This window comes from Zeus faber, assembly GCF_960531495.2.
Source record: "Zeus faber genome assembly, chromosome: 3".
NCBI classification, from domain to species: domain Eukaryota; kingdom Metazoa; phylum Chordata; class Actinopteri; order Zeiformes; family Zeidae; genus Zeus; species Zeus faber.
The window spans coordinates 34,612,816-34,684,904 of NC_137190.1; the positions used below are offsets into that span (position 1 = coordinate 34,612,816).

Below are 72,089 nucleotides of genomic sequence, written 5' to 3' on the forward strand. Positions count from 1 at the left end.
AATTACTAACCTGACATTTAAACAGCAGCGGCCATATTTCACTCCCGCCCGCAGCCGAACCAGAGCGGCCTGCGGACGGAGTAAAAAGTTTTTCCAAGGCAGAAAAAAAAAAAAAAAAAAAGTCTGAAGCTGGAGAGTATATCGATAAAAGGTAAAATGCATTCTAATGCCTTGTTAATGGACCCACATATTAATTATTCAACGGTGGCCATTTTATCTACTCATTAAAATGATGGCGGAGGGGAGAGGGCTTGTTCTGCAGTGGACGGATTATTACTCATGTCTCCACTCCTGTCTTGCGCAAGACAAACACCAGTGGAAACAATATACTGTACATGTGTGTAGCTTGTCCCTATTGTCAAACTGCTCTGGATCTGGGGTTGTCAATTATTATATCGTTATTAAATGGACACTGATCCATGTCTGTTTCTTGCTACCTCTTTCTCCACCCCAAGGAAGGATAAAGTCATTATTTTACAATCTTTCTCTCTTTTGAATTTGTTTCTTGGAACTTCAGTGGTATCTTCAAATCATGTGCCTTTTCCAAAAACCTTAGAAACTTAGATCTTCTTAAAAATGCAGCTTTTTCCTTGCTTGATCAATTTTATTCATGACCTTGAAGCTCACACACAGGTTTAATTCATAAAAAAGGTTGTTACTCCAAACGAATAATCAACTGATCATTTTATCATCATATGCAGTAATGGTGGTACAGTAATGGTAATTGATACTGCTATGACCTTTCGATGCTTCTCAGGTGCCGTTGTTATGAGTGTTGACGGATAGAGAACATTAACATGTTGTATAGGCATGTTATATGACTTTCATCATACATCTGTCAATGGCAGGGGAACTGACTGTACATCGCAGTCACCGTCCTTACTTCATCCAAGACTAAAGAGCTCTATTAAGGACTAGTTGACATTATGGGCTTTTCCAATACAGGAGCCGTTTCGGGAACCAGGAACTTATTTCCCATTATTAAACACCTTTATGCATTTTTTCCACAGGTATGTTCCACTTGGGTTGTTCCTGGTCTGCGAGCGAGGTGATACTTTTCGTGGGGAAATGGAACCATTGGGGCAGAGTTTGCAAAACACTGATTGGTCAAACGCAAGCTAAGGGAGAATCGTCAAGTACACCAATGCAGGAATGCAGCCAATAAGTTCCTGTAGGACTGTAATTTAGTTCCTGTAGGGCTACCTTGGTGAGGTCGAGCTGAAGGCTGAAGAAATGCTCTTTGCTCTTCACCGTCCTTGATGGAGCTTGCCTTTCTATGCACTCTCAGCTCTAGATGCGTCTCAGAACGTGTTATCCACTTTCACATAGCGAAACCTGAAGAAAACAGTTGGGATTGGGGCTAGGGGTGAAAAGATTCCCATATAGGGATCAGATAGGGACAGATCGGATAGATCAGTGTAAAGTATTAATATTAAGAAGAAAAAAACAAATGCCAACAGCTATGTGACGTATGTATGTTACGTTTTTTTCTCTCTGGTGGAAAAAAAAAAGGAAGAAATTAAAGCAATGAGGTCCAAACTCTCTATGATACTGGTCTGTCGGCGTCAGATGGTTCACGTCTGCACTCGGTATGGACAGTGAAAAGCAACAGGTTTTGGTGCATCCCTCCTCAACCAGGACCAGAGGCGGCCATTTGTAATGGCGAGGCCAGAGGTTCTAGCTGGTGGGGGTGGGAGGTGAGAGCCTGGTTATGGGGAGAAAATTTTAATTCTCCTTTGGCCGTGGCCGGATGTCAAGATGCACTGAACACTCAGAAGGCTGTCGTGACAGGACTCCCAGCTGCGGCACCCCTCCATTCAACTGTTCATTTGACTCCGATCGCCATGACAACATGGCTCCACCTCTTTCACTCACACACACACACACACACACACACACACACACACACACACACACACACACACACACACACACACGTACAGATACATGCAGTTGTCTGTGGTAGCGTCATGCCAGTGGCAGGGAACATGTGCCAGTGTTTGCCCTGCCACGCAGCATTAGTCAGGATGGCTGCTTTGTCCCGCTGGCCAGTGTGGAACCAGCTCCTGGGCTGAATGGAGGCCAGAGCCATCCTGGGTTAGGGGGGTCGGTGGGCTCGCGGGGCTTGGGCGGACATCCAAGGAAACTCAACCCCGGGATCATCCTGCCCTCCCTAATGCACTGTGTGGTGTGTGTGTGTGTGTGTGTGTGTGTGTGTGTGTGTGTGTGTGTGTGTGTGTGTGGCTGCGTGAATTTTGAGTGTAAATAAGTACATGAGGCAGTGTGTGTGTGTTGGCTTATAATGAGATGATTAGACTGTATAACTCCACCATTTAAAAATATATATTACAATAATAATTATAAAACATTAAATATAAAAGATCAGATAAACTTGTACAACAACCAGAAGTGTGTATTTCTTAACACACAGGTTAGGGTTCGGCTTTTCCTCTTTGTACTGTTTGTATTTTTTAATTTTTTTTAATTTTAGGTTAGGCCAGTCCCCACACTGAGGGGAGAACACAGTGGATCACCGTTACAGCAGCGTACGGACCCCATACCACAGTCTGGATAACTGACGCGGAGACTCATATATCAGCCTCTGAGAGTACAGTTGTATTAACAGCACAAATTCTGAAATTTGTAATTGGTGTCGACACAAAATGATGGTGTGTTATACATACCTAACACGACTAAACTGGACCCTGTGTATTGCTGCCTGCAGCTATATTTATTATTATTATTCTCCTTGGCATTTGACAGGCTAAAAGTGTCTTAAACATGACAACCACTGAACCCATGGAAATGGTAAAGGTCTTGTTAGAACCGGGACGTCTCAGACATCTCGGGTTTAAGTTTGATCCATATCAATCTACATTTGGAGCAGGAATTAGTTAGTCTACAATCTATCCGTTCATTTTCAATTTCTAAGGGGCGTTACCAACTGCCGCAGACCAAAATGTCTCTGGACGCAAATGGATAGACCTACACCCAATCAGAGCAGTGTGACGTAGCACTAAGCGAGTGAGATGGTAAATTCAACTTTTACCAAATCCTGTTGAAGTAAGGCAAATGCATCTTTCTTATCAACAAAAGCTTTTCAGAGAAAATATACCGTCCAAGGTATAAGAGTAAGAGTGATAAGGCGAAAGTGTCCCTATTACTCACGGTTCTTGTTTCGCTACATAGGGAAATGGAGTACAAGAAAATAACCTTAATCTAAAATAAAAACACACTGTTGTGCTGCGCTGATCACGGGCACCCCATTGCTGCCGCGCACCCCATCGCTGCCACGCACATCATCGGTGCTGTCCGAGCGCCCCTGATGCGCAAGCATAGTTGTATATTATTATTGGGGGGGGACAATGCTCTGTTTTTCCCAGGAAGTGGGGGTCCAGACCCCCCTGTCCCCCCTGTGATTTTTGCCCCTGACCGTGAGGCAGGACACTGTGGTCTACAGGTAGTAGACAGCCACGTTCTAACTTTTAGGTTAAAGAAATAACACGCAACAAGTGTATCGGCTTATAGTAGTAATTCTGCGTGTCACTAGGACCTGGAAAACAATTAGTCACAGATGCTATGTTCCATGGGAACTAGAAAATTTGTAACTGGTGTCGATACGAAGTGATGGTGTGTTTTACGGGGAACTTGGACTGTAATTTGTATCTAACACGACTAACCTGGACACCGTGTATTTCTGCCTGCAGCTATATTTCTTCTTCTTTTTACTGTTTAAATATGTCAGGTTTATACTGCTTCAATTTATCAGGTGTATTTTTCCGCTATCCTGCAATATATATACACATTTTAAATTGTTTTTATTGTTATTTTTTATTTTAGTTGTGTGCAGTTAACTGAATTTTGTTGTATATTTCACTTTTTCACATATATTCAGTGTTTTTAGCCACTGGCAGTCAGGATTTCACAAATTCCATTTAAAATAATAAAAGAATGGAAATTAGCTTCTGCACAGTATCTTTCTATCTTTCTCTCTCTGTCTCTCCACGATAAAAACATTTTCGTTTTGGTCATGAGTTTTAAGTCTTCTAATGTATCTGTAAATTCACAATTCCCGTTGTGTGTGTCCCTTACTATGCCATGACTGCACAAGCGCCACGGGGACATCAAATAAAGTGCAATTTGATCGTCAAACTCTCCTGCGTTCACATGGCACGGGGATCACATTTGATGGGAGGAAATAAATAAATTGATTTAAATAACAATGATGCCACCTCAACACACACAATCCACCTGCCTCCCACCACCTCTGTTTTTAATCTCCTCACATTTAAACTGTTGAAATAGTCTCAGCTCGGTTAAGTTCAAATTGACCCAAACTAAGCTATCAGCGGAGGCCTGACAGATAGCTTGCTCGACGGCAGCAGACAAGGGAGGTGGTGCAAAAAATACTGTTTAATCAAACAGAGCAGGGAGGTGGTCTTCTTAGAGGACATCTTGTTTCCTTTGTCTCTCTCTCTCTTGGCCTGTGTGTCTGTCTCTCTCTCTCTTTCTCTCTCTCTGTCATAATTCAGTATAATTCAGTTCCAAAAGGGGAAGCATAACCTTTACATAGCCAAGGCAAATGGAAAACAAAAGAAGAAACAGTATGATGACAATGCAGTCAAGAAATATATATGCAAATTAGCAAAGCTTACCTAAAAGAAAAATATAACATTTTAATCATTGCTGTTAAAGAATATACAGATAAGTATAGATAACCTCAAATTAAAGCAGATTAGTGTAAGCATTGCTGTTAAGAATAGATAAATAGATAGATAGATAGATAGATAGATAGATAGATAGATAGATAGATAGATAGATAGATAGATAGATAGATAGATAGATAGATAGATAGATAGATAGATAGATAGATAGATAGAAAACTGTGTAGAAAACCTAAACTTTAAGTAGGAAAAAAATCTATACAGATTAGTATGAGCATCTCTCTCGTCTCTCACCTTAAATATCTTCATTTTCTATCACATTTCTTTATCTCAAGGTTTTCAATCACAGTGCCACTACAATGTTTTCTTCTACTTAGTGTTTATTTTGACCTGGTCTTTTGTATTTTTTCGGCAGACAACGTTTTTTTTAAATGGCTAAAAGATAACGATAAACAAATGACACGGTGAACACCCTCCACCACCCTCCACCCTTCAGTACCTTGTGTGGGGAGCCTCTCGCAGCCACCTTGGTCACCGGTGTCAATGGACCCGATGTTCAAGTTCAAGTTTCAAATCTGTAGCCTCCGGAGGGGATATATTTTTTTTAGGTCCCAAAAATCTTGTGAGAGCATTAGTGTCGCACATTTGTCTTTCTTCTTTTCCTCAGCACCACTCATTTTACGTGATACAATTCACATTTAGGTCTTTAAGCAACAGGAATAAGTTACAAGAATACATTACCTTAACTCACCATTAGATCATTTTGCAGATGCTTTTGTCCAAAGTGACTCACAAAAGTGCATTTTGTTACAACATCAAACCAACTCTATGTCACAGTGACAGCCACCTGAAGAAAAAGATGAGATCTTCCTTTTCTCAAGTCAAGTCAAGTTTATTTATAAATAAACAAGGGTCTCAAGGTGCTTTACAAACCCACATTTCAAAAAGAAATCAGCGTCCCCTAGTCTGAACCTTCATTTGGGCAAGGAAAAACTCCAAGAAAACCCTTTGGAGAAAAAGGAAGAAACCATGAGAAGCGACCGCAGGAGGCAGAATCTCCCTTTCAGGATCACCAGGCTGCAATGGTGCAGCCTGGTGATCCTGGTGAGCCTGGTATTATTGTCGCCCGAGTGGGCGACAATAATAATATGACAAATCTTAGGATGTTTTACTCTCCTACTGTCTTTTCAAAATTGACATTACTGGTCAAAGTGTGGATATTCCATGTTCCATTCACACATTTGTGTGAACTGACATTTACATTTACTCACTGATCAGATGCTTTTGTCCGAAGTGACTTACATGAGAGGCTAGAAACGTACAAAGCATACATCGACCATTGGAGCCTCGAATTTAAGTGCATGATCACCTGTTTCTAAATTCAACCATTCAACTTGGTTGTTAGTGAAATATGTCAATCGAACAATTTACAACTAATTCAGTCAACAATAACTGAAGTCCACAATAATTTAATTCAAGAACCTCATACACTACTTGTATTTTATCACATAGCATGGAGGGAGCGCCAAATGGCTGAGAGTATATATACTGCTAATTTGCAATCAGCCTAATATAACTCACCATTGCAGCTGCATTCGTAACGGTGATTCCACTCTTTCAACTCTCCCTTTATGTACCCTCCTCAGTGGGAAAAAGAGGTATTTATCATCTTCGTACCTTGAGGTTTGAGGGCCGGCAGTTGCCTTGATAGATGAGCCAGCCACTGATGGGCAACCACCTCAGGAGACACCAAGCAGACAGCTATTTAGTGGCTGAACAAGACGCATGGCTTCCCTCGTATTGTTTTTAAGCTGTTAGAATGTGTGCGCGGGGCTGGGAGAGGACGAGGCAAGGCAAGGAAAGAAATAAAGACAACAGATGTGCCCTCCTTGTCCAACAAATCACAAGGAGCAGGGGCAGGAAGGGCCATCCCACTACAGTGTCAGGGCCTGGGGGAGGACTGTGTTGTTGACAAATCTCTGCCTCTTTGACAATGATGAGTCTGTGGTACAGTGAGCATAAAGCATCCCGACAGCTTTGCTCTGCAATGGAGACCACAGCATGGGAGCACTCCAGGCAAGGGCGTCCATAGCCAGGAGCTGTGTGTGCATGTGTGTGTGAGTGTGTATCTGTGTGTGTGTATGTGTGTGTGTGTGTGTGTGTGTGTGTGTGTGTGTGTGTGTGTGCATGCGTGCTTGCGTGCGTGCGTGCATACTTGTGTGTGTGTGTCTGTGTGTGTGTGTGTGTGTGTGTGTGTGTGTGTGTGTGTGTGTGTGTGTGTGTGTGTGTGTGTGTGTGTGTGTGTGTGTGTGTGTGTGTGCATCAAAAATAGTTTGTTTGTTAGTCTGCATTTATACATGCGTGTGTGTGTTTTTGTGCATATCCTTGCAAACGTTCTGTTGGATGTGCATGTTTTTGCAAATGTTCCATATTCATGTGCAGGAGTTGCTCGCTAAAAGCTGCATGCCATTGATTACTGCGTCCTGAATCATGGATATAATAGCTATAAACAACATTGTGAAAAATAAAAAGATTCATGTCCCTGACCCTAAATCTATATCCAGCACATGAGTGACTTGACAGATTGGATGTTTACATCAGTAAACTTGCAATGTGTGAAGTCTTTGGTGTGCGTCGCCTGGGCCGTTCCTGGTTAAAGGTGCTCTTATAAGCTGACTTAAAACCGCAGGGTTGTTACCCGGCTGATTAGAGGAGCACGCTTGGAGCTGAGCCGTGTGACTGCTACGGTCTTCTCAGGCATTTAGAAAGCAAAATCCAATTTATTCACCGAGCATATTTGCTTTGCGTACAAATTACTTGGCTTCACATAAAAGATTGAAAAAAAGTGACGTCTTCAACTACGCCTTCAACACACCTTTGTAGGGATGGGGGGCTGTTGGGGGTGTCATCCTGGACACTGGGGCGGGAATTATTTTGAACATGCTACATGGGTTCTCAGTGGAAAAGGCTGTACGCTCTATTGGACACATATAGAGATGTCATCTGCATTGTCTGTGTTTGAATATATAGAGATGGGACTGTAGAGTGGTGTGTGTGTGTGTGTGTGCGTGTGTGTGTGTGTGTGTCTGGTGTGTGTTTGTGTGTGTGTGTGTGTCTGTGTGTTTGTATGTGTGTGTGTGTGTGTGTGTGTGTGTGTTTGTGTGTGCGTGTGCGTGTGTGCGTGTGTTGCATTGACCATTGGGGAGCATTGGGGCTTGGTGTGACCATTATTTAATAAAGTGGGTGGGGTTGTGTGCTCTGCTAGATTGACAGTGTGTGATGCCCGCACACCAAACCCCTCCCAGCTGAATAGCTGCCAGGGGCAGGTCACTGGGGCAAGAGCAGTGTTAACAGGCAGACAGGGCAAACACAAGCCTGCTGTCATTCGACACAAAGAGCTGTTTTGCTAATGGAGGTTCTCACTGGCGTATCACTGACTGGCGAGAGTTGTGCCCCATGAATTGTTAGGCCAGTGTTTCCCCTGCGTAAAAACAACCCCCCTTCAGCAGCAGTGTCACCACGGCAACAACACCATCACCATGCAACCACAACATCTACTTCCGACATTATGGAAACCAACATAAAAGCAGGAAACGCAAGGTCAGTAGTCATGGCCTGGAAAACACCACGGCCTCCACGGCGCTCGAAGAGGAACCGCTGTGAGGCTGCAGTAGAAGGATGGAGAAAGATGGAGAGAGTAAGAGATGATGGTGGTGGGGGGGTGCCGTTAAAAGAGGACAGCGTCAGCCGCACATGCGAACCACGAAGAGACAAGTGTTGGCGGCGACGGGAAAAAGACGGAGGCTGCCCGTGTCCCCCTGCCCCCTCCACCCCACAGCCACCGAGACCCCCCACCGCCGCAGCAGACAAGCATATGTGGGCTGACAACATGACATTGCCAGTGGAGTGAGAAAGAGAGAGAGAGGGAGAGAGAAAGAGGCAGGGAAGGGAAGGGGAGCTTCTTGACATCCCCGACTCTTGACAACGGATGGGAGGAGATTATACTCACGAATTCTGGCAACTGTCACCCCCCCACCCCCCACCCCATGCCCCGAGACACACACACACACACACACACACACACACCACACACACTTACGACCACCATCCCCCGCCTCTCCATCGCCCTCCTCTTCCCTACAGACCTCCTCTTTCTGCCCCAAAGCCACGAGGAGACAGACAGGAGGGACACCACACCACCCTGCTGACTACATGAGCACACACATGCGCACACACACGCACACACACACACACCCACCCAGGCCAAACACTACACACGCAAACTCAATTACACGTACGACACATACATACACAAACACACAAGCTTGCATACAAACACACAAATAAACATATTCACAACATAACATATGGAGGCACAGGTATGCATACAAACAACTGCAAACACACACGCACGCACACACACACAAACACACACACACACACACACACACTAGCACACAAGCAGACACACACACACGCACACACACACACACACACACAAAAACACACACACACACACACACACACACACACACCACTCTACAGTCTCATCTCTATGTATTCAAACAAAACACAAATGCAAGTACAAGCACACATTTATCCACACACAAAGAGGCACAGTCAAAAACACATTGTTGCTCACAGTTACACACACACACACACACACACACACAAACACACACACACAGGTATAGGTGTTTTCTAGAGTCATCTAGAAAAACCTTTAAAAACAACATTGTTTGGGATTATTTAGAGATAAAACAACACCCCCCCCAAAATAAATTGGAATTGTGAGACAATATAGAAATAGATTCAAATGACTTATAAATGCTTTAATTTAAACACTGCACAAATCAACATTTTTATATTATGAGGACACTTAAAGTGTCGCAACAGTCCAAATGTTCTTTTAACGCCATTCAGAGCTTCGGCTTCATTATTAACACACATGTACAGTATAATAAGGTATGAACTTACAATCGTGTAACATACGCACAACTTTGCAGATTTAATTCCGGCGGTCTCGGTCGCTCATTTGAAAGAAAGACAGAAAAAAAAAACAAAGAGCAAATAAAGGAGCTGGGCTTGTCGTTGTGTATTTGTCTTTTTGGGGTACAAAAATCGCAAAGATGACATTTTACTCGCTGAAAGATGGAGGGAGCAATCCGGTTTGTGTCTGTGGGTGGTAGTGTGTGTGTGTGCGTGCATGCGTGCGTGCACCGAAGCACACATCCACCCTGGGACAGTGTGTCATCGATCGAGCAGCAGAAAGAGCCCTATTATCTCCAGCCACGGTTCAAGCAGGGGAGTCAAGTGTGTCATATGTGCTCACCTCTAATTGGCAACCCACCCACCCACCCATTCCTGGTGGAGCCAAAATGGAGGTCGGGGTGGAGCTCCAGTCGCCGCACCGCCAACCCCTTCCCCCACCCCACCCCACCCCAAACACCCTTCCCCACACCCACACACCAGCGCCACCATCTCCCCCTCACCCTCACTTGCCACGTTTCTGCAAATGTTATGGTTGACGTATCCTTTGTTTCCTGGGCGTTTTTGGGCTTTTGTTGCCTCGCTCGTGGTACTGCGGGGCGATGAAGATAAGATGTTGGTGATATACATAAATGGAAAGAATCTGATAACCAAATATGACAGGTCCAAAAAAGGAAGAAGAAGCGGATATTCATTATCAGAATCAAAATCTGAATCTGTTTATTCCGCCAAGCACATTTACATATACAAGGAATTTGTCGTGGTGAGGATTGGTGCATTGCTGCACAGGCAATTAGCATAAAATGGCTTAAGGCTTGAAAAAAAAATCGAAATATGCAGAAATAGCCAAAAATAAAGAACAGAAATAGCCAAATATATAAAATATATATAATACACAAAGTATGATTCTGTGCACAGGAGGAATAATAGGTATAGGTATATGAATTATGAAATATTTCTATGTAATTAATTATTACACATGTCTACAATGCTATTACAGTGTGATAATGTGATATAAATAGATATTGTGTGAAATTCCCCATGATTATGGTGACCACAATCAGCCAGTACTGTTTTCAGCTAAAGATATGGATATATTATAAATATATTTATAGTTGTCTGTGCTGAAACATGGCCAACATGACGCCCATAGCTGCTGCATCATGCTTTTCATCATTTCCAGCGACGGAGTGAGTCTGTATTAGTTTGCAGGGGAGGTTGTTTTGTTGCTCTATTACTAGCTCAGCAGTCTGTCTGTCTGTCTACCTGTCTCTCCACCTGCCTGTCTGTCTGCCTCCCTGTCTAGTGGTCTGTCTGCCTGCCTGTCTGCATGCCTGCATGTCTGCCTGTCTCCCTGCCTGCATTTCTGTCTGTTTACCGGTAGCTGCCTATCTGCCTGTCTTCCTGCCTGCCTGCCTTTCTGTTATGTGCAGAGGTACTGTCTGCTCTTTTCTTCTCCTCCGTACTTTTGACTTCCCTCCTCAGGCTTATTGTTTGTTCCTTTCACCGTCATATTAGACAACCCTTCCAGCCTCTCTCTCTAACCCCCCAACACACAACTCTTCCCTGCTTTCTTCTCCTCCCTCCTCTCCTCCATCCCGTCTCTTTCCCCTCCTCCCTCCTCTCCTCCATCCCGTCTCTTTCGCCTCCTCCCTCCTCTCCTCCATCCCGTCTCTTTCCCCTCCTCCCTCCTCTCCTCCATCCCGTCTCTTTCGCCTCCTCCCTCCTCTCCTCCATCCCGTCTCTTTCCGCTCCTCCCTCCTCTCCTCCATCCCGTCTCTTTCCCCTCCTCCCTCCTCTCCTCCATCCCTTCTCTTTCGCCTCCTCCCTCCTCTCCTCCATCCCGTCTCTTTCCGCTCCTCCCTCCTCTCCTCCATCCCGTCTCTTTCCCCTCCTCCCTCCTCTCCTCCATCCCGTCTCTTTCGCCTCCTCCCTCCTCTCCTCCATCCCGTCTCTTTCCGCTCCTCCCTCCTCTCCTCCATCCCGTCTCTTTCCCCTCCTCCCTCCTCTCCTCCATCCCTTCTCTTTCGCCTCCTCCCTCCTCTCCTCCATCCCGTCTCTTTCCGCTCCTCCCTCCTCTCCTCCATCCCGTCTCTTTCCCCTCCTCCCTCCTCTCCTCCATCCCGTCTCTTTCCCCTCCTCCCTCCTCTCCTCCATCCTGTCTCTTTCCCCTCCTCCCTCCTCTCCTCCATCCCGTCTCTTTCCCCTCCTCCCTCCTCTCCTCCATCCCGTCTCTTTCCCCTCCTCCCTCCTCTCCTCCATCCCGTCTCTTTCCCCTCCTCCCTCCTCTCCTCCATCCCGTCTCTTTCCCCTCCTCCCTCCTCTCCTCCATCCCGTCTCTTTCCCCTCCTCCCTCCTCTCCTCCATCCCGTCTCTTTCCCCTCCTTCCTCCTCTCCTCCATCCCGTCTCTTTCCCCTCCTCCCTCCTCTCCTCCATCCCGTCTCTTTCGCCTCCTCCCTCCTCTCCTCCATCCCGTCTCTTTCCCCTCCTCCCTCCTCTCCTCCATCCCATCTCTCTCCTGTCTACACTCCTCCCGCTCATCTGCCGCCCGTGCTCGTTGGATGGTCTTAAACTGCCCTCCGCAGGAAGATCAAATTATAGCACTAAGTTAAGTACAAATGCATTTATAAAATTATAAAAGAAGCATTAGTACAGCAAAAAATTGATATGGTTCAACGTAGAATGAATTTAACATTCAAAGGAGTCTTTATTTGTGACATGCGCAATTATACGTACAAGACAATTTTCTGTCAAATGCTGGCTACAGAGCAAACTGTGCAGAATGTAGGGAAATGTATAAAAAGAAAAAATACGTTTAAATAAGGATTTTTATCCCAAATTTATTTAAGCAGTACTTTATAACAAACAGCCATTCAATGTATTTTCGTTACATAATGTGCTCCTTTTTGTTGGTGGCGAGGTCCGCCTTTCCTCATCAGGCCTGTGCAAGTTAGAAAGTTTGAAAAAATGTCGAATTTGATAAACCAGCGTAGCTAGTTGAGGACGAGGACAAGCGTAATCCGGGATGTGTAAATGAAAGAGTTCCAGTTTTTAATGGAATTTAAGTGTAAGTGTAATCCACCTGACACGGACATTTGTTTAGATTTAGAACCACTTTAAGTATGTGGTTGGATCAGTTGTGTAGTTTCATGGGGCCACCCCCTGGGGGAGCCACTGCAGCTGAAGCAAAAACATGGAGGGACTTTCTGTTCTGTCTGACTTTTCTCTTTTTTTCTCTCTTTGAATTTCTGAAACTCAAGTTCTTTTCCTTCATTCAATACTAGTCGTTAATATCGATTTTGGGTGAAAGACACCAGATATAACTTTACAAAGCATAATTACCAAACAGAATACCAACTCACACAAATTAAAACGATTCAAACCGCACTGCTTATTCGAAAGAAAACTGCCAGTACTTTAATATTTAAAACATTTTAGTTGTTTATATATAAGTAAAATAAAAGGAAAAATATTTGCATTATAGTGTGAATATTTGTGTGTGAAGATTAAAAAAATAATTTCCCTTCATTCCCTTTATTCAACACCAATGAGTAATTGGTCGTTTCCAGGGAATTGTAATAGGTTAGACTGGCAGTTATAGCAGCAGAGCTTTCAATTCCCTGAACAACGCCTTCCATGGATAAAAGTAGGTTTTTCAATATTTAACAACTTTTGAGATTGACTACCACCTCGGGACCCGAGCGTACTTAAAATGTGAAATTGCGTAATTAACCCTACATATATGTACAATATATCAGTGAGTCAAATGGATGTTTGCAGGTCGGTGGGAGAGGCTGTCCATAACAGTTTGGTATGAGAGGCTGTTGTGAGGCGTTAGGAGAAGGGGGTTTGTGGCAGCCAAAGGGAGGAGTGAAACATCGGCTCGGCTCTCGGCAGCTGCCAGTGCCTGACGAGACAGGGACAGGTGCTGTGGGCCAAGCTCAACCTTCAATACAAGAGAGCTCTCTTTCACTGCATCAAATTGCTCTCTCCATTTTAAATCACTACCTACTTCCGGGCATGCAAGGCCTAGATATAGTCCGTCTCTGCCCGTGACCGCCACACAATAACTCCAACCCCAACCGCTGCCTTTCCGATAGGGGTTGTGTCCGTGGTTTCGGTCTTAAAATGTAGGGGACTGGCCTTTGCTGTGGAAGGAGCTCTACCTAAGTGTAAAATGTCTCCCAAAGACACACTTGATGGGTGTACACCATGCCTGACCACTGCCTGTTTGGTCATTTTATCATGTAATTAGGGTAGTAACTATTCAACTTCAAACAGCACTTTTGTTGTCTTGGTGGATAGAACTTTTAAATGGTTCTGCTGAAATACACACACAGACCGTCTCCAGTTATGCGAACATTACTGCACTACTTCTAATATAAGCTCATTTACAGTAGCACTGCCCTTCTCCAACTACATCTATATTCTAACCCTCTCTGGTGCAGCCGAAACCTTTAATGTCAGCCTCACTGGCACTGGGGCATAGCCACTCAACTGTCACGTTAGTTGGCCTGAGAAAACAAAGAGAAAAATGTGGCTCTGGGGGAAGAGAGGACCACATGCGCAGAGGATGTTTACCTTCCAAAGATCTGTATCGGCCTTTGACCTCAGGGAGGATTTGCTGAGAGGGTGGTGAGGACTGTTGAGGTTAGCATCAAGGCTCGTGAGCAGGGGCTCCCAGCGCGCACCTTTAGTCCTGCAACACATGGCCCCCCTATGTGCGCCACAACCACCATCCTGGCTTTTTACACACCCACCCTTCTTTCCTCCTCACGTCTTCTCAGGGAGCCTAGAACTCCAGTATCTGCATATAACTGCAGGCCATGACACTTTCTTTAAAACAATTACTCCTATGTTGGGTTCTGCCATGTTGCTAGCGCCTTGAATGGATAATGAACATAAACTTTGAAGTCCAGTGTGACACCACTCACAACAAGGCTCTTGTAATGTGAAAGATACTAAATCAAATAGCTGAACACTCTTTTGAAGAAAACTGCATTTGGCTAGCATGAAACTTCAATTCGTCCGTGTACCCCTGTCCTAGATGGGGCATCTGAAACCAATGACTAGAGAGTCTGAGACCTTAGTTGGCTTCACCTTTCAATCCCCCTCTTACCCACTTGGAGCAGAGGCGATTCGCCGTAGGAGTCTCGGAGCCGATGGAATCCCTGTTCCTTGACATCACACGCACCGGGCCCCATAGATCTTCTTCTGATGTTTTGACGGGCCATTTTAAAATAGCTCAGAATCAGAGATGGCTCATGGGCTATGAGTGTGTATCTCTGAGGCTGTGACACACACAAGCTCAGAGAGGGGTTCACCTGGGAAAACCACTTGGTGTCTCATAGGATGAAAAACACCAACAGGTAGCTTCATGTTTTGTAATGGAAAGCTGGACAATTCCGGTGTCTGGCGAAGACTCTGGAGAATTTGTACTTTCTTTATCTGGAATGTTCATCTCTGTGTAGCAATGTTCAACTCAACAAACATATTGATGCATAAGTGTCTCAAAGCTCAATTTTGTGTCTGGCCAACACAATCTCTTCCAACTAAGCTACAGTAACTAAGGGAGGAACCATTTAGGCACAGAACCTTCTGAGACAGGAACCTTAACCGTCCCCAAAAGAGCTCTTAGTCGAGAGCAACAGCGAAAACTACAACGATAACAAAATAGAGAACAGGGAGTTGAAGTCACTATGGTGTTGATCTTTTTCTATACTTTGGTGTAATTAGGGTATTTGAATCGTTATTGGAAAAGAGACACTGACATCAGCTGTTTGCCGGTGTTTAGAAATGGTAGTTTGCATACTTGACAATTCTTGCGTGTTGTGTTCTTCGGGAAATACATACTTTACACCAATGCTTCTCATTCCTCGAGAAAAGTATCACCTTGCTTGCAGGGACTTTTTGTGGGCCGGAAACAATCCAAGTGGAACCAATTTTGGAACTAAGTTCCTCCTGTGGAAAAAGGCCCAAGTTCCTAAGAACCGGATACTAAGTTCATCATCCTGGATGGTTCCAGTGGTGGAAAAGTCCCTTTAGTGGTGGTCACACAAGTAGACTTTAGGAAGTCCATTTTAGGAAGAAGTGGACTTGAGGAAGAGCCTAAAGTCTCCTTCCTCCCCTTGGCATTCTGACAACTCAGTGATGGCTGGGGAGGCCTTCAAAATCCTGGGGAACCACAATCTCCCAGGACCTGAATTGGGAATCCAACAGAGACTACAAAAAACCCTGTAGAGGATGTACTTCCTGCACCAGCTGAGGACATTGTCTCTGCCGCAGGAACTGTTGGTTCAGTTCTACACAGCCACCATTGAGTCCGTCTTCACCGCCTCCATCACAATCTGGGGTGGGCCACCAAGCATGACCTAAACAGACTAGAACGCACCATCAGGACTGCAGAAAAGATCATAGGAGTCAACCTGCACCCCCCATATCCTCGCGGGCTGGGAAGATCATCGCCGGCCCCTCGCATTCTGGCCTTCACATGTTCCAACTGACAATCGCTTCCGACAGTCACTTTGGAGCAGTTAGGAAAAAAAAATAAACAGACACCGGAATAGTTTCCCCCACATGCCATCTCACTTATGAACATCTATCTGATGACGTGTAAATGCCTCCATTCACCCACCATAAATATTCAACATCACAACATTTATTTATTCGTTGTTACCATTGCATACTCTAATGTATTGTTTGCCCATTGCAAAACATTTGGAAGACTGGGTAGTACTGTTTATTACAGATCCTACTGAGTCACAGCATACAAATCTATATAATATAAAGTTTTTGAAGATTTTGTTACTGGACTCAGTGTTTATTACTGTTAACATTAATATGAAATTTAACATGTAATTCTCTCTCTCACTGTCTCTCTGTCTCTCTCTCTCACTCTCTCTCTCTCTTTCTCTCTCTCTTTCTCCTCTGCCTCTCATTGGACTGTGACTGACAGCACATGTGCTGGGACACTTGGGAGGGCTGGGACTGAAATTCTAACCCCACCATCCCGAGTCTCTGAGACATAACCTGGCTAACGGATTGGGAGAGGCTGTGGGAGACCCACACAGGGTGTGAGAGAGAGAGAGAGAGAGAGAGAGAGAGAGAGAGAGAGAGAGAGAGAAGAGTGCACAGGGTTGGAGAATTTCGGACTCTGTTGTCCGATAGTGCTACTGAGGAGGCCGTAGAGTTTTGGAGCGGCAGGATTTGGAGATTTGCGAGGGTGTGGAACGTCTGCTCTTGGAGGTCTAGAGGACGTCGAGTTGCAGGTTGTGAGTGAAGGAGGGGGAAAAAGGAGAAAGATGGCATCCTGGAAGTTGGCGGCTTTATGGCTGTTTGGTACCATGTTTTGCGAGGTAAGAAAAGCCTTCGCCGTCCCTGTTGTAGCGATTGCTGACCGGCCGGTTGATTAATTAATTGAGTAATGGGTCGAGTGATGTTCAAGTCGTTCATTACATGGTTGTGTATGGCGTTAGCTTCTTCCATACAGAACGAGGTGTCTCTTATGCTGTAGCACTTCTCTAGCATTACGACCAGGTCCACCAGGTTGAACACATTACAAGAAAAGGCTCAAACCCCGGGGTTGGTTTCCTGTCTGTTCAGAGAACCATCTTAGTGGAGCGATGACCTCAAGACCTCTACACCTGAGTGTTCTGTAAAGCCGAACAGCAACGGACTGTCATCAATACTGTCCCCCAAACCAGGGTGGATCTTTATATAAACATCATGGTTTGAGAGAATTGGACAAAGAGAGTTAGGGCAGGTCCCCTGGACCATGAAATCAGGGACAAATCGCGGGGTCTGTGCGGTCTATCAGAAAGGAATTTTTAACTTTTTTTTTTTTCCTAGGACATATTGTGTGCTATCACCGGGTGCGTTGCATTACATTTCACTGCATATATGTATGAAAGTATGTATATGTATGTGACAAATAAAAAATCTTGAATGTTGAATCTATAAAGAGTGCAAGATGTGACTCGGCAGATGTGTTTAAAAATTGGGGCCTGGGGCATCGTTAGCGGCCCCTCGTCATCATCATGACACCATTACGAGATCGGGGGAAGGGAACAAGATGTAAACAGCTGGATGACCAAATAACCCTTCAAAACAACATTCATCTTCCTATCATTGTTTAGGATTGGCTCTGGCTAGGTTTCGAGTGCGGAGGGGTGAGAGAAGTCGCCTCTGCAAAGGTCTCTTCTGTAATTGATGGTAAACAGTGTTCTCCAAAACCCGTCAAGCTGTTTTTTTGAGTCGGCTGTTTTATTTTCCACGGCAAATTGATGGCGGGCGCGTGTTGCCTCTTCGAACGGAACGATAGATCATTGAAACAGCCATGGAGGACGGCAGGTTTGTCACGGTTGAGGCCAAAGCCATGTTTCGGTCTAAGAGGGGGAAGCATGCACTTAAGCATAACTTACCGCTGGCTAACGTAACATTAAACCTTATATCACATTGCAGAAACTTGTCAGTTATACATTAATATAAAATATATAATTCTATATATTAATGTATAACCGACAAGTTTCTGCAATGTGATATAAGGTTTAATGTTACATTAGCCAGTGGTAAGTTATTGCATGCTTCCCCCTCTTAGACCGAAACATGGCTTTGGCACCAACCGTGACAAACCTGCCGTCCTCCATGACTGTTTCAATGATCTATCGTGATTTGATCACTCCCCTCTCATATTGCACCGAGAGATGAAATCCCGTTCAAGGGTTGGCTTGTTTGAAACAACAGCATCAGGGTAATAAATGAAGATCGAAGATAAAGATCGATCAAACGACGAATGGTTCAGCATCCAGTCATGGCAGAAAAGTTATTTGCTATCACGCTTTGAAAAATCTATTGAAATGGTCATCAAATCTAAAAAATGTTGATAAAAATTTGGCATTGGAGAGTGAGTCGGTAATGTTTCAAACTGGCCTGCTGCTGTGCGTGGGTTGCGGTAAGGAGTGGGCGGCAGCGACAGCTGTTCCCAGATGCATATGTGATGACATTTGTTCTGCTTTGTACCCCCCCCCCCCCCCCCCAGCGGAAAGAGGGGTTGGGCAGTCCCCTGGACCATGAAATCAGGGACAAATCGCGGGGTCTGTGCGGGCAGGCAGGGCCAGCTGTTGTTAAGGCCTCACTCATCGGAAACAATCAGTCAGTACCTTTGGAGCGTGTCCACTTCATCCAAGTGTCGAGGCAGACTAGCTGTCCAGTGAGTGGGAGAATTTAAGGAGGATGTAGATTAGCTGCTCTCCCACTACACAGCAAAGTCACTCTATGTATTCCGCTGTTATTTTACCAACTAAGATTCTAATGCAATGTAATCTCAACAAGCCTCTTCTTTTTGATTAGTCTCATTCACCCAAGCACATCTGTTGTGTGTCCATATGTAATGTCAACTGTGGTTTGTTGATCCCAAATCCCACAATATCGAGGGATTGCAAAGCTTTTGCCGAAGGTTTTGTCTGATGTTAAAATTCATTTTTCATATAATTTTTCTTATAGATGTGTCTTTTCACGGAGATGATAAAACTTTGTTTGATCACACCACAACTTAATCAGACTTTTATCTACTGGGACAGAAGGAGATCTAAAAGCATAAAAGCACCAGTTTGACCCATTCCCTATCTTGTGAATTTTGTTTTGGCTGAATCCAACATTCATAGCAACATTCCAACATTCAATCTGTGAGAAATAGAAATTATTACATTGGAAATTATTTTTATTTTATGTATATTCATTTTGTATTTAACTCATCATAAGTTTTGCAAGGGTTTGCAAGTTTTTGACCAAAACCACCTTTTTACGCCATAAAATGAACTAACCTAACCTAAATACGACCATAGTAAGTTCCTATTGAATTGAATTGCTATTGAATTCCTATTGAGGTATAAAAATGTTGAAACCGATTGATCCTTGACTATTTTTGGTATTAGGAGTAGGTATTCAGGGTCAACTATCCATTTGAGGTGGTCTTTTCCCCTCTTTGACTCCTAATTTACTTTTGTCAAACTATAAAAACCCCGCTCAGCATTCTTATAAAGACTCGGACATCTGCTCCTGGGTGGAAGCACACCCTTGGGTCTGGACACCCCCAAAAATAGGGTGTCCGGACCAGGTAGTCGTCGCTTGGCATGGCTGTGGGACCAACACTTCAAGCAAGACCTGTGACGAGGGGGTTGACCGGAGGAAACATGAGTGAGGGACACTTGTGTGACCCCCCAACCTCCCCAGTCCTGTGGCTCAAGACATTTCTTGGCATGCCTCCCCCCTTGCTGTGAAGGCCTTGACCATCTGACCTCTTACAGCACAGGTGGACAGTCCCCAACAGACGTACATTCCTCTGGCCTGCCACTACGGACAGCCTAGACTGTTGGTTTTTTGGCTCCTAGTGTGTAATCAATTTTTCTCAATTTGATATCTTACATAGTGATATATATTATATCAGTATGTATTCACTACCTCATAAGATACTACATTTTACACTTTCTTACCAATAGAAATGATCAGTCAACATCAAGTTAAGCCTCACTTTTTTTGCTTATAGCTTTTGACAATATAAATATTTTTGTTGAAATTTTTGCTCCCTATACATATCATATAGAATAGTATTTATTTATTTATTTATTTATTTATTTATTTTACATTATACAGTGGTACCTCGACTCACGACTGTAATTGGTTCTATAAGAATGGTCGTATGTTAAAACAGTCGTATGTCGAAGCAATTTTTCCCATATACACCACGCTCATATTTTTCTATGATTTCCTTCTTAGTTTCATTTGGAATCATTGCCTTTTTCTTTTTCCCATCATCCTTCTTCTTAGGGCTCAACATGAAGGGTGAAAATAAACAAAATACACAGCACAAACACAGTAAATATGAAAAAAATATCGATAAGTCACGAACTACGTGCACACACGATGTAGGTCGCCCACTGACTGACTGCTGACTGACTGCTGACTGACTGACTGCTGACTGACTGCTGACTGACTGCTGACTGACTGCTGACTGACTGACTGCTGACTGACTGCTGACTGACTGCTGACTGACTGACTGCTGACTGACTGCTGACTGACTGACTGCTGACTGACTGCTGACTGACTGCTGACTGACTGACTGCTGACTGACTGAATGCTGAATGGCCGCCGACGCGCTAACTGCAAATTTCCACGGCCGTATCTCTAGTCGATCGCAAGTCGATACAAATTTTTGCGACTATTGCTACTCGTATCTTGGATTAGTCGTAAGTAAATGTAGTCGTAAGTCGAGGTACCACTGTATTATATTATATTATATTATATTATATTTCAAATTTTTTGTTTGTTTCTTCATTTCCTCCTACTTGTGCCCTTAATAATTTCTCTGCACTGTGCTGTGCTTATCTGTATGTGACCATTAAAAAGTCTGAATCTTCAAATATACCTTGCGATGATTACGTGAAAAAGTTGTAGTGTAAAAATATTGTTTTTCCTTGACATGTGGTGAGAAATATTACACAGAACAAATGCTTCAAGATTAACTTCACAATCGATATTGGTCCAATGCAGGCTTTCTCACCTCAACACTTGCCCACGCCTAAATATTACCTTCCAGCTCTGTTCAATGTGTTTAGACATCGCTGAAATGTCATGAAGATGGCATGCTCTGGAAACTCCCCAAAGCCATGTAGGTATGTCGAATTGCAGTTGCAAATGCACGTCCAGAAATCGGACCTGGGCAGTTTCAAAGATTTCACGGTGAGATTATAATCCAACTAATCGCTGGGCAGAGCACGGAAAGTGATTTTTGATTTTCAACCGACCTAAATGATTCATGATATGATGGTGGTTGTGTTTACAGTATGCGTGTGGCCATGAATGTGTATGCATTTGAACGGGTGGCGTTCCAGGACCTCGACATGCGAGCTCCAAATAGCGGGGTGGCTCTTGACTAAAATAGTAATCATTTTGGTTATCAGTTTGGGTTGTCACAATAAATGGTTGAAACTCAATGGAGATAACAATGGAGGTATTTTTGTGAAGTTAATACAATTTGATGAATATTGATGATACACTGGAAAACCTTCTAGCAATGTTGTTAAGTGCATTACTGAGAACAGGGTTTCATTCAAAGCCCAAAAAGACTGTCCCAATAGAAAGTCGTCCATTGGTCAACTCTCAAATTGCCTGAAATGTTTTATTGTCTACCATCAGGCTATGAAAGGGTAGGCTTGGCGGTGTGGAGGTGGACAGGTTCAACGGTCTGTGTTTATGTCTGGGTAGGAGCCTCATCACGGTGGCACCATTATCGCTCCTAAATGTAGCTCTCCATAAACAGCCATGGTGGAAACTCAGCTTTCTCTCCAAATTGCAGCCTACAAAGTCCTGGCTGACTTTAAAATAAGATGAAGCCCTAAATAAATGATCATGTTAAGAAAAGGTGTCTCATCGTAATGAGTTTAAAGAATAGCTTTGGTATTTTTCAACCCAGGCTTTATTGAAATGTTGGCTCTCATAATTTATAACATAGCACATTTATAACATTGTTCATAGCACAACCTTGCTGAATATTAAGAAACTTACCACAAATACTTAAGACTTAAAAAAAAGATTAAATCACTCATTTGAAAAAGGGAAATTTACATTTTACTGTAGTAAATTTTCACATTTCTTAGTGTGATTTTGGACATGTTTTGAATAATAGAAACATCAGATTTTATTTTAAGCTTATTTTTGCAACTGCCACAGAACATCCAAAGCGTCACATTGCCTACAGTTGTTTTTGCAGTAGGAAGTGGCAGAACTCTCTGTTTCTAGTTTCTTACATTATCATGGATGTAGCCAACAAAGAGCCCATTTGCTGAAGGGCAAAAGAGCCAATATACCCCTGAGTTAATTCCTGGGTGGAAAAGTTGCAAAAACGTCTTTAAGCCATTTCAGTTGCAATGTCTTATAGTTCCCCAAATCATTGTCCAACTGACAAATGCATGGGTTCATTTGGGGGGGGGGGGGTCATATGTGAATCTTATGAATCACTTTGTAACATATCCCCATTCAAATTGAGGCAGTAACACACCCTCCCCTTAAGTGACAGACTCTAAGTGGCCGTGTCTTGCCGATCACTACATGGTGCCCAAATAAGTCATCCATGTTACTGCAAGGGCAAAAGGGTGAAAGGCCAGGCTGTAAAAGTATCTGGGAAAAGTCTTCAAAACAGTTCAACTGTGTGTGGTGTCATCACCCTGCCCTTTAGGGGGTGGTGGGGGGGCAGAGGGCATATACAGGTCCTGCTGAAGACATTAGAATGGTGGCTGGGCGTACCACTTACTAGACACAAAGAGGGTCAAATAGAACTGTGTGTAAATTAAAACAGCGTTCGTTATAAGCTTGTTGTAAGCTTGTTGTTGTATATACAGTTTATGATACATGGCATAGTCACAACACCGTTCACTTTTCCACTAATCATATATTTGTATTTGTTTCTAATGTATATCAATATGGCATGTTTTTGTATTTTCTTAGAATAATCTATTTCTATTTCATATTCAATTTCAATGCTGGTCCTTTACTAGCCCTTGGTTGATCCTTTGCTTTTAATTGATTTGATAAAATAAAGAGAAAACAAAAAAATATGGCTGTTTTATTTTCTTTACAAAATCTTAGAGTACTTCATACAATCGTCTGTGGATAAGAAATCCAAAAACGATTGTTTCAGGCATCTGTAACATAACTGCTATTCAAAGTGTTTTTCAACATCCTATTGGTTTTGAAAACACAGAAAGCCTCAAATGTAGACAGTTCCGACAATGGGAAGTCATAGAAGGAAAACCAACATCGGGTATCAAGAGTACACACTTTCCGGGTGACACCTATTCTGGGAATGCGAGCGTAAACATCCCTGCGAGCGCGCAGATGATGTTGACGGACGACGGTACCAGAGATGGGACAGTTTGAGGATGGAGTATATGGGCCAGTCCAATATTAGCCTGCTCTCCCCCTCTGCCCTAAACACGCCAGTCGTGGTTGGCAGCCCCCCCCCCCCCCACCCCCCTGTTACCGTCTCACGCCGAGGGAGGCATGCCGAGGGATCGGTTTCAAACCCTCCACCCCGCCCACGAGACAGGGGTAGGGCTGCCGGGTTGCCATTCAGGAAGCAAGGGTGCAATCCACTCATCAGTCATATTGATTCATGGCTCAGTTTATTGTAACATGCAGGATATTTATAATGTTCTTAGGGGGCGATTTACTTTCACTGGTCTGGTGGAAGGCCTCAGTGGCTCTCTGGGTGTCACAATTTTTCCTTTTCTCACACCAATTCAATTGAACATTTAGTCAATTGAACAAATATTACATGAAAATGGATTACAAGTAGTTTATCTGGTTTACACTACTAATGGCAGATAATCAGTAGATTGCTGCTTCTTTAGGTTTCATCCATTTCCCTCAGTGTTTTTGTCTTTCCTTGGATATCAATCGGTTTAAGGCCACTGGGTTCCCTTAAATTCCGTAGAACTTTGAGGATTGTCTAGGATTATTCGAAACTCGCCTTATTAGGTTGCCTTTCCGACCCGGCCATGATTTTGGAGTTGCTGTGGCGGTTTGTGAAGAGCTGCTGAATCTGCAGCATTCCAATGCGAAGAGGGCTCACAGCATCCTACTGGCATGTGTTCATGGGCGTTTATCATGTTTGTGTGTGTGTGTGTGTGTGTATGTGTGCGTGCGTGCGTGCGTGCGTGTGTGTGTGTGAGATAGAGACTGTGTATAGGAGTCTGACACCCAGCCTGACGATCCCACCCCCACCCATCCAGCCCCTAGTGAGTCAGGTGCCGAGCTGTGTGAGTGGGCATATGGGTGAGAAAGCACAGGAACCAGATCTATACTCAACAGCTGTCATGCGAGCTTGGGTGTGTATGTCTGTGTGAGTGCCTGCAAAACACTGTCCCGAAAACCTATAACCCTGTCGTGTGCTGCACACTCGCATGTGTGTGGCTATGTAGGAAAGTTAGAGTGTTTACGTTCCCTCGTCTTCAAATGATTTTGCACCCGGATCAAAGGGGGTCGACAAAGAGCTTTATTAGTCAGTGTAACCCGAATCCACCGTCCCTGAAAAAATCTGCCGCCACCACACCACCCCCCATCACCACCACAGATCCCATGGATTCCACATTAGAGACAGAGGCTTAGGGGCCAAGCGCTGCGATAGAGCCGTTCCTTCAGAGGGGAGATGTCGACGTGGCTTTTTTTTTTTTTCAACAGGTGCGATGCTCAGAGCGCCATTTGTCTCTGCTGCAGAGAGGTCCTCATTAAGATGTAACAGTGTGAATATTCTGGATATTCCAGAATATTCTGGAAGGAGGAGGGTATTCCCCGCAGTAGTGCTGTTGATGAAAATCAAAAATCTACCAATATTTACCCCATGGGGATTAATGAAGTGTTATCTTATCTTATCCTGAACTGAAAATCAAAATTTGTGCATTTCCTTTCCCGTCATTTAGGGGTGGAGCGCAGCGGAGAACCATGAACTCCAACCCGACGCCCTGCATCCGTGGAGACGACAATGGAGTGTGGGATTGGTCAGGGTGAGGAGGGACTGGATCATCCCTCCAATCAGAGTGCTGGAGAACAGCAAGCACGTTCCAGAAGATCTGGTCCAGGTAAAACGGTGCCATAGTTCCCGCCACCCTTTTGATACATTCAAAACTGAAACTGATATATCAGCCAATCAGAAGTTGCGGTGTCAAATTGGGCATAAGTTGTAGTGTGTTTTAAATACAGTGCAGAGATGGTTTGGGGGGCAAAGGGAAGTAGAACTGCAAGATAGTTATATATTACACACACATCATGTCAGATAACTCAACGGCGCCACACACTTCCACTCCCTTATGGGCCGGTTTTGCTGCCTGCTTCCTTGTTATGTTTCCCCCACCTCCCCTGCATCCACCTGTTGGGCTCTACTCTTCTATCCAATAGGGGGATTCAAGCCCATCACTCCTATATTTCTAGCTCACTAGGTAAGGCTATGTTTGCTGTACACCTCACCGGGAGTGATGAGCAGTAGAGTCCAGACTTATAAATAAATAAAGATAATTTTAAAGTGAATCAGTATATGTATATGTATATGTATGAAACATTTACTTCGGAGATCCACAAATTGAGGACTTTTTGAGAATGATTATGGGATTGGAAGGCTCCTCACGGTAGGTGGCAGAAGAAGAGTTATCAGGCAAGAGTGTTCATGAAGACTTACATAAATCTTGCCCTAAAAAGGAAAACTATTGGTTTTAATACGATTTTTCTTTTTTTCTGATGATAAACTCAGAATTCTTACTTTTTTCCCTTATAATTGTGAAAAAAAAGTCAGAATTAAATTCCATTATATATCAAAACTCTTTTTTTTTTTTCCACATGGCAATAGGTATTTTCAGCAGGTCCTCGGACTCTTCCCTAATTATGTGGGGGACCCGTATTAAGCATTTAAAATAGAATATTACTCTGTAACAATATAATGTCATTGTCCTTTTCTCTCCAAATCCTGAATTCTCATCCCATTGGCGTTGTTAGTGATTAATGATACAGCTGTAATATGTAATTCTCGATTCATTTTCTAAAAAACACAAGACATTTAGCCCAAAAAAAAAAAAAAGAAAAAAGACAGTTGAATTAAATGAGACAAAAATAGCCAGATATACAGAAATAGCCCAAAAAATACAGAAAATAAATAGTCAAATATATATATAAAAAAAACAAAACTGAATATACAAAATGTTGTAACCTATTTCAGGGGATTCCTTCAAATATAACAATATATCGGTTATAATCATGTTCAGTGTTACTCTCACCCCTGGAGGTTTCAGACCAACAACGCTGCCTCTTCTTTGACTCTATCCAGATCAAATCAGACAAAATCTTCACCAGCCAGGTCATCTACAAGTTGGAGGGACCGGGGGTAGACCAGGAGCCCAAGAACCTGTTTGAAATTGATGATAAAACGGGAGTCATCAGGAGCAAGCACCCGTTGGACAGGGAAAAACACCGCAGTTTCACGGTAAGAGAAGAGAGCGTCGAGAGAGTGTGAGTAACGTTCTGGATTGGTTTAAATCAGTGTTTCTCAACATGTCTTCTGCCATGGCACGCTTTTTACAATGAAACAATCCCAATGCACATCACTATCCTGTTAACAACTAAAAACATCACAAAAAGGTATAATTATTATTATAGCCTTATATTTAGTGATGCAAAATTTAGTTCGGAGCAGAACTTGTTGAAATGACTCAGTGCTCAGTGACTCACTCCGGTGACAAAGTGGTCGATATATATGGTATATATATATATATATATATATATATATATATACACACACACACACACACACATATACAGTATACACACGTGTGTCTAGTTGAATAACTGACTGTTCACTTGCTGCCTAATATATCCCAACCCTTGACAGGTGCCATATGTATATATACTGCATATAAAAACTCATATTCTTTGTGTGTGTGTGTGTAGTTGAAGGCCTTTGCGCTGTCTCCCAGTGGGGAGAGGCTGGAGAACCCCTCCACCATAGAGATCATGGTGCTGGACCAGAATGACAACAGGCCGGTCTTCACTCGTAACCAGTTCACTGGCACCGTGTCAGAGTTCTCTGTTCCAGGTACAGCCGCAACAACACACACACACACACACACACACACACACACACACACACACACACACACACACACACACACACACACACACACACACACACACACACACACACACACACACACACACACACACACACACCCCTTCGGAGGCTTCATTGCTTCATTCATGAGAATGGCGGTTCTAATGGGGTCCCTGCGTTTTGGGCCAGTGTTTTATTATGCCTCTTAATTTGTTTTTCATACTCTTTCAATATTTTGGTTGAGCCTCACAACAACTACAATAAATATATGAATTGCTATTATTCTACAAGTTCAAGGTCATTGGTAAATAATTTTTGGACTTATACTCCAATGTTCTTTTTGATGGGCTTCTCAGAATACTCCACCGTATGTAATCATGGGAAAAATAAATGAAAATGCATGCCAATAGGTAGGGACAAAAGGTTGGAAATCCAGAGACGACCTAATTTAGCTTGGTTAGATGGAGAAAGGAATACAAATGAACAGTCAATATTTCAAAACTTGACAGCCATTGTTATTATCCCGCTATCAGTCTCCAAGCACAGTCGCTTCTATTCATGTCTATTTTGTGGCATTCATTAAGGCCTACTTTGTATAACAATGAGATGCCGCTCATAAATGTAATCAGGGTTTTCAAATAAACTCGGGGACTATAGGGTCATAATGCCCTGTAATAATTGCTCATAATTGCTCATGGTCTGTTCCATCAAACATTGTTAAAGCAGTTGAGGATGTTTAATTTATACGGTATATATATATATATATATATATATATATATATATATATATATATATATATACACACATACATACATACATACATACATACATACATACATATACACACACACACACACACACACACACACACACACACACACACACACACACACAATATTCTGAATGTCTGTATCAAACAATGTTTGAGACTGATATGCAATACCACTCGGTCGGGAACTTATGCTCACCGAGATCTGCATTCGATCGTTCTTTTCCGACAGGGACATCAGTGATGTCAGTGTCAGCCACCGATGCCGACGACCCAATGACAGACAACGCTATTCTCAGCTACTCCATCGTTGGCCAGGAGAGTGTGCCCGCCAATGCTGTGACCAAAGTCATGTTCGGTATCAACAACCAGACAGGAACCATTTACACAAGGGACGTCGGCTTAGACCGCGAGGTAATGAACGCTTAGGACCCAAGACCATGACTCTCAACAATCTATGTTTAATACATTTTCCAGAATGGGGATCATTTCAGAATAATGACCTCAATTTTTTTTCCCCAGGTGGTGAAAAGCTTCAAACTCAAATTGCAGGTGGCCGACATGTCAGGCATGGGATTGACGAGTGAGGGTGTGGCCATCATACAGGTGTCTGATATCAACAACCACGCTCCTCAATTCAAGCCCAATACGGTGAGTTTATCGGAACTGGATTCTTTGACAAATTAAACTTTTAGTGGAAATGTAACTTTTACTATGGTGGTCTTTTATTTAAAGATTCCCTTTTGATGGAGTGGTAAACATGCATGATGTCATTATTCATCAAAGGGATGTCATAATATTTTTGTCTTTTTACGTAATTCCGTTTTAAAGCGGTAATCCGTAAACTCATCTGTTTGGCGGATTACACGGAAAGTCCCAGAATTAATTTGAAAACTTTTTTTTCAGGTTTCAAGTGACTTTCTTTTACCAAAAGTATGTCTTCTTCTGATCAACTGAATTGCTGTTTTTTTTTGATCACTTGAGTGGTATGGATATATTTTAGTTTTGTTCTTTTCTGTGAATTTTCATTCATATCAACAGTTTACCGACCACAACTAGTTACGCTGCGGGGTCCAGGAGGTCCATGCGGACAACGCGACCAACAATAGGAACAGCATATAAAGGAGCACATGCATAACGCGAATACATTGAATGGCTTTTTCTAAAAAGTTCAAGCTAAAACAATAACACTTTTTTTTTTAACAAAAGACTCTGAAAGATACAATTTTTTTTTGTATTGTTGAATGTAGTATAGCATGTCTGCAGTGGAGAACAGGAAGGACTACGAGATTGGCAGGGTCAACGTAACCGACAGAGATGATCGCGGCACGGGAAACTGGGAGGCCAAGTATACCATCGCCCAGGGTGACCCCGCCGGCCACTTCGCTGTCAACACGGACTCTGTCACCAACCAGGGTGTTCTGAGGGTGGTGAAGGTACAGTAATCCAGACTTGGTGAGCGGAAGAGTGCCCGGACGGGGGGGGAGAAGATTGCTGGGAATGCCGTTCATATTCTGCCTGAACGTTAGAATGACAACAATGACATTCATTTCATCCCATTACAAATTGGGTGTGGAATCAAATACTTGGACGCACGCCAACTCCCCAGCCCTTCCACAAGGCTATATTTACGAAGGGAATGTAAAAGACGCAGGCAATTACGTGGGATCACAGTAGTTTACTTTTTCTTTCTTTTTTCAAACTTCCAATTACATTATTTTTACTTATTTTGAGTCAAGCACAGAACCTATAGGCTCAGTTAAAAAAAATAAAAGATTTTTGAGATATTAAGCCTCAAGTTACAGGCGGTTGACAAAATAACAAAAACATTTTACTTTGAAGTAACTAAATACAAATAACAAATGCAGCTGCACTAAATGAATCATATTATGTTGATTGCCAATTGGCAGTATGTTTCAGCTATAAATAGGTCAAAGGAGTCACAGCGAGGAGTACAGAACCGTGAAGACTGAGCAATGGATAAAATAAATACAGTGCAAGCAATCAATCATATTCATCCTATTTCCTACATCTGGACGTGTTTACCTTTTGAGAAGCCAAAGTATGTCTTCCCACAAAATCTTTTAAAGATGATGCGGATCCACTATAGTATAGCTAGACGTCTTCCTACCATGGCTCCCCTAATGACCTGATCTGGACATCATTGAGGTAAATTTCCACCGCCTTCATTTCTCAAAGAACTGTAAGCGTTCTTCAAGAATGGCGTAATATCCCACTACATACCATTAAGGACCTTTATTAAGGCATTCCAAGAAGTATTTAGGTCCTTGATATTAATATATTGCTCTATAATAAAGGAGACACCTTATATATTGATATAAGGTGTCTCCTTTATTTTGTCCAACCCCCATAAAGACTCCCCCACACAACTCAACAAGTCAGTTCAGCAGTTGTCTCCAAGTAGAGACCCCCATGGTCCGGGTGTCCTTCCAAAGCCTTCATTGTTTCAACTTCTGATGTTGTCTGTTGTTTCCCAGCCTCTAGACTATGAGACCCAGGCGGAGTATGATCTTGTCCTGGTGGTGGAAAATCTCAATCAGCTAAGCATCAAGGCGCCAAACAGCCCTGTGAGCAGTGCTACCGTGCTGGTCGCCATCATGAACGAGAACGAGGCCCCCCGGTTCAAGGAGGACCCCATACAGATAATGGTTCCAGAGTCAGTGGTGCCCGGCACGGTGCTGAAAAGAAACTTGGCCTACGACCCTGATTACAACACCCTGCGGTAGGGACCAACCACAAAGGGAACATCCACAATTTTGCGTTTTGTATGCTGTAGTTGTATCCATAAGCTATGACTGAATATGCACCGTGAAAACCCTTCTGCCTTTTCACTTGGAGCAGGTACGAGATCAGCAGAGATCCTGAGAGGTGGTTGGACATCAACAGACATACAGGAGAAATCAGTGCCAGGAGAACGTTCAACATTCGATCACCTCACGTTAAAAACAACATCTACCACGCTGGCGTCAAGGCTACAGGTCCGCGACCCATGAAATGCTGATAAAAAATATTTTGAAATGAAGTGTCACGCAAGTTAAGCAAAACAGTGTGAGAGTACCAAAGGTCATGTTTAACTGATATCTGCACACGTTTACCCATGTAGATACTGCCGGTTTATCCACCACGGCCACTCTGGCCATCACACTGAAAGAGACCAATGACTTCCCACCTAAGCTCCTTCCCCTGAGTGGCACTATTTGTCGGGCCGCCGACTATCCCGTCTCCACGCTGGTACTGACGGCCGTTGACGAGGACCTGTATCCACACGCTGAGCCCTTCACCTTCGAACTCCCTGAAGATCTAGCCATCAACTGGACCATCATACAAGTCAACAGTAAGGAAAATACACTCGAGGCGGAGTTTGAGATAGATTGTAGTCGTTTTGTTCCTTGTAGTCCCTCAGCACGAAATAGGTTTTGACCACGACTTAGACTCACGGCGACTTAAGGGTTGAGGAGGAGGGAAGGGTGATCTCAGAGAACCCAACTGTATTTAGGAGATTAGGGAGGAAGTTAATGGCACTCTGAACAGCGTTGTCACACTGGCCAAAAAATAACTCGAAAAAACTGGGCACTTTGGAAGGCAGGCTACTACAATGGGGTAAAATGACCAATCGTAGTCCATACAACCCTCCTGGCATCCCTCCTCAGTCCAAATTGGGCTAATTTTGTGTAAAGGTGTTTTTAAACAAAAACGTGGCTTTGATGACCAACTTGATGAATTGTACAAGTTTGGGATATTGATTTGTTTAAAGGGGACCTATTAAGCTTTTCCTTATTTTCCGTCATATATATAATTTTACAATGTCCAATGTTCATATAAGACATGGCCAAAGTGTCAAATTAGGAGGTAGTTTACATGACAAATTAATAGCTGTGAACAAACGCTGAGGCTTCCGACTGCTCTGAACGCTTGGTTTTCCAAGTTTTTTTTTTTACTTTCCCGACAAAAGTAATTTTATTTCATTTTCTGACGTTGACATGAAATTAAAAAAATCTGAGAGTCCCAGTGCCTTATGATGCAGTGTCTGTGTCTCCCACAAGCTTGGAGCACGCAACCAAAGTTGGGACAAACCTTTAAATGAGGTCTTGTAGATCTAATATGAGTGAAGATTCGGTAACTGGATTGCTTATTTCTCGCGTCAAATTTGTTAAGAAACAGATTTTGGTGGACTGATAAGTTGAAATCTTTGAAAGTTACGGAGTAAGGAAGCCATGCTCAAATGCCATTGGCTCACAGAACCCAGAACTTGTGTTCAAACCCCATTGGCTCACAGAACTCTCGGGCTCTGGAGGTTGGCTCCTCCCATTTTACAGAGCATCAGGACCACAAAGGATTTAGAGGTATGTTATGCAGGCTAGTAGGCTCTAATGCATAATCTGAGTGCTATTTTCAGCACCTTAAAAAACATGTTTTCGGGACCTCAGAGACCTATATTAACTTGCGTAAAAAGACGCTTATTAGGTCCACTGTAGTTGGGGTCCTTCTACCGCCTCTGATAGCATCATCTTCCAACCAAGGAAATCGGGGACGGGGGTCAAGCCTACCCTGAGTATAACCCTTCTGACTCTCTCCATAAACTCTCTCCCTCTTTTGTCTCTCCCCCCCCCCCCCCTCTCCCTGCCATTCAGAAACCCACGCCTCACTTCAGTCCCTGCTGGAGCTGGAGGCAGGAGATTATGCGGTGATGGTGATGGTGTCGGATTCCGGCAGCCCCACCCTCAGTGCTTACGCCCAGGTCAACGTCACTGTGTGCCCCTGCGACCCCTTTGGACACTGCAAGTCTGAGACGGCAGCCATCTTCGGCTCCAGTGTGGGCATCAGCTTCATTGCCCTGATCATCATCATGGCCACCATTGCTCTCCTCCTGTGTAAGGCTATAGGTTTGCTATGAAGTAGTTGACTATCGCACAACAGGTATGCAGCAACTCTGCCCTTATCACCCAGATCCAGGTCAGGTGTGGCTGCTCAACCAGACCATCCCCACACCACAAAGTAATTTAGGCATCTGGCTTTGTCCAATTCTGACCAAAACAATAAGTGGACAGCGTTCCTTTGAAGGCTACCACCTCCAGTGTTCTTTTCATTTTTGAGCAATGATCATCTTTCGATACAACTTACTGCAACAGTACATCCATTCCACGGCCACAGCCAGACATTTTTGCCAAATAGTCAATTCGAGCACCAACAGTTCAAAACATCAAGTGGAGGTTAAAACAATACTTGGTTTTAAAAAAAAAAAAAAAAAAAAAAAAAAAAAAGTGAGGTATGATTATGCAATCTTCACTCAATATAATGAAAAATGTTCCATCCTGAGACTTGTGTTTGAGTGGTCACCTCCAAATGAAAAAAATCGGTTCTAGCTCGGAAAACATGTGGTGTACTCTGCGTTCCAATTCCAGTTTGATTATTTCTATTTCCCCCCCCCGACTGCAGTGCTGCTTCTCCTAGCCGTAGCGGTAAATACCTGCAGCAGGCATCACCACAACAAGAGAGGAACAGCTCTGCTGGTCGGGGAATCGGAGGACGACATCCGGGACAATGTTCTTAACTACGACGAGCAAGGAGGCGGAGAGGAGGATGAGGTGAGACCACACACACAAACAATGAAATGCTGCACCCTGTTCTTGACGACAGGCCTTGACTCCTTGTCTTAAATTTGGAATCATGTCCTACTATACACTCCTCTTCCAGAATGCCTTCAACATCGACCTGCTGTGGAACCCCAGTGACAGCCCCCCGGACCCGGGGTCTTTCTGCCCGGTGTTGGGCATTCCCCGAGGCAAGCAGCCCCTCAGAAGGGACGCTCCACATGACCTGCCCTCGCCGACCTACCCCAGGAGGCCCCCCGCGGACCCCGCTGATATCGAGGATTACATCAACGACGTGAGCGACTTTTTTTTTTTTTTCTACTTGACTGTAAAATTCTAGATATTACAGGAAATTATAAATGTTCTAAATTCAGACAGCTTAGAAAGGCGTAAAGAAGATCTTCGCCAGTATGTTGAGCCATGATTGTGATATACTGTATGCATATATATAACCCTAATTGATGTGTTATTTTGGGGGGTATTTGATGTGCAAGGTATTGCAAGCTCACAGTCACATTTCCTAAAGGTTCAGTATTTTTCAATTAAATACTAAAATGTTGGTTCCATCATTCATACCTGTCTATAGCACAACCTTGCTGAATGAACTACGATTGAGCAACAAACTACTCGGCTGCAGCTTCGCACTGTACTTAGATGCAGTCCAATTTGGAAAAGTGGAAAAATATTTGACTATCCTTTAAGTAAAAGCAAATCTTGATGGCTTCAAAGATGGCTTTGGTCAGTTCCCGCTGCTGTGGTCAGCATGTTTTTTTTCAGCTCCCTGACACCTTTCTTCTCCCCTTTCTTCTGTGTTCAGGGCCTGGAGGTCGCCGACAACGACCCAAATGTGCCCCCGTATGACACGGCTCTGATCTACGACTACGAGGGTGAGGGCTCGCTGGCGGGCAGCCTAAGCTCCATCGCTTCCGGCAGCTCTGACGGAGACCAGGACTACGACTACCTCAATGACTGGGGACCGCGCTTCAAGAAACTGGCCAACATGTATGACCCGCGCTAACCTGGGTTGACAACAGATGAACCTCAGTTTGAGACGCAGGCGACACATCGCCTAGGACTGAAGGACAATCTGAATGTATTTTAAACACATTTAGCCCGGGACTATACATACTTCTAGTTTTCCAAAATAAGAGATGGTATGGACCGGCCTGTGTCGTGATTTTGATTGTCTTCATTTGATTGAGGGGCAATTTCAGGATACAGCATATTATCAAAATGAACACCAGAAGAACACCAGGGAAGTTGGCAACAGTCAATGCAAAAGTAGACTTTGCGAAAGAACATCAACACAATTGACGATAAAGTGAGTCGTAGTTGTGCAACTATTGGAATTATACCAATGTTTTGGTATTTTGGCATGTTGTGCTTAAAGGAATCCAGTTTTAATTATCACTGGCGTTGCAAGACCCCTCTGCTACAAAGGCTCGAGGAGCAATCACGCTTGGCGATGTTGGTGTCGTTTCTATGGCTTCCTTTAGACGTCACTATTTGTCAAAAATTGTCCAAGGTTACCGATTGTGCCTCTAAATTTTCCACTTACTATGGCTTACTTGACCACTTGAGAATTGTGCATGCAGAAAAAAAAGAATCAGAATGTGTTGAACGGTACATCCACTTCAAGGATTGTTAACCCATATTTTCATCAACCCGATTTAGTAATCCTCCATAAGATCAACAACACTAGAGATTGGAAGACCTTTTAAATGTATATTTTTCTTTTTTATATATACACAATTAATTATTTTGTATGATACATTTGCATTGATAGTTTTATTTTGTTTTCAAGCAAATATGTTTTCATATTTATCCTTGTTTTTCCTCTCCCACCGTGAATACTTCATTCCAGTGTCCAGTATCTATGACCAGTCAAATAATCAATACAGATATTTTACCAGGTAATACTTGATGTGATCAAAGTGTGTGGCTGTAAACGCTTTCATTGTTCTTTTGAAATATTTTCAGTTTTGTTTTTTTAGCTCGTTTAGATTTTACTCTCATTCGAAAAGATTAAATGTTTATCTTTTATTTAGTGTGTACTGTCATCTGTAAAAGGAGACTTTCCTGGCCGTGCTTGATTTTACACAATTAAATCAATTTTAAAAAAGAGGTAAAAGGAATGTTTAAATAAAACTTTATTAAAAATATCTCAGCAGACAATTTCAACCAAATGTACACGTTTTCCACAACGGAAATATTACACGCTTGTCTATTTAATCAGTTGAAATGTCAAAAAGCTCCCCATCAGGAAACCTATGACACCTGTTGCTTTTTAACCTTCAGTTTAATATCTGTCTTACCTCAATTGGGGGATGGTCTACATGAAAAATACAAGTGCATTGGTTCCAAGTGCCAATCTCTACCAAAAGGATTCGAGAAATGTAAATTAAAACCAACACTACTTTTGTATCTACACCGTTTTGAGTTTGGGTTGGTTGCGGAGTCAGTTTCTCGTGGAGGGGACTGGTATGTGTGATTATTATTATAAACTAAAAATTCAAAAACTGTATTAATGGACAAATTGGCCGACAACTTGTTCAACCCTAAATCCCGCTGGAGCTCAGCTAGTCGATGACCTTCTTGTCTAAATCGATAGGCGAAAAAAAAAAGCGAAAAAAAAAAGCAATAATTTTCGCCAAAAAAATATTGTATCCTGTGTCAGCCTGTCAGTTTATGTAGTTTTCCTTGCACCATGAGAAACGACATATGCAGGAATTGTGTCGGTTATTATTTTCTCACATCACATCACATCAGTTCACATCACATCACAAAACCATCAGTTATTTTTCAAGTTGTCTTTTACACTCCTTAGAAAATAATATGTCTAGATTTAGGGCTTCACCTTTGGTCAACTCTGGCGCTCCTTGAAACGCAGACAACGACCCTCATAACACATTCGACAGTTTATCGTCATTTCAATTAATGTGTTGCTGGGTTAATTTTACAACGCGTAGTTTAGTTCAAACCCTTTTTGGGATCGGCATTTACTTAACCCAGCAACTTCCTGCTCAGAGTACCAGCAAACTGGTGTGGGTTTCGGGGGAGGGGTTCAGACCGGCCGTGGATTAAGCTCCTCCTCCTCCTCCCGGTCTTTGCGGGGTGGTGGCTGTTGGGGTTCGTCCTCGCCGGTGTCCTGCTTGTCCCGCTCCGCCTCCACCCAGCTCTGCGGGGCGATTTTCTTCTTGGGCCCGTGGGGCGGCGGCCCCAGCAGGGCCTCGATGTCCTCGTAGTTGACCACCTCGTGGTCCAACAGCGCGTTAGCCAACTTGGGGGAGACACACAGACACAGGGATGATGTTGTTCTCCAACACTATCAATTCTCAATGTAACAGAATTGATATGTAATCAGCGGATTATGGTCACAGTTGGGGTAATGCCTTGAGTTGAACCCACTATCTGCTTGGATATATTAGTTTGCTGATGGTATTATAATACACTATGTAATACCGTCATATAGTTATATGTACTTTATATTATGATCTTCAATCCCTTCTAGCCTTCGCTAATCTGAGTTTGTTTCCTACAATCTCTTGACACTGCTTCCATTATTAGTTACAAGTTGCCTCCTTTTATAAAGGCCTTTTTCAAATGATTAAAACCCTAGCATGGTGAAGCTTTCCATGTTTCTTTCTCACCCCAAAAATTGACACAGGGTCCTTACCAAAGTCAGCTTGTCCCTGTTGTCTAGCAGCAGCCTCTCAGTGTGTCTGTAGGCACGAGCGATCAGCATCCTGGCCTCCTGAGGGATCAACACGTCACATATTAAAAGTAATGACTTGATTTGAGGCAGCTTCTTTTGTCATACGGAACCGCATACTGAAAAAAATGGACAATACGCGAGTCATTAGGTTCTACAAAAACAATACTAGCACCCAGCCAGTCAGCGTGCCGGGAGATGTTTGCTGTGTTGGGAACCCACGTGGTCCATCTGCTGCTGCAGGCCCTGGCTGAAGGCCCGCCGTCCCATGACTCCCTGCTCCTCCGTGTCCGGGAAGGAGACCTGCCCGACGCTGCTGCACATGCCGTACTGCTTCACCATGGCGTACGCCACGCGGGTCACTTTGCGCAGGTCGTCCTGGGCTCCTGCACGCCAGGAGGGTAATCGGTTATTCAAATACGAAATGATCTAAATGGGGTGCATCAGAACATCCATTAATACACAACTCAAGAGAGCCGGGAGGTTGGCAGCGATCATTTGGTCTGTGCTCTTTCCGTAAGTTTCCGTAGTGGAGAAAACAAAAGACATAACAGATTGTGACTAATGGGATGTTGGCTGGTATAATATCAGACGGTGGATCATGAAATGTGTGTGTGTGTGTGTGTGTGTGTGTTTACAGCTGTGCAGTAGAACGGGCTGACCTGTGGTGACCTTGTTGAAGGTGAGTGCCTCTGCGGCCCTGCCACCCAGTGCCATGCACATGCGCTCGAACAACTGCTCTTTAGTGAAAAGGTACTGGTTGCGGGGGAGGATCTGGGCGAATCCCAGGGCGGCGTTCGTCCGTGGGGCGATAGAGACCTGTGAACACCACAATACAATATACTTGTAATTGTAATTGTAATTGTTTGTGTGCGTGCGTGTGTGTGTAGCCACAACATTAAAACCACTGAAAGGTGAAATTAATAACATTGCTCATCTCGTTCCAATGGCACCTGTGAAGAGGTGGGATGTATCAGGCAACAAGTGAACAGACAGTTCTTGAAGTTGATGTGATGGAAGCAGGAAAAAGGGGCAAGCGTAAGGATCTGAACAATTTCACAAGGGTCAAAATGCGATGGTTAGATGACTGGGTCAGAGTATCTCAAAAAATGTAAGGTCTTATAAGGTTGTAAGGTTGTAATGTAAGGTTCCCAGTAAACAGTGGTCCTCTGGTAAAGGCTGGGCCTCTGAAGCTCTTTGAGGCACTAAGTGGGATGAGGAAGGGATTGAAAGCAAAAACCAAGCCATTAATTTGCCACAATTGATATTGAATGTGACCAAATTACTTTTTGCATTCCACTAAAATCAATCATTTAGACAGAATTAAATAGTTCTTATGAGAATTCCATTAACGGCTCAGAGCCAAACCGACTCTTCCAACTCTCGTCCATCGTTCACCGCAAGTGCTCCCCCGCTCACTGTGTGTTACACCAACTGAACATAAAAAAACAAAGAGTCGGAAAATCAAACGACTCCTTTCACCGAGTGACATGTCAAGAACCGAATCTCCAAAAAAAAAAAAAAAAAAAAAAGAGTCTAACCTTTCATCACCCCCATTAGTCCTCCCTTTCAGAGTGAAACTAGTTCTGCTGGAGCTGCCATTCTGACTGGAACTGATGACTTACATTAATTAGTGCAGCTCTGCAATTTAGATCTTATAACACAAGCGCTAATTTCCATTCTTTATTTTTCCTTATTTTAAATTATAGAAATCATGGCACACCTGGCGAGCTCTGACAGCGGGTGAAAAACGCTGTTCTAGAATATGTAATCAAGTCGTCTTCAATTCAATATTCAATTTGATATTTCATATCAAATTAAAGAAAAATTTGAATATTCCTGCCGGGCTTTCAATAACTTTCAATAACTTGGGAGTTTTGTCAGTGAAAAAAACTAAATGGCTTGCAGTATCAAACAAATTGCTTTATTCCATGGCGAGTGACCTTTCGACTGGATGGAACCGTCAAATAGATGGAGTCAATTTTCATGAAATTAACCAAAAAAAAAAAAACATTATTACAAAATTATAAACATTGCTGTTGTCACCACAGTCCAGTGAACACCAAAACACAAGGCTACAGATTATTCTCTTAAATACCTGTGGTCCTACGCTACAGAATACCTAATGCTCTTTGCGCATGCATTTGTTAAAATTCATTTTCAAATTTGACTGTTGACCGGGGGTCTAGTGGGAGGGTAGTGGGCAGGATTAGTTGAGAGAACTCCCACAACAACGAGACCATTTTGCAGTGTCTTCGTTATCGAAGTGGGTTGGGCATTACCTTCATGACCGCCTCCGTATGCTCCAGCAGCCATCCAACCAAGGCGTGGCCAGACTCGTGGAAAGCAACAATCTTCTGCTCCTCTTTGGACAGGATCTTACTCTTCTTTACACTCCCTGTAAAATGAAAGAAACACACACGCACGCACGCACACACGCACACCAAAATATCAAATATAGACCTTATTCCGATTATACTAGGGCTGCATTAAGAGTGACAGTGTTATATAGAACCATGTTGGATGTCTCTAATGGATGAAAACATGGGTTATATGTTAAACAACATCAATTCAATACAAAGCTTGCGATAATTAGCTTCTACTAAGGAACATTGTCCACATCAGAATTGAGTATTCCACAGAGCCCTCTAATGAAATAACTTACCGGTAAATAAATTGCCAGATTCTAAATAAAATATTTGAAAGGTTAATAGATTGATTATTTCATATACTTTTATATTGTTCTTATATATGTCCTCTTTCTGCTATTTTGGCCAGGACTCTCCTGCTTATATCTCAATCCGATAAATTAAATGAACACAGAAGGGAGTTTTGTTGTACTGTATGTCAGCAGCTGTGATTCGTTTCGAAAGCACCAGGCTTCAGACTGGCTGTATAAGAACACCAGGTGTGATATTTGCTTTTATGAAACAGTTCTATAAACAATGCTATTACGTAATAACACAGTAAAATAAATGTATTGAATCAGTATTGTGTATTGGAAAGGTTGAAGAAAGAGATAGTTGTGCACCAATAGTATAAATTGATCCTAATATATAGTATTTTTGTGTATGTCTACTTCTCTGCCTTTTACAACCAGTCCTGTAAAGCGCTTTGGCAACACTTGTTTTTGTGTTTACAAGCAGCATTTCATCACAGAGCACTTGACCGTATTCAACGCAGCATACCTGCTATAACTCTCTCCACTGCGTACTCAAAGTTGAAAGTATGGATGGACTTGTAGCCCTCTCTGGCCGCATGCAGCGCCCCCTCGTTGCAAATGTTGGCAATGTCCGCACCTGGGGAGAGGGCAACGAGATGTATGATGAAAATATGGGCAACAGGATTATTACATTGAAATTACTACAGTTTACCTCCGTATTATCACTGAGTGTCTATTAGAGACACGATTTTACCACTGAAGCCTGGCGTGAGCTCGGCTAGTCGTAGCGAGTAGAAATTAGCCGGCTGCGTCAACTTGAGGATCTTCAGATGCTGCTCAAAGATCTCCTTCCTTTCCTGGAATGCAAATGGAAAGTCGATAAGAGCATCACTAATGTCGCCAAACGTGTTCGATCGGAATCTACAGAGGCAAAAAACAAGTTGAAAGTGTTTTGATTGATTTCCACGGACCTAGATGTTCTACAAATGAATCTACAACTAGATAGTAGAACGAGTGTATAAAGAGGGTTTTGTTCGGTGGACAATTGTATAAAAGACAAAAACAAACAAGACCTTAGAGAACAAACAACGTGTTCAAAACAACCAGTTCCAGTCAAAACATGCTCGTCTCTGATCTTTAAGTCTGTTTTTTTTTTCTGTCTTTGCCCGTGATGAAACCGGTACCTGCAGAGTGGGCAGATCTATGAAGATATGGCGGTCGAGTCTGCCTGGCCTCATCAGAGCGTTGTCCAAGATGTCGGCTCTGTTGGTGGACGCGAGGACGATGACGTGGTCTGTCGTTCCCATTCCTAGGTGTGCGCCGTGGGGGTGACATTTGAATGAATTTCACAAACGCCATCACCTACAGAAACTAAATCCTTCACAGTTTGGGATTCTAAAGCTAGAAGATAATCAAGCCAATTTTATTTTGGGAATGTCAGAATATTAAACATGGTCAACATTTACGATCCCATATCCTGTAGTGCGGGGGGAACCTGAGGACAGCCGAAGACATTGTCTGTAGATTGTCACATGGGAAAGACCGATAGCCAATTGGGAGCCAAGCTGACTGAAAGGGAACAAGTCATGAACACAACAGCAGCCATGGCGGAAATGCCAATGCTGCAAAGCATAAAGCTCGGGCTGCAACATGTACATTCCACATTCGTTTCTGTAAAGAAAATAGTGAAGAAAATACATATCCCCGCTATTTGTTTACTCTAATGTCACTTTTGATCGCACAACATTTCTAGTTTGAGAGTTGGGAATCTAGCAATCTTGCGAAGCCAGACCTCCGTGTCAAATCTTGTGTGGCTTCGCGAGATTAGGTCTCTGGTTGTTGGTGAATGGAATCTGTTAGCGCGGGGTGGGCTGTTTCGGAAAATAGTTTCTCTCCACACACTATAGGAAGAAAACTGTTCAATTTAGCATGATTTGTATGTGTTGGGTCTCTTACATTTTCAATAACTGTTAAGGTTTGAAAAATCTCGTAGCGGGGGCCAGGCTTAACTCACCGTCCATTTCCACCAGAAGCTGGTTGAGCGTCTGTTCCTCCTCAGTGTTGGAGAAGCCGGACATGTTATTGGAGCGCTTCTTTCCCACAGCGTCGATCTCGTCGATGTAAACGATGCAAGGCGCTCGGGCACGAGCCTCCTTGAAAAGGCTCCTCACCCTAGCGGCGCCCAGCCCTGCACGCGCCCATGCACAGAGATGCAAAACGGGGGTGAATGCAGGCAAGCACACGGAAACGGGACAAAGCCAATTTTTTCTTTAGCCTGTGATGTTGCACTTTATCGTAGAAGGTAGGTAGTGCAATCTTTCCAAATGTCGACACAAAATCCATGTATATCAATCCATACATAATTCAACAGACTTCAAATCAATCGAGGACTTGGCCAACGACCAAAAGGTTGGTGGAATTTCACTAAGAACCAGTATGTTCCTAGAGAAATTCCCAGAATTTTTGGGTGCACAGGAAGTGGAAGGAAGTATGACTCGCATCAAGTTAAATGAACATACGAACAAACGTCTGTCCTTGTCTCCTCGTGCTATATCTCTCGCTATACTGTCGACACGGTGCCCTTTAAAGAGGAGAGACAAGTTGAAAGCCAGATGCTTTACTAACCCCCAATGACCTCCACAAACTCTGAGCCAGCCATGGCCAGAAAGGGCACCTGGGCCTCTGTGGCCACTGCCTTTGCCAGCAGGGTCTTGCCACAGCCTGGGGGCCCCAGCAGTAGGGAGCCTTTGGGTACCTTGGCCCCCAGCTGGAGGTACCTGTCTGGGTTCTGCACAAAAAAACAGATTAAATCAAATAATAACCACAACCAAGTTGAGGCTTTATTGACCATTCACAAACATCTGGATATATATATATATATATTTCTTTTTTTAATTTTTCGCTGGTGAAAGTTACAGGAGGATATGAAATATAAACACAATAATCCTTGTTTAGTTATCATCAGTTATCAGTTATCATTCTGGAGAAATGTTTCGCTCCTGCTTGAAGGGGGCACAGCTTGCGGACATTTCAGACATAAACCGGGACACCCCCGTCCCCCTGGGAAACGTTGCTTTTCTATACGTTGCTTTTCACCGTGGTAAAAAACATTTCACACCATCACAGCCCTAGTACCCACGACCACATGCTTTCAATTGCAATTCAATAGAATCACAGAACTAAACCATGATTTACAACTGTGTCTGGTTCTTGACAAATCACAGGTCGGTGATTTTATCAGTCCTGTGAGAAAAATATCTAAAAAAAACACAACATCCACCGTTTGGAGATTTGAAACCCTTACCTTCAGGTAGTCAACAAACTCTTTAACCTCCATCTTGGCCTCGTGCATGCCAGCCACGTCTTTGAAACTCACGCCTTTCCCCGACTTCCCATCCACGATGGTGAACTTGGCCATCTTTAGTTGATTCTGGTGAGCAAATCCAGAGATGTACAATTGGCCCTCGTGGAATACGTTAAATGCTTCGGAAAGTTTCTTTCATCGGCAAGTGCACTCACGAAAGCGCTGAAGCCGCCTTCTCTGCCTCCCATCCCTGCCAGACGGAAGATATACCAGAGGATGGCTACACCGATGGCCGCCATTCCCAGAGCGTAGACCGCACTGTGTGGGGAAACATAAGGTTCAAAAGTCATTTTGTAGTCAGTGATCAAGATTCTTAAAATGTCATACCAATGTCATCAATATAAAAAGGTTTCTGTGGCATTGAAAGGTAATGGATATGTAAGCAGATTTGTTTTTTCAGCATTTAAATGTACAGGTCAATGAAGGAAGAGTAATTAGATGGTATAGTTTTTCATTCTTGATTTTTTTTAACATTTATTATATTTTACCTTTTTGTGACTATCAACTCAGTATTTCTGGTCTAAAAAACAATAAGTGGGGTCTAGCAACAAGCATCAAAGCAGAGGTTTCAATACTGGTGCCAGAATGTAAAAATATTTTTTTTAACAATACCCGACCTTACGTACCCATACTTAGCCAAAATGGTGTATCGGTGACACACAAAAGCAAAAACATCTTCAGAAACTAACCAATGAGCAGATTCACATAGTTTATGACTTACTTCCCAAAGAATCCTGTGCGTTTATATGACACTGGTATCCTGTCCTTGGTGTCGATATTCAAATCCTCCTCCGCGGCTCTCAGCTTTTCCTCAAATTTGTCAATGTTGGCGACTTGCATCCGGTACATGAGGGCCAATCTCTGCCGAAACAACAACCGTGTTTGTGACCTGAAACACTCTCAAGGAAAAAATAAAGATATACATATGTTCCTTAACTAAGGTGACAACAAGAGGTAGATGAAATTTGCACCTGTTCGCTAAAAGCAACCAAGAATCCAAAGTCGTGGTATAGGATGTCCTCATGGGGAGTTTTGGAAAAAGTGTTGGTGGAATATTTTTGCGATGCATTATGTTCTAATGGCAATTTGTCTTCCTCCTGCCTCTCTCAGGCAGCCAATCTACTTAGTCTTGTGATGCAAATGTGATGAAAACAAGGAACATCTCAACAGCACAAATCAGTTCAAGTGGAGAGAAAACCTCTGAGTTACAACATAATTGATAGGCATTCTTTTCACTTTGGAAAGAACATATAGGCATGTTTTGTAGAGATTGCGGAATAATATAAAATTGCAGAACTTTTTTTTCTTCTTTCTTTACCAAGCACAATATCCATTGATGTATAATTACCATACATGCGTATTTCGTTAGAAAACAAGAGTTGAAGCCAGCTTGGATTGGGTTTGGTAGTTTTACAACCACATAATTGCATTATGGGCTACTTTTACTGCCACAAAACCGCATGCTTGGAATGGCTTCCAAATCAGAACTTTGCAGATTTTTAAGCCAAGCCCGTTGCATTTAGCTTTAAAGCAGCTTCCTTTTATGCACCAATCTGATTCCATTTTTTTGATACAGTAGCAAGTCAAAAGGCGACAATGTCACATGCATTGCTTATCTTCTCAACTCAATTCAAATACACTGGGCCAATTGACAACTTGGAAAGGTGCATGTGGGGATTACTATACGTACTCTACACGGCTTAAAAAGCCATAGTTGTGGTCAATAGTTTTGTAAGTGTTTATAATTGAGATTTTCCATTGTCTGTGGGTGAAAAAGGGACACTGTTATATATATACAGCAGTAACCTATCCAAATTCCAGTAAAATGAATAAACCAGTAATGTAAATTACCTTGTGCGTTGCAAGATCAAAATTGCAAAAATTGTACTAATTCATGAAATTCACCAGTTGCTGCCAGATGAGCAGCTTTGTCAAAACAAGTTCCACTCCACCATTATATGTAGTGATGATAGGTTACACTATTCTTCGGGATTCGGTTGTTCTCTACTCTTGGTTCATTTGATTTAGTTGGTTTAACTCAAAATGAGTGAGGGAGGACTTCCGGTGAATGAGTTAGAAGAGTTGGGTCGGCTCTGAGTTGTGAGGGGAATACTCACAGGTATCGTTTTATTCTCTCAAAGCCATTTATTTTGTCACATTCTATATGAATTGTGCCAAAAGCCATAGCCTTTCATTTGCCTTAGACTTTAATCTAGTCTCCGGGTAATTACTTTCTCATCACTCTTTTGCCAGAGTGATTCACGACACTCAAGTCCTTTGAAAGATTTGTTCGCTACGAACAAATCATTTGCGAGTTGTGCTTCACTATTAGTAGCCAATAATAAGCACAGTTCTATGGGTCTTACATTTTTAGTGGTTAAAAGGATAGTGGAAGGTTAGGAAACACTGATCTGGAGGATGCAGAAGGTTTTACAAGCTCACGGTCCTGTGACACATGTTAGAGCAAATTGCCATTGATGAAACAAGCATTTCATGCAGCCCTGGTTATGTAATACCACGTACGGGCCGTCCGAAGATAACCGCTCCCGGGTGGAGGTAGATTTCCACTATGTCGCTCTCAGGGACAACTTGAACGCGGGACACCTCGCCCTTGGCCAGCATTTCATTGACAAAGTCGTTCCAGGATATGTTCCCGCCACTGGTGTTAATGGAGTTCAGCAGGCTCATGATGAGCGCTATGATGAAGAGCGTCCGCAAGCGCTCGCGGTACATCTGATCCTCCTGCTCGCGGCGCTTCTTCTCCTCTAGGGAGTGATAGATCGGGAAAGGAAATTTTAAAAAGACAAGAAATTAGATGTCGTAGTGGGGTCGGGGGGATGATGAGACATTTGGTTTGATCTCTCACCCTCATCTTCTTCTGGAGTTTTTCCCTTTGGCCCATTGCTTTTATTTTTCTCTTGTTTTGATGGAGATGTGCTAAATAAATGCATGCCTCCTGAAATTAAATGGTTATTCACAAACAGCTGCAGGAAAAAGTTTTTGGTATAGCTCAGATTAGGGATAGTAAGATTAGGTTTTACCTAATAGGTTCACCAAACCAACCGGGTTCTTGAGCAGGTTGTTCGTAACTAACGCTTTGGCTATTCCCTCCATACAGGGACTCCACGGCCTGTAGAAAAGATGCTGTGAAATGAAGGACAGGGTTTAAATAGATTTTTACAATACATTTTTGTGCCGGTATCAAAAAAAAACAACGTGTTTTGAGGTTGAGGGAGGGTGAGGGGCAGTCATTTTGAAAAAAACAACAACCCCAAAACAAAACAACAAAAATAATACTACACTGGCCATCACATGATGACATGGGTGATCTGTCTGAATGGGGACATATGGCAAGATCTGATCCAGAATGTGGGGTAATTGAAGTGCGTGGTGCAATGCAGAACGAAGTATTGCAGCGAACATTATGAACTGGCACTGGCACTGATTCTATTAACTGCTATTATAACAATACATCCAACCATTATTATCTTTTCAACAGAACTTCAGAAAGGGAAGTACAAGGACTTTCTTGGAACGTCGTACTTGGTGGGCATACGGTGACCTCATGTATTCCGACTTAAGACTTTTTAATGAAGCCTAATATTTACATTTAAAACAAACAAACAAACAACGCCGATTTGAATTCCATTGCAGCAAAGTGATGCGATTTTTATCATCTCATTCTGTTGTCGTAGCTGAGGGAGCTGAACAGTGAGTCGTACCGTGGCGACTCCGTAGCGCGGTCCACTGTGCGCCTTACACAATGACCCGTGCGAGCCAGCGCGTAAGGACTGAGGCTTTAATCCAGCGTTTCGCGCAGACAGCGACAACAGCCAGGCCGGATACCGTTTTCTGCAAAAGAGCAACGCTGCCATGTCGATGCGGTTTGGTCAACATCAACAGATAACGCATAGTGTGCCGGCGTGAGATCATGTAACGGGTCACACCATGTTTGTTTACATCCGCCTTAGCTAATAGCTAGCCGTCCCTGCTAGCTGCGGTGCGTCGTGGAAAACAAAGATGCGAACGAGGACGAGCCAGCAACACGCCCTCCGAATCAGTTACCTCAAACACGAGTAAAATGAAATCGATGAATAAAAACACGAGTGCACTGCATTTCCGTGGCCGCTCACAAACACTGACGTTGGTTTATTCATCGATTTTCTCCACAATTTGCAAAAATCCGGCCGAACAAGATCTAAAACTAGTCGCGCATCTCACTAGGAAATCTTTGTCCGAGGCTTGAACTCTCAACGTTAACCTACAACAACATTCGATGGCTTCCTTCTGCGCCGCATTTGCGCAGGGGGGGAAGAATATCTTTCGCACAACCGTGAATGTATTTTATTCTGAAAATGCTCTGAAATGTTGTGCTATTCAAAACTAATCGTCATTCGCTTATTGTTTCGTTTTTGTATTCATTTAAGTGTATTTCTTTATTTTATTTTTATATTTTTGTGACAAAAGATGCAACAAGAATATTGTTAATTTAGATGAACGTGCTCCTTTTTCACAAATCTACTGCTTTTTAAAGAATAAAAAAACATAAACAAAAATATGATGCCAATGGGCAAAGTGAAACATTGGTGGTTCGTACTGAATGTTAAAATAAATTAAACTTGCTATGAAATGTTCGAGCGTAAAGCCATACACATCTTGAAATTCCGCAAAGCGCTGAATGTACTTAAATAACTTGTGTTACTGGACAGCTCCTTGTCCTTTACTGTCGTTATGTAATTGCACCTATTTTTTTTGTTTTGTCTATGTGCTGCGTTTATCTAAAAATTAGTTATGATTAATGCAGTGTGGGCTAACTTGTTGAATGAAAATACATAGTGAAATAAAACAATTGTGTTGGAAACAAAGACAAACGCTACTTTATACGAATACAATCATATTCGTTAAAAACGGGGCCAAGATGTTCCCCCCGTTTATGTTTTTTTTTTTTTATTCTTGTGTTTTATTAAAAATAATGTGGGGCAAGAAAAACAGATCGTCTTGTTACATTTTCACCACTTTCGCAGCCAAAAGGACAGCGTTGTTCAAAACAATCATAGGAATTACACCACAGGCCACAGGTCATCACAATCTATAAACAAAGCCCGTGTGATATACTTTGTAATTGAGTATCTAGGAAACAATCATCGATCATACGGCAGCCTCGGATTCAGTCGGCTGTTGCTTTTAGGATCACGGAGACCGAGCATGTTCTGCAGACACCACAGAGCTCCAGTGGAGGCTGCTGTTGGTATAAAGATATCCAGGCGAGCCGCGCGCTAGGACTTAAAAGTGTTTATCCTTGCATTTAAGACATGACGACACTTTACTAGTCTGCATTTCCAGCGATGTTGCAGGAAAAAAAAAAAGAAATCTTCATTTAGTCAGAAATAGACATAATCTCGTGGGTTAAGAAGAATGACGCCCTTTTATTTTATCATTGGCCCACGACTGCCTACCCCCTACGGAAATATAAACAATGAATTACAATATCCCAATATCCCTCCTGCAAAACCTTTGCAAGGGAACGTCTTTCTAGGTTTCCCAAGACGTGCACGCAACACGACGCGCAGCGCCACCGCACGCCAGCCGGGGCGCGGGGCGCGGGGAGCCGCTCCTTTTGAGTGACGTGTGAAATAAACCAATGAAACTGGGGGAAGCTTTCAGCCAACTAATCACAACCGCTGTCTTATTCCGCGACGTTTCATTTGGACGACCGTGACGACGGTCCGCGTCTGCGGGTGCGCTGGGTTTATTGGCCGGGGTGCGCCGCTTTGTCTCGACTTGAACGGATTCGTAATCGTGCGTTGATATCTTTTGACGTTATAAACGTCAATGGCTTCATGGAATCCATGTTTTACAAAAGGGATTTGAATTGTTACTGCACCGTTCACGTGTATGTACGATTTCCCCCCCCTTAATTCCCGAAGGCAATTAAAATGGACTACGATGGAGACCATATAATTCGCACTTTAACACTTTGCATACCCGCACAGACACGCACTCACAAAAAATAACCCAAAAACATGACGTATCTATTTTTTGTTTCTATACGTGTACTATTTTGTCACATTTTTCCGGGTTACTTTTTTTTTTTTTTCATTACTCGTATTATTCTCCCGTATATCACGATCGCACACGACGAATACAAATTTCAAATCTGGACTTTTAGAAAGACAACGAGAGAAGGACAACGCGCGTTCAGTTGTGTCCGAGGGCGAATGTGTGCGAATCCAACGCACCCGACGCCCCGCACTCCATTTCCTTTCGCTCAGCACTACGACTACATAATGGAGCTCGGTGTGTGGCGCTCGGTGCGCGGCGCTGTAAACTGTGCGCCGCGCGTCGCCATTTCGGGTCGTCCTTTAACCGCCTCCCGGGGCGGGAGCGTCCTGCTCGCCGGATCCAACATGGCGTGCGTTTCGTCGGCGAACGATCGTGCCCCCCCCCGCCCACGCCGTAAGCGCCAATCACATCCCGCGTCTCACTCTGTTTCCGCTGCCGTCGCCATACTGGAGTCAGAGGCTGGCCGAGAGCACTCGTACGGGGTTTGCTAGAGCGGATTATTTCCAAGCGAAAACATGATCTTTCGACGTATTATTCTGACCGAATGAGCGTCCGGTTTTTTGTTTTTTTTTTTTACAAGAAAATGCGTGTTTAATGGGCCACGGTTTGCGACGACGATACAATAATCATATTACACAATCGTTTTTTTTTTCCGGGAAATATTGAAACCCTTTCCGACCGTGTGTGTGTTGGTCTCGGAGCTTTGGCGCTAGCGCTAGCATTAGCCTCGCTGCTAGTAAGCTGGTTCTGAGCTGCAATGGTCGCTGCGGGTTTCTGCGGATCTCTTCGGTCGAGTTTTTTTTATTCCACCGTGGGTAACAAATGGGAACATCTAGCATCGGGCGAGGCCATCGAGTGAAAGACTTTTAACTCCCGATCTAATTCTTTCAGTCTGTTGAGGTTCTGACGCAGGTAAGTCACGTCGATTCCTAGTATTTTAAGATTGACCCATTGCATATCCATTGGCTGGTGTTGGTGTTTCAGTTGTACGCTGAAGGATTTAAAATGCGCAAGTATTCGTAAATTGCATCTCTCACTAGATTCAGATACTCTATTCAACCCTGTAGGGAAATCGCGGTGTTACAGCAGCCCACACCAAAACAACAACAATCAACAACAGTCAAGTAATTAGAATGAAAAAATAGAAGTATGCAGTAAGCAAAATATTAACTCAAATTTGAGGGAACAACAACAAAAACAGCAAACCGTTGCATCAATGGGAAATTGTGCACGTTTGTATATTAAAAACCGAATCACCTTTCAATCTACTTTTTATTATTTTATTTATATATTTGCTACATTTAATTGGCTGTTTGCAACATATTGAATGGGCTTTCAATCACGTGTTATATATTAAGTTGCATTGTGAAAGTCACTTCAAAATACTGTATCAACAACTACGTTCGAGCTGTGCTACGGCCTATTAATGACTGGCTCTAGCAGCCTGGCCGTTTGTTGATATCTAAAAAAAGGAACTATCAGAGAGGGCTGTCGCGATCAAGACGATCTATGACGATCAATTGTCATAGAAATAATGGTGATTAACAACAGAATGGTGTTGTATTTTTTTTGTTAATTTTGCACCGCTATAACAGTGGAATTACATAAAAACCTGTAATAATACATGTCTACCTATTGCAGAAGAGCCAAAAATGGGCAGATGATTTGGCTGAACACAATTGATGGAAACTCTAACAATGTTTAAAATTCCCTGTACATTTGGATGGAAACACATGATTATGGAACATGATTGTCTTATAATGAGATTGTGATATTGTGAAATAATTTGCAATCGGGTGATTATCATGTAATCATTTGACATCTCTCAGACTTAGAGTTCCATATTGGCCAGTTTGAATTGTTTGTGGAAGTAGTTAATATACACTGATGCATATATGGGATCACATAGCCACCTGTTGATTCTGCACAACATAATGAAGAAGGCATCTTAAATGGATGTTCTTGCATAAACCTCAACTGCAGAGCTGGGCTACCAATATGAATACCACTGCATTCCATCTAACTATATCAGCTGTGTTGTAACATAATTCCAGCAAATTTGGCCCTGGCATTATTGTCTGAATATGTTCTTGTTGTTTTGAATCTTTTTCTGAGTCCCTCTTGGCTGGTCCTAGTAAATACGTGCAGAAAAGGGCTTCTGCCTTTCCACTCCGGAGAGGAATGAAATATAAACACTGCCACATAGAACTATGTTATGCACAGCATGCTGAAAATTCTCCATGTCTACTTTGCGTAGTCTGTTTGAATGCACTGGGAAGTTCCACTGTGTCCTTTGAAGCCTACCAGGTGGTTACAGTGGGACGAAATGCCATTATAAGGGCCTCTTTAACGCGTAAGTCCCAGAGCTGCATTTCTAAACAACTGGTAAAACAAACGGCATATTCTAATTGTCGGGGAGTCACAACTAGTTAGAGACTAAGCCAGATGTGGATGAGAAGCCCCCTGTTTTGCTGCAGTGTTGGTTCTGAGGAACCACTGCAGTGTCGCTGGTGGTTTTCCTCCAAGATACTGTGAGCTCTTCAGCTTGTTGGGGCGTTCACACTGGCTATACTGCAGAGGCAGCCATGCATATCATCCCCTCCCTCTACAGTCTGCACCGGACCTACTTTGCTATTCTGAATCTAAAGCTTCAGCGCACACACGCTGCAAATACACCTATTTCTGTTTTTAATGTGACAGTTTGAGATTTTCTTTGGTTTGTGATGTTGTACACCTGTTAGATTTTCAAATGCGGTTTCCTGAAAGTTTCACATTCTTATTTCTTGGTGATGTGGAAAGTATTAAGATCCCTTCATTCACAAATTGTTATGGGGTCACTGTTTTCCATTTGGGATGAGAATGGTCAAAATCAAGATTGTTTGCAGTTTTGTTTACAGATTAGTATTGTAGATACAGAACAATCTCAGCTGTTAATGTATTGCAGTGGATGCATGGCATAGAAGAATGCAGTAACAAACCAAGGCTGAACACTGTTTTGGGGGACCCCCCCCTTGAATGTCGCAGAGCACCACTGAAGCTTCTCATCGCAAAAGACCATCCAATTGATTTCTTATCAATCACATGAAGTAGTACATGAATATAAATCACCATCTGGGCTCTAATTTACAGATTATCACAATAAAAGGAGAACATGGTTGTATTTGCTCAATATATAGCACTCACAAAGATATTTCCTATTTATGGTCATATCTGTTATAATCACTTGTAGCAAATCAAAAATAAGGTTGCATGCTGCTCGAGCCATCTTTTGCCAGCCCTGTGGGTGCACAAATATTGCTGTTGGTCAGTTGAGTTTCACCAAGGAGTAAAAATGTGCCTTGTGCCTGCAACAGGAAACAGAGGCCTGCCCAGGTCAGAGGGGGTCAGGAGTTTTGGCGGTAGCTGGGCCTTCTCACATTTCCTGTCTTAGGAAAGCTAGTTTCTCTACATTGATTCTGTTGATGGGTCATCTGTCCCCTGTCTCTCTTCCATGTCTCAAATTATACGCAGCATCTCCAGTGTCCTAAGACACTCTGTACTTAGCTCCTTTCCCACATGGAATCCATAACATAGCTGTATAAAAAATATCTGAGTCAGAGGCAGCAGGGCAGTTGACCTCCTTTACAGAAAATTTCTATATGGAGTCTGTTCCCACATTAGATGACTTTTTGGAATACAGTACGTAATGGGTTATGCTTAGTAGTAGGGGTGTCAAGATTCTCCAAATCCCAATTAGATTTGACTTTTGATTTTAAGGTCACGATTCGATTTTCAATTGTTTTTTCAGCACTGATGTCCATGCCATTGCATTCCCCGGAGGAACTGTATGTGTGAACGCAAATGAGCGAATCATTTGGACCGGACATTACCCAGACTTTACCCAGCCCTAGTACAAAGTCTGCGCAATTGATTGAGCAGATATGAGCGGGATGTGTGAAGAGAGCAGGTGATTGTCTGGAACATTCACAGCGAGTGAGTGGGTGTGTCACTGTGACGTCTCTCTCATGTGCCAGTTATTTATCTTTGTGCACGGAGCGTAGCTGCTTCATACTCTTTTTTGCTTTCCTTTATATTATTCTCTACTCTTTTGTTTTTATTACGTCAAAATACATTGTGTCAACACCAAAAAAGATAAGTCGGTAGCCTCGTCCGCCATCTTGGGTGTGCTAAAACTCTGTTGTCAGTGTGTCACGTCCTGCTTCCTGCACACTCTATCCACGCTGCGCCCCTCACCTAAACCAAACAGAGTATTTGCTGGTAGTGTAAACACGTCTGACACAGACAATCTCCGGTTGTGTGCTTCATGTGTGAAAGCAGGGTTAGACCATTGAGTCTAGATTTGTTAAGAAAAACACTTGTTTCTCAATAAGTAACTTTTATTTGAATAATTACAATTATACATAATAAAAAAAAAAAAAGAAATTTTAAACAACACGCCTAAACAGTTAAGAGTTTTATGAAAACTAGACTCCTGTATAATAAGCAGTTGAACATTTACCATGCTATAAACAATTTGGACATTGGTTTTATGCCCTGACAAGTCATTCACATTTTCAAATTCTTCTTTAAGAAGATGAGTATGTTCAGTCTCTGGAGAGAGGGCGGCTCTTAGAGCTGTCACAATGCCCCCTGCTGCTGAGAACTAGGGATGCCACGTTGAGAAATCTTTCACACCAGTTAATAACATCGGTGTTAGGACATTTTACGCTTTTGCCTTTGACACCAAACCCTACAGTCTAGAGCCTTCTTTCTCTCCTTACTCTCGTCCCGTGATAAGTGAAATCAAACTCCTCTAGACTGTGCTGCGACTGCTGCGTGAAGAGTAGAATTAAAATCTGCTCCACTTCAGGAAACAAACAACGGGCAACGCTGCCATAATGACTCCGCCTGTGACTTCACCAATCATGTCACCCACTGCCTTTCCAACCCCAAGCTGTCCCACGATGATGTCGGCCAGTAAGATTCAGGGGCGGAACTTCCCTGACGGGAAGCGGAAGTAATGTGCCTCTTGTTGATGTCCTCAGTCCCACAGCAGCATGATTTCTCTGATCCTGGATACAATCTCTAAATGTGGGAGAATTTTACCTACAAAAATACTGGGAGAATTGCGTAACCTCGTTGTGATTTTGAAGTTAGAAATCGAACGCTCATTTTGATAGATTTTCGATTTCAAATCAGAATTGTGACCGCCCTAGTTGGTAGGTTATGTCAAGCGTAGATGCGAACGTTTGGACAATCTGTCGGCAATGGACGTACAATCTGAATTGGTTTCTTTTTTTTTCCGGTTTCTCAGAAACTAGCGCTTCAGTTTCGACCTCCCTGTCTCCCTGCCGCTCCCGGACGGACTCAGTTCTCTCCACTGACGGGGCAGGGACAGAGCCCCCGGACGCAATAACCCTAAACCAATGCTATTAAATCAATGTGATCCTTTCAAACTGTCCTACACTCTCTCTGCCTCCGGAGAAGGAACGTTCTCCACCCGTTCTACCTCTCCCCGACCGCTCAGTCGGGTTCTGCAAGTGAAGCGTTTGTGCCCAATGGCACTGTACTCCTAATTGTAAAAGACATGTCTAGGGTCTGAGTGGCATTTTTCAGAAGAAAAATAATAAAATGTAAGAATAAAAAGCCCTGTTTCAGTAGAGCCTGGACGAGGGACTTTTCTTCTTCCCGAAAACAAATCATTTTTGATTGTTGGAATACCCACTATTTGTGCTTTGCTGGTATTCGCATTCAGCTCCACCCCTGCTTAAGTGCCAGCAATCCCAGCAATGTCATTGCTTCCATTCACATACACTCACTTTCACAGCCATACCGGCATTTTTCCATAAATTATACTCTGTCGAGAATGGGGAAATTTACGGAAAGACTTTAACGGAACATGGACATACTGTTCACACATTACACCAATATGGAACATTGCCAGGCGGTTTACGGGCTTTCAGTGCAAGTGGTAAAGGGGCTCTAGATGCTAACCCTAACCACTTTGCTTCAAGTTAAAGCTCTGTGTTGCTTCTCTGTGTCTGGCATTGCTTCAACGTGCAGTGGGAAAATCTTTCCTAAGTTACAAAAACCCCAAGTCAGGGAGCCAAGCCCCTTAGAGATGCTATGCTCTACCTTGCTGTATAGAATCGCATAATTTTATATGACTGGCTGCATCGTATTTTGTGCGATTGTTTGGAAACTTTTTAGATTATGTAGTTGCGTGATCCTGGTACTTCAGCCTGTAGGTGTCGGAGCCAGGGCTGTAGTAGTTGGCCATTAGTCTGTTGTCAATCTGCTTTTTTAAGCACTGTGTCTCATCTCGCACTCAACAGTGTATTCACTCAGTCCAAAACTGTCATTTATGTAAAAGCAGACCAAAAACGGCAATTTCTGTCCCGGAATTGTTTAGAACGAACTAAAACTAAACTAAAAATATATACACCACTGTAGCCATGATATACTATTTGATTTGCGCTGTTTTAGTGTTTTGTCTTTTCGTGACTTGGACTCAGCAGCTTTTAAGTAGTTAACTATGGCTCAATAAACGTAGTGGTCCGACTCGACTCAGCTTCACCCTCTCGCCCTCTCCAATCTTGATTTGGTCATGCCTTTGAGTACAACGCTCATCAGAGGGGAATGTTTTGGATAGTAGTGTTTTTACTTTGTAACCCAATTTTTTTGTGTGCATTTTTTCCAATCATTGGAACGCCCCAGTTTACCATTGTAACCTGTGTCTCGTAAGCTTAAATGAATCCATAAAATCAGTTGCTGCACGGAAGACTGAAAACTAGTCCTTCAGTTGCAGTTCCAGCTATCTCAAGTCTGTGGTTCTTGAGGTAAACTAGTGTATTTAAGCCTCCAAGGCGCCTTATCTCTCTCTGTCTCTCTTCAGCCTTCCAGTATTTCCTGTTTGTAAATCTTTTATAGCTCCTGTCCTAGCAGCACAATCTCAGCAGACACTCATGCCATCTGAAGCTGTTTGAACCCCCGTCCCACACCCACCTCCCTTTCAATATCTCTCAGCCAAATGGAACAAAATGGCGGACCCCAATCGGGCCGTCTCCCTCGGGGCCGGTAGAGCTTAATTTAGGGGGTGAGGAGCTCCTGATGGCTGCTGCATCTTCTCCCCATCTCATGGTTGTGCCCGCTTGCTACTCGTCTGCTGTGGCAATCTGGATAATATTCTCTTTCCTTCTCTTTGTACATCAAAGGGAAATTTTACTTTTCTGCTTTTTCCAGTGCTTCTTCAAAAATGTACTTTTAACAGATTTTGCTTTTGATCTCCCTGATAACTGGGCCACGCTTCAGAAAAAGAATATATTTTCCCCCCTTTTACTTTTTATTATTATTATTTTTTTTTAGAAAGATGCAGACTTGGGTATTATCAGAGCTTGTAAAACTCTTTGACATCACACAACAGCAGGCTTCCAGGTCTGAATGGAAAAAGCACTACCATTCAGTGCATTTACATGCACTTGAATAAGTTGATCACAATTGGGTTATGGCAATATTCAGAATATTTCAACTGTCGTGTAACCCTACCCAGATTATCTTAATCGAGTTAAACTCTAAATAGGCAAGCACGATCCAAACAGATCGGGATTTCTCCTCAATCATTTGATTTATCATAGCATGTAAACACCTCAACATGGATATGAATTCTGTATCCAACCCGCTCATGTGCCACAAAAACCAGCAATTCCGTTGCATATATTTGACCTGGAAAGAGTTGTTTCTACAGATAAACAACTGACACCATGGCCACCCGCCCGTAAACGCTAGTTGTGTAACAGAGCGTAGTTGATCCGTAAGGATCGCCTCCCTCTCGGACAGTAGAGCAAGTACTTGCCGTCAATAACTGAACTTTGCCACTCACCATGTAAACTCAGGTTTTTCAGTCATCGCATTATTCCAAACACTTAAACGCGTTAGTATCTTAACCCGAATATTGAGCTTAATCTAGGTATTTTGTGCATAAACGCATTCATTATTTCTGTAGATAACACTGAAGAAATAGGTAGAGGCCAGCTAGGGATTGGCCAGTCAACCATATTTGGACTTTTTTAAGCTGAATTAATGCCAAATCCACCAGATGGTATTTTGATTGGCTGTGAAAGCACGGGTGGATCGATGCTCCATCCATCAGTGCATTTACATGCCCTTGAATAAGCCGATCATAATCAGGTTAAGGCAGTTCTCTACTATTGCAACTCATGTAAACACCATACCCCGATTTATCTTCATCGAGTTAAGCTCTAAATTGTCGTACGCATAACCCGATTAACAGACCTAGATTTCTCCTCAATCATTTTATTTATTAAGCATGTATCCACTACTGGACTAACCTTGAATTTAAGTACCTGAGCACCCTGTTTCCAAATTCAACCATTTACAAGTGCAAGATAGTTGTAATCTGAATAAAATAAGTTGTGTAAAATAATTAGTGACCCCGTGTTATGCAGCATAACACAGTCATTCTGAACTAGGGCTGCACGATTCTCACTAAAATGTGAAATAATTAAATAATGATTTGTCTCCCCAAGAATTGAGAATCACAATTCTCTCAGACGATTCTTATTTTTTCAATAAAAACATTTATTGCACTCTTTCTTAATAGACAGCATAACATACAGTAAATCAAAGTGCCTGACTGAAACAAAGTGTTTGGCATAAACGTTAAAGTCTCTTGTAGCATAAGTCTCTTTTCGTTCTTATTTTAGAACACTTAATCAAAGTAATTAATTGAAATGCTGGCTGGGCGGTATGACTGACAATTTACACTCGGTGTGCACTTTATTAGGTACACCTGTACAGTCCAATGTATGGCCAATGTTTTTACGCTGTCAGAGAAGAGGTGTTAATTAAAATATGTTTTAACATCAAGGTCATTGTTGGTGGTGGTGTTGTACTGAGCTGCCTTATATTCAGAGGTGTTTCGGTGTATATCACGGTATTTTCGTTTTTTTTTTTCTTAAAATTTCAATATAAATGCTTCTGAGGGGCTAAGGCACTGGTATGGCAACTGCATGGCGGCTATTAATGTACTCTGAACTGTATTACGAGGACATATTTCACATAGTACAGAGGAATTTTAAGAACAGTTATTGTGCAAAACTGCAATAATAAAGAGAAGAAATATTAAACCTTTTCTCAAGTAACTTCCATCCCTGAAAAAACAGTTTTTTATGAAATACTATACTAAAACGGACTTCAAATATTAATTGTTATATTTATAATATTTATATTGTTATATAAATTATCATTAATAAATAATAAATATAATACTTTTCTATTTATTATAAATAATAAATATTTGCTTTATTTTTTAGTCATCCACAATGGAAATTACAGCCGGATGTTATGTAGCTACATGGAGAAAGTGAGGTGCTGACTCTACTGCGCATATCTGCCAGAGCTGTAAGGAGAGTGACGACACCAGTGTAGATGCAGTGTAGAGGCTGTTTTTTGCCGCTTGTTGTGTGGAAGCCAATGGAGGATTTGGACACGGTGGCATCGCGTCCGGTGGCGCAGTTGGTTGATTATTAAAGTTGCCGCTCCAGTCAGTCAAAAAGAGTCAACAAATGAGGGCAGAACTAGAAAAAATATGGCAAACATAGCAAAAGTATACATAATAAAACAAAACACCTGATTGTTATACGCTTACTTAAGTGCATGTAATTGCACTGTATGATTGCCACATTCAAACAAGCCCGGCAATTCTGCATATATTTGGTCCGGAAAGAATTGTTTTGGACAACAGACACCATGGTGACTGGATAAACACTTGCACGTTTGGACGGAAATTGAGAGCGTTTTCATGTTGGGGGGGGGACTTTATTTTCAGTAGGTCATGTCACAACAAGAAACATGATTATGAAGGAACCAATAAACAACAAAAATAGAGACAAATCACAGGTTAATAAGAGAGAACGAGAATGTGTAAATGTTTCTTCAAGACTTCTCCTGTCCCCAGATCTCTTTAGGTCTCTCTCCATCTGACTTTCTACCACCAAAACATCCTTTTTCCAGGGGGCGGGTGTTGGAGTGACCACTGTGCTCCCAGGCATACGTCCAGGACTAAGCGGCTTGCCTCCACAAGCCTTGTTTTGCCCAGCCCTCCTCTGCATGTGGGGGATAAGCTATAAGCTGAGAATAGTGGTGTGTGTGGTGGGGATGATATAGACAAGTGTCAGGTGGGGGATGGTAAGGGCTTGGTGCAGGCCAGCCTGCATCTCAAATCACCAGGGCCCTTTTTTTTTAGGGCTGGCCTTTTGATCGGCCAGCTGCAGCCATTCAATTCACCCTTTTCCATTGAAATGCAACGACAGGAAGGAGGGGCGGGGGTGTTGTCCCTTCGCCTGCGCTGGTGTCGTAGTAGGGGTGGGGGTGGCGGTGGCAGTGGGGGCAAGAGGCTACCTAGCCACAAGTGACTACAAAAAGTGGGGAAGAGGGCTACGTGGCCCAGCTCCACAGACACTTTGTTTTCATGCGCCCACCACAGTGCTGAACACTTCACACAAAGGCTCTAAGCACCCAACACACATTTTCACCACTCAGCTCTTTTCTGCCCTGCGCTGCCCAGACGGATGGTGCTGATTGGACCGTGTGGTTGTTTGTACAATCAACCATTTCAACAAGCTTTCTGCTGTCACACACACTGTCAGCGCTACTCTCTGTCCTCTTCTGGCTAGAAACTCTGACCGTGAACCCGTTATGCAGTGTTTTTATGTGTTCTCCCAGCAGCATTGCTGCGCCACAGCAACGACCCCATCACCACGGTAACAACGCCATCACCACAGCTCAAGAAAGAAGGCACAACAAATGTAGCCATTTCAGTATCCTGAGAAAGACAGTTTACCACAAACCTTGCAGCTTGCATTGATGTTTGCCTAAGCGAGTAGAACCGAATGTTCCTCATAGAGACATACCTGATGTTTGTACAAAAAAGACTGCATTATTGATGGGTCTTTGTTGCGAACTGTTCCAGGGGCTGCACTTTTGGCCAGTAAAACCAGCCTGTAACTCTTACGGTTACAGTATGCTTCAGACAAATGAGGCCAGTGTGTCATATTCCCTGAGTTCATCCAGTTCTCTCTGACTGCTCGGATCTCCTCAAATGTGTGTGACAGATATTATGAGGATTGTCGTGGGCAGGGTGGCAGGGGTACTACAAGACGGATCGCAGGTTGCACGTTTCCCGTGCACCCTCTCTGATCTGTCGACACAAAGCAAGGACAGGTTTCTGGTGTGCTCTGGCTTGTTCTGTGAACTGGTCTCATTCTTTATTTTTCTTCTAGCAGCCCTCAGGCTAGGATCCTTGAGCTGTTGACCTAGCGGCATAGTTCCACACCTTCATTTGTTTTGAAGACAAATCCTGTGTTGTAACTGCCCTTCGGTTGGCTTTAAGGGTGCCGAGGCAGCGCTAGGAGAAAGAGATTCCTAACAGCCTGCAGGGTGTACATGTACATAGGGCTGCACGATATTGGAAAAAACTGACATTGCAATATTTTTTTTCTGCAAGATATATATATATATATATATATAATGCCATATGAAAAAATACAGTCGTTTTCACCAGAAGACTTCAGTAGCTCTATTTGGAAATAAATAATCGTTCTAGAATGATTTGGGTGATTTTGTAGGGGAGTGCATCTGCATAGAAAATAAAAATTATATCTTTATTCTTGGCACATTTAGGCTTTAATCAGTCAAATATGACCGGAAGGTTTGTTTTTCCCTTCATTCAGACCTGCCAACCTGCACACATTTTATGTACCAACTATGCAATTCTTAATCAAAATATGCAAGTACGAAATGCCAGCTAAAATCATGCAGATTTTTTATTTATATAATTGTAATTTAATGACGGAAATCATTGAATACAAACAATACCGTACAAAACAGTACCGTACATTTATTGGGTATTTAAACTACTTCCCTCGGATTGGACCAGATGCTATGAGCTGTGGTTCTGTAAGTCCTCCCTGTCCTCTGCTGCAACATCTGCTGAGGAGCAGCACTGAGCAGTACTTTATTATCCACGAGCCACATTGTGAGGTAAAATCGGAAGTGGGAGAGTTATAATAAAGAACCAAAATGGGACTTTACTGCTAACATATAAAACGTGAGACCCACCAATTGATTGGCCAGTCACTGGAAGTGGTCGGTTTTCAACGGCCAGTCAGTGTCAGATATATTTTCTGATTCTGTGCCGGTCGAATGACCAGCCAGATACTGCATTCATGTACTGTACTGGTAAAAATGCTCCAATATTCAAACCCGATATAAAGTAATGTAACACAGTTGTGTAGTTGACGCTATAAAAAAGAGCAAAAGAAAGAAAATGTAGGCTGTTTTTGAGGTACTTCAAGGTAAACAAAGAATATTAGATAAACTATTAATTATCACCTGACAATATTCTAACATTGTGCAGACTGTGTATCTACCGCTGTCACAGTGGAGCTCCCATCGTGATGAAAAGTTCAACTCTTTTTTGAGACTTGACGAGTCACTCAGTTAAAAGAGTCGTTCGATTTGATTCACTTGGTTTAACGCACGGTGAGCAAAGGAGGACTTCCAGTGAACCAGAGCGAGAAGAGTCGGTCATTCATTGTATTTGTTTATTGTTTTGTGGTGATTGCACTTCATTTGCAAAGTACCTTGTAAATATAATATAAATGTTTATTTGCACTTAAAGTGAAAGAGCCTTTCATTTGAAGTTTGAACTGGACATTTCAATGTTAAAGTTATATGTTGTGTCCAGTTACAGGTTGAATTATACTGAAACTTGGTGACAGTCTCATTCTATTTTATCGGAACTCAGGGACCGTTTCATGTTCTATTATTGGTCCATAGTGAATAATGAACAATATTAAACACAGTGTCAAAATCAGCAATCTCACTATTGTGAAAACTGAAAATTGCAGTGGTAGTCCATATGTGCAGCTGTCCTACCACACGAGCGTGACCAGATCACAGGATGTATTTGTCATCGACATACAGCAGATCAGAAATCGGAATCTGCAGGTCAGACTTCGGCCAAGAAAATTGCAATCGGTGCGCCTCTAGTTGGTAAACATGTTCAGTAACTTTAAGAGATGATTCATTTCAAGGGGTATATCCTAATGAGATTAATTTGTATACTGTATATAGTTAGTTGTAGTAGCTTGCATTCTATGTGATTGTGAATAACTGATGGAGTCATTTAGCTGCAGTAACACCACAGACTCCCTGTTACACGACTGGTACTCAAAATATTTTCCCAAGTTTGGCAGGTCTGCTATTGAGCATGCGCCCATCTGGATTACGATGCTGAAACGATATATCGCGAAACTCTACGTATAGGGCCATATGTATAGCCTGGATCTATGAAAATGCAGCATTTGTTGCTTTTCACACCATGTCGAAAAAACCTTCAATAGAGTTGAATTGGGTGCCAGTCATTTACTTGTTCCAGGTGGGGGGGATTGAGTGCCCCCGTTATGCACTGTGCTTTTTTTTTTGTTTCGTTCAATAAGGAAATTCAGTAAAATAAAATACATCTAACATAAAAACGCCATCAACAACAAGTCATTAACTTCTGATTTTGTTTTTAGATTCTAAATGGGCAGAAATGATCGAATGATACACAGATACACGCCGGAAAGGTGGGAAAATTAGTGTCTACCCTGGTGTCATCTTTCATCGCTGCCGATCTGAGCTGGAGCCGATAAATACCTGTGACTACTGCGGAGTAATTTCTCCCGGGAATGAATGCTGAATGTAACCTTTCTCACTAAAGACAAAAGTCAGATTAGCGGGTGTTGGTGGGATGCAGTGGAAAAGGGTCTTTAGTCTCTCCTGACTGCCACAGCCCAGTAGCAGGGTAGTAGTTAGTTTGCAGGTCAGTCAGTTTCACAGATATTTAGGTTGGTTACAGAGGTGTAGGATTTATTATTTGGAAGTAAAGAGAAAATCCAGTTTTTACAAAATAAATCCAAAATAAAAACACTTGTCATTTTCTAAAAGACTGCTCAATCTCTTTTTCTTCCACTTGCCATTCACTGTAAGCACTAGCTCTGTCCTGTCTCCTCTGTGGCGTCACGTTCAAGTGTGCGGGCAATTTCAGATTTTTAGGTGGCCATGGCTAATTTCATGCCAAAAATTAGTCCAGCTGTAATTGCTACATCATTTTCCCACACATTCACACATGGGTATGTCAATCTAAAGGTTGCTCTTTAGATCTTTTGCAGGCTGTGTGGCTGATGTTTCTATCCTCTATTGAAAGTAGAAGGCAATTCCCATTACCAGAACCTGATAATGCAATCTGTACGTCATTGCAGCTAATGCAGTGTGTGTGTGTGTGTGTGTGTGTGTGTGTGTGTGTGTGTGTGTGTGTGTGTGTGTGTGTGTGTGTGTGTGTGTGTGTGTGTGTGTGTGTGTGTGTGTGTGTGTGTGTGTTTAGAGCCGGGTAAATTTCCGGTTTTGCCGGTCTGTTTGATTTTATGAAAACAGACTGAACCGGTATTTGTCATAAGACGTTCTGGCAAATTTAAAAGAAGCCTACATCAAATCCTGTGCCGAGGGCGTGACAGTGCTATATCCAACTTGTTTTGCATTAGTAATAAGCAATTTGACATTGTGATATTATGTTTGTTTTAGGGATACTAATTAGGATGTTTTTTCTGACTGATAGCACAACCCTCATTAACCGATCATTAGCTGTTATCAGACAAGATTAAAATGTACTTGTTAGAATGGACAAATGTCTGAGTCACAGACATTCGTCGATACTGTTATGGCCGAATTGACTCACTCACCCCCAAGGCAGTCAAAAACCTATTCCGTGTTTGTGTTCTCACACATGTAGTTTACTTGCAGCAACAGCAAGTATGAATCGTGTCCGTTTTATTTTAGTCCCAAAGTTGATAGAGTTAATGAAATGTCTCAGAGGGCTTTCACATGCAGTGTTTAGTCCGTTTGAATGGAACCGTGTTGTTTGGAATTTCCAACAATGAGTGATTTCCTTCCACAGAGACACCATGAGACAGGACTCTGGACTTGCATTTATTTGAGGACAAGTAGTAGACACAGCTACCTTCTAATTTTTAGGATAACGTAATAACACGCAACAAGTGTATCGGCTCTCATAGCGATCTCTGTCATACACATTCTCCTCCAGCCATGTGCTGTGCAGACAGGGCTCCTACATTACCAACAATGCAATGTCTTAAAGTGATATGCCCCAGCTTCCTGCCCTGAATCGGAAAAATCTGCGCTTGCTTGGCCGCTAATTCAGCCAATTCACACCCCTTGGTAAATAATAATAATAACTGGGATTTAAAAAGTGCCTTTCACGAACCCGAGGACACTTTACAATGAAAAAACAAACAAGGCAGAGTAGATAATATAAAAAGAAAAAAAAAAGATAAATAACAGGGGGCTTAGCAGGCTTTTGAGGGTGGCCAGGGATGGAGCATTCCGAATGTCAGTGGGGAGAGAGTTCCAGAGAGTGGGGGCTGCCACACTGAAGGCTCTGTCCCCGAAGGTTTGAAGCCTCATGCGGGCGGTGGAGAGCAGACCCGTGTCCGAGGACCACAGCGTCTGGGATGGGGCATAGGGGTGGAGAAGTTCAGCTAGGTACTACGGGGTAAGGGTGTGGAGGGATTTGTGGGTTAAATGTAGGGTTTTATAGGAGATGCAGGATTTGACAGGGAGCCAGTGGAGATTTATTAGGATGGGGGTGATGTGCTGCCAGGGCTTGGTGTGGGTGAGAACTCTGGCAGCAGAGTTTTGAACATACTGGTGCCTGTCTAGGGCTTTGTTGGAACCCTGGACAGGACTCCATTGCAGTCGTCCAGACGGGAGGTGATGAAGGCGTGGATTAATGTTTCAGCCGCGGACTCTGACAGTGATTGGCGGAGTCTGGAGATGTTCTTGAGGTGGAAGAAGGCAGATTTGGTTATAGATTTGATGTGTGAGTGGAATGAAAGGGAATCGACGATGACGCTTAGGTTGCGTACTTCAGAGGATGGGAAGATGGAGCAGCCATCAACAACCAAGACGAGATCTGCAACCTTCCTGAGCAGTGCCTTGGGAGCCACAACCATGAGTTCAGTTTTGTTATTGTTGAGTTTAAGCATGTTTGAAGACATCCAGACTTGGATGTCGTGGAGGCAGTTTAGAAGAGACTGAGCGGGGAGGCGGGAGGATGGTTTTGTGCTGAGGTATAGCTGGGTTTCATCTGCGTAGGTATGGAAGCGCAGACCATGGTGGCGAATGATCTGACCAAGGGGGAGCTAAAATGGTGAAGAGGTGGGGCCCAAGCACGGAGCCTTGAGGCACGCCTTGGTCAACTGGGCCAGGGGAGGAGCAGGAGTCTCCGATAAAGACAAACTGCTTCCTGTTGGTGAGGTAGGAGGCCAAGGTAGCCAGATAGACGGTTGAGCAGGAAAGTGTGGGAGACTGTGTCAAAGACAGCTGAGCGGTCAAGGAGGATGAGGATACTGATGCAGCCTGCATCAGCAGCAATGAGGAGGTCATTGGTGATTTTAATGAGGGCGGTCTCTGTGCTGTAGTGGGTTCTGAATCCGGATGGAAAGGGTTCGTGAAGCTCATGGTTGGACATTTGCTCTTGGAGTTGGGTGACAACTGCTCGTTCCAGGATTTGGCTTAGAAGCCGAAGGTTGGAGATTGGGCGGTAGTGGTTGGGGTTGTCCGGGTCGAGACCAGGCGTCTTTATGATTGGCGTGATTGAGGCCATTTTGAAGCTGGTGAGAACCGTGCCGGATTTCAAGGAGGCGTTAATGATGGCCACCATGACAGGCGAGCCGGAGGGAAGGCAAGCCTTGACCAGGGCTGTGGGCATGGGGTCCAGAGAACAGGTGGATGCCTTGCTTGGTGACCAACATATTAATTTGTGGCACGTCCACAGGGGAGAAGGGGGAGAGACAGCATTGGGGTGGGCTGGCAGCTGGGGGTGCAACACCCTGTGGGAGGGCAGGCGATTGGAGATGCTGGTATATGGTGTCCACCTTGGCATGAAAAAACTCCTTGAACATGGAGCAGCGGTCAGAGGGGTCGGGGATTGAGGGGGATCAGGGGGGTGGAGCAGCCGGTTTATGGTGGAGAACAGCATTCTGGGGTGGCTTTGCTGATTGCCAATGAGGGTTGAGTAGTATTGGATCTTGGTTCTGGAAAGAGCTTCTTTGTAGGAGATGACATGTTGGACAGTGAGGCCAGATCTCTTGTAGAGCCTCTCCAGCTGGTGGCCACTGGCCTTCATGGTGTGGAGTTTGGAGGTGTACCAGGGGGCAGGGCGAGTGAAGGAGACAGTCCGGGTTTTGAGGGCGGCAAGAGAACTGAGGATGAGGGGGAGGGCAGAGTTGTAGTGAGCAACCAGACCATCCACAGTGGTGTTAGGGGGATCTAGAGCCAGGTGGGTCGCAAAGGTGTTGTGATCAGGGCTGGTGTACTCAATGACTTGCGGTTCCTGATCATGATGGAGCGTTTAGCGGATTGCTTGGGCATGTGGGACAGAAACAGTGAACAGGACAGCATGGTTGTCAGAAACAGCCAGGTTGAGGCACTGAAGATGGGAGGGAGAAGTGCCAGTAGTGCACACCAGATCAGGTGTGTGGCCTTTGGTGTGGGTGGGACCTTGAACGTGCTGTGAGGTTCAAACAGTAACAGGAAATCCATGGCAAACATACAGCTGGTGGATTCCAGGTGGATGTTTAAGTCAGTTCAGATGTTCAGACAGCTCAGACAAAAAGGTAGTGGGGGCGATAGATGAGGACATCCTGGAGGTGTGCAGTGAGGAAGAATGCAACACATTCAAAAGAGGTGATGTTTGGCAGAGAGAGTTCTTTGAACAGGATGTCTGCTCGGTGTATAACAGCCAGCCCACGACCACGACCTATGGAGCGGGGCTTCTGTATGTACACATATCCAGGGGCTGTGGCTTGGTTGAGTATAATAAAGTCCTGTTGAACTTGCCAAGTTTCTGTTAAACAGAGAAAGTCAATTTTCTGTTCCATGATAATGTCATGGATTAACAGTTTATTGCTGAGAGATCGTGCATTCTGTAGCCTGAAAGTTGCATTTTTAACTATGGAAGTTGTAGCAGGCAAGTTGGGAGGAACGAGCCTGTCAACACAGACCAGCGGCTGCAGGACAGAATGCACACATAATTTGCTGTGATGACGTTGCCTCCGCCGATTCGACATTATGGAAGGAAATTTGAGTAAACACACTTACAGCGAGCAGCACTGTGGACTTAGCGAGGGCGGCGCAGGAGTCCGATGGATTTAATATCGGCGAGGCAGTTTGGAGTGGAGTGACAAGAGAGATTCATGAGTTCCAATGCAGAGTTTTTTTAAGAGCCCCATCTCCGCAACAGGTGAGTGCCTATCTCAGCTAGCGGAGCAAGCGGGGCTGGCTCGCGGGAAAGGCTAGCAGCGAGATGACAGTGCGGTAGCTGACAAGCCGGCAACCCGCAGTCCAGTTTCAGCGGGGAAAACAGTAAAATAAATAGCCTCGAGTAGTTGCAGCAGTGGGCCAAAAAGCAGAAGTTGCGATTGTCAAAAGTTCGGGAGACGAGGAACAATGAAACAGACACGCAGGTGAGAAGCGGAAACAAAACGTACCAGCGTCCTCAACGCATGCGCAGTAAGCTTCCTGTCCTGAATCTGACAAATCAGTGCTTGCTTGGCCGCTAATTCAGCCAATTCACACCCCTTGGTAAATAATAAAAAAAATTATGATTACAACCAGAATTTATAATGTGCCTTTCAGGAACCCAAGGACACTTTACAATGGAAAAAACAAACAAGGCAGGGTGGATAATAAAATTGGTCCTTGGTCCACCACATCGGTATTCTGGGGCGGTGTTTGGCTTCATATCATATATATTTTACACCCACCCCTGTTTTGGTTGTGTGTCTACTTGTGTACACACGCCTCTGTGTCAGTCCCCTCCTCCTCCCTGCAGTGTCTTTTTATAGAATCACCAGGCAGCAGTCTAATCTCTGGTGTGGATATCGGGCAGCGTTTGATTCTTTCTTATTACTTATGCAAAGACCCTTGTCACTAACAACACTGTTCTGGCTGAATGTGACATTTCATCAGAGAAGAGAGGTGGGTTTAAACCCAGCAATGAGCTGCCTACTGCTGTGACTTGGCTGTTCACATGGCTAAACAAAACACTCTCAGAACTCACTACTTCTTGGTGCCTCCCTCAACCCAAAACGTCCATAAGGCAAAGAAGACAATAACTGCGCAAAAAAAAAGAACAAAAAACCTGGAGTTGTTTTGGCCAGTGACGCAGGTGCTCTTTTGAGAGAAGACCTTTTTTACTTTCATTTGCATCGGCAGGTGATGGGAGGAGCGAAATATAGTCTAGTCTATTTTGGGCTACGGCTTTTCTATAATGAAAGCTTTTACTAATTAATTATTTAGTTATGGAAAGGGGGCTATATTCAGAGCGGCTGCCAGGGCAGACGAGGAGGGATACGGATGAGGGGGGAAGAGGTCTCTCCAACTGATCTGTGACCAGCTAAAGAGTCATCTTCTCTCCTCAAAAAAGTTAAGACTTGGTCACGTGTTGCAACTAAAAAGATGATATAACCAACAAATGTATCACAACCATAGGTCTGAAATAGTAGTTTGTTTTTGCCTGAGGTCATACTGCAGATGACCATACAGTTCAGTGTGATGGACCTCAGTTGGAATGGTACGTAGGTAGGTAACTGTCAGATGAAATGGGGAAATGGAATTGTAAATAGGCCTTATTAATGTTGTCTCGCGTCATTCTTCCCACTTCCCATCATTTGTATAGCATGTTCTTGAACATTTTTGCATCTTTTTATCTAAAATATTTTCTTTCTTCTTTTTTTTTCATGATGTTTTGGTGAGTTTCACCCTTATTTAACTCAACTCTGCTCATGTTGGCCATTTGGCCACTTGAACAGCCGCTTACTGAATACATCGTCAAGTACAGCTGATTGTGGCTTTTCTTTCACAAACATCACACAGTAGTTGCTTTCTTTTCAATCAGCTATGTTTTTACGCTGTTTATGCTGCCACCAGCTTGACATACTGACACCATTCGCTAAGTCATCGGTGTCACGATAAATGTTTTTTTTGTAATATGTTTGTTTTTGCACACGTTATGTTTATTAATTCATTTTTTTCAGAAAGCTGTACATTAGAGGTGGGCAGTATGTACTAAATGTATCCACTGGAAAGGAATTGTCTGAACGGTCTCTTTCAGCACTTTAGTCTGTGTGGTCTGGTTGTGTGCATATGTTCTGTGTTAGCAAATGTACTGACGAAAGCTGCAGTTTGTTGCCTTGTGTTTAACCCCTCCCAGTACTACATTGTATTACTGTGTTGGAGTGTTATTGGAGGGCAGTATAATATATTTAGTATTATATCCATGTGTATATAGTTTTTTTTTTTCTTTTTCTTTCGAGGACATCTCAACTTATGGTAGCGCTGTATGAATAGTATTAGTTGTATCATGTTATGTTGTAGGCTTTATGCTACATAGCTCGAAACATGGTTTTCTCATACACTTGGCCCTGGCTTTCCTCTGCTCCTCACCCCTGTTCTCCTTCTCTTATACTCTCACTCGATCTCTTTGTCTCTCTGTATCTTCTGTCCCTCTCTCTCCACAGCGATGTGACGTTTCCTCAGGAAACTCTGCTTGCAGGAAGCCAAGGGTGTTGGACCCAACTGTTGGCCTCCATTCTTCTCCTGAGAAAAGTGCTGCAGAACACGGACGCACAGAAACGCGCACACACATGCAGCCTGGTGTTTTGCTGTATTTTATTATTTTTGGAATGGATCATAAACAGTTAAGCAATATGGAACAATTTGGTTATCAAGGTTTATAATCAAGAATCTAACCAAAATATCAATCAATATATAACAACTTATATTTGTAGATATTCAAGATCCCATGGTAAAGAATTAACTCAGACTTATTCTGTAGTATTTCAGGTCCACGTCCAAGTCCACATTGTCAGGGACATTACGGTTTATCGTCTTGTCATGTCAATTTTGACTTTTTAGACAATTTTGAGTTTTTAGAATTTAGACTTATTTAGCATATACCACCATGTGTTGATTCCACCACCATACCAGTCAAACCCACTGGGTTTCAATATCCATCAAGTCATGGTTACTCCAAGTCACACAAAAGTTTATTGTTTTGGAAAGCGTGTCCAGTGCAATCTGCAGAAGCTGCCACTGTAAAGCTATTTGGGTCATAGCTCCGGAGCAGCTGGAGAGAGGGAGCGGTCACCCTGTTTTTCCTGTGGAAGTTCAAAGCCCTCTGCAGTATCCCTTCTGAGATTTACCTCTTAAGACTTGGAAAGGGGTACAGAGACGTAAAATTCAAGAAAATGACCTGCACATGCAACTAATAGTGTCGATCCCCAAATGTTGACAATATGCCAAATCCCAGCTCTGCTTTGTGGATTTGTTACTACAAACTCTTCAGGTTTAGCTGAACTTTGTCTTTCCTGCCGTTATGTTTGATGCGAACTTGAAGTACGTGGCTGTGGTGGATGGGGTGGCTTAACGCCACACCTGATGCTTGTTGTTTGGGCTAACGAGCATCAGGGTCAAAAACCCCGTCCACACACTCAGTCAAGATGGGAGCTCTCTGTCATGACATGTTCCAGCTGCTCCTGGCTGATTCCACCTCGCCTCACCTCTACTATAAACTGTCTCTGTGCCGGAGGTTTCTGAGCACGCCGCTTGGGTGGCGTGTGGGGGCGAGACTGCCACAATGGCTTACATTGACAATGTCTATTTGGTTTCTGATACCTCATCCAAGTAGCAATGTAGTGTGGCGTAGATTTGTGGAGTACACACTTAGAGCAAATTCAAGAAAATTAAAGAAAATTCAGAACCAGGCGGTGTTCAAAATTGCTCTCACTATCATGAAACAAATGATTAAAAGTATTATTTATAGTATTATTTAAAGTGCTTGCATCGGTATATTCTGTGTCAACTTGAACCCTAAAGCATGCGCTTGGTCCTCGCACTCAGAAACAACCCTCAAAACGACACTGATGCATCCATCACTGTAATGGACCCCCCCCCCCCCCCATTCAGTGTGTGCTCTGCGGTAGTCTCACTACGCTGTAATTCATGCACACCCTGCCCTGCAAGCTGACAGCTTTCCAATGAGGACGGAATGAGAAATCTGGTGAGGGGACCAGCAGGTGTGCGGCACTCTCGTCTGTCTGCCCAGACAAAATGAACGACGACTAAGAAGAAGAACCAGCACAAAGAGGCTCTCAAACAAATACACAGCAGTTGACAGTGGAGACCCACACACACAAAGCTACCTGCGCTAGTCAGTTCTCTTAAGCGTGGTAGCGAAAGGTGCTGTCTGTCTGCCTGTCTCCTGAATTTAAAGGGAAACCCCACTTTAGCGTGCTATCAACACCAGCCGACTCCCCAGCTGTCTTCTGGATCAATATGTTGCTGAGCCTTTGGAAAGCGCCCATGGTGCACAATGTCAACGTGTACTGTGCATTTTAAATACAAGGCTGTAGTCTTCTTCCCTTCTGGGGAGCAGGGTAGCGCTGCATCCGGAATGGCATACTGCATGTTAGCACTATCTTGCAG

At 43.2% G+C, this 72,089-nt stretch overlaps 2 protein-coding genes across 2 annotated transcripts; one reads left to right on the plus strand and one right to left on the minus strand.

Moving 5' to 3' along the window:
* The first annotated feature begins 16,760 nt into the window (after positions 1 to 16,760).
* Positions 16,761 to 35,726, plus strand: cdh15 (cadherin 15, type 1, M-cadherin (myotubule)). The gene is made up of 14 exons (XM_079997432.1): positions 16,761 to 17,009; positions 25,128 to 25,286; positions 26,522 to 26,677; positions 27,142 to 27,286; positions 28,304 to 28,485; positions 28,594 to 28,722; positions 29,322 to 29,507; positions 30,570 to 30,814; positions 30,934 to 31,070; positions 31,196 to 31,426; positions 32,724 to 32,963; positions 33,529 to 33,677; positions 33,787 to 33,978; positions 34,501 to 35,726. Exons 1-14 carry the CDS (start codon positions 16,956 to 16,958, stop codon positions 34,699 to 34,701), a joined length of 2,406 nt encoding a protein of 801 aa, XP_079853558.1. The 5' UTR covers positions 16,761 to 16,955; the 3' UTR covers positions 34,702 to 35,726.
* Positions 35,727 to 35,815: 89 nt separating this feature from the next.
* On the minus strand, positions 35,816 to 47,393 carry spg7 (SPG7 matrix AAA peptidase subunit, paraplegin). Its single transcript, XM_079997724.1, has 17 exons — positions 47,144 to 47,393; positions 46,463 to 46,565; positions 46,288 to 46,377; positions 45,945 to 46,186; positions 44,143 to 44,282; positions 43,577 to 43,679; positions 43,362 to 43,487; positions 42,683 to 42,845; positions 42,072 to 42,245; positions 41,242 to 41,366; positions 40,812 to 40,914; positions 40,584 to 40,694; positions 39,678 to 39,793; positions 38,058 to 38,214; positions 37,618 to 37,781; positions 37,360 to 37,437; positions 35,816 to 36,963 (listed from the first exon to the last, which is right to left on the minus strand). Exons 1-17 carry the CDS (start codon positions 47,294 to 47,296, stop codon positions 36,748 to 36,750), a joined length of 2,364 nt encoding a protein of 787 aa, XP_079853850.1. The 5' UTR covers positions 47,297 to 47,393; the 3' UTR covers positions 35,816 to 36,747.
* Between the last annotated feature and the right edge of the window lie 24,696 nt (positions 47,394 to 72,089).

What these genes read in the sequence shown, in the direction of transcription:
- cdh15 (XM_079997432.1), top strand. Translation starts at nt 16,956, where the DNA reads ATGGCATCCTGGAAGTTGGCGGCTTTATGGCTGTTTGGTACCATGTTT. An exon ending in TTCCAGAAGATCTGGTCCAG is followed by an intron (nt 25,287 to 26,521) that starts GTAAAACGGTGC and finishes GACTCTATCCAG; the next exon opens with ATCAAATCAGACAAAATCTT. An exon ending in GACCATCATACAAGTCAACA is followed by an intron (nt 31,427 to 32,723) that starts GTAAGGAAAATA and finishes CCTGCCATTCAG; the next exon opens with AAACCCACGCCTCACTTCAG.
- spg7 (XM_079997724.1), bottom strand. Translation starts at nt 47,296, where the DNA reads ATGGCAGCGTTGCTCTTTTGCAGAAAACGGTATCCGGCCTGGCTGTTG. An exon ending in TGGTTTGGTGAACCTATTAG is followed by an intron (nt 46,378 to 46,462) that starts GTAAAACCTAAT and finishes ATTTAATTTCAG; the next exon opens with GAGGCATGCATTTATTTAGC. An exon ending in AGTTTGTTGACTACCTGAAG is followed by an intron (nt 42,846 to 43,361) that starts GTAAGGGTTTCA and finishes TTTTTTGTGCAG; the next exon opens with AACCCAGACAGGTACCTCCA.